General features: G+C 35.8%; 2 protein-coding genes and 1 long non-coding RNA gene across 4 annotated transcripts; 2 read left to right on the forward strand and 1 right to left on the reverse strand.

Moving 5' to 3' along the window:
• The first annotated feature begins 23,627 nt into the window (after window positions 1-23,627).
• On the forward strand, window positions 23,628-25,845 carry LOC130464148 (uncharacterized). The gene is made up of 3 exons (XR_008924461.1): window positions 23,628-23,942; window positions 24,224-24,283; window positions 25,726-25,845. It is a non-coding gene; the product is annotated as an uncharacterized lncRNA (long non-coding RNA).
• Window positions 25,846-29,036: 3,191 nt separating this feature from the next.
• LOC110794492 (serine/threonine-protein kinase BSK7-like) lies at window positions 29,037-30,277 on the forward strand. Of its 2 annotated transcripts, none has more exons than XM_021999474.2 (3): window positions 29,037-29,158; window positions 29,634-29,719; window positions 30,005-30,277. In XM_021999474.2, exons 1-3 carry the CDS (start codon window positions 29,086-29,088, stop codon window positions 30,113-30,115), a joined length of 270 nt encoding a protein of 89 aa, XP_021855166.1. In that variant the 5' UTR covers window positions 29,037-29,085; the 3' UTR covers window positions 30,116-30,277. The 2 variants fall into 2 exon arrangements, 1 of the variants encoding a protein (XP_021855166.1); XR_002535031.2 differs by lacking the exon at window positions 29,037-29,158 and adding an exon at window positions 29,256-29,513.
• A 19,604-nt stretch (window positions 30,278-49,881) lies between these two features.
• LOC130463099 (uncharacterized) lies at window positions 49,882-52,096 on the reverse strand. Its single transcript, XM_056832136.1, has 6 exons — window positions 51,472-52,096; window positions 51,280-51,345; window positions 51,127-51,237; window positions 50,765-51,004; window positions 50,571-50,613; window positions 49,882-50,362 (listed from the first exon to the last, which is right to left on the reverse strand). The coding sequence occupies exons 1-6, from the start codon at window positions 52,094-52,096 to the stop codon at window positions 49,882-49,884; spliced, it is 1,566 nt and encodes a 521-aa protein (XP_056688114.1).
• Window positions 52,097-72,089: the final 19,993 nt, after the last annotated feature.

A 72,089-nucleotide genomic window follows, 5' to 3' on the forward strand; every position in this document is an offset into this window, starting at 1 on the left:
AGGAGCCTAGACACCACCAGAGAGTCAAGCATGTACTTCGTAGATTTCACCTTCTACGAGAGTTCGTTGAAAGAAAAGAAGTCGAGATAAGCAAAATTGGAACTGATGACAACATATCAGATCCATTGACTAAACCTCTGCCGCAGGCGAAGCACAACTCGCACACTGCAGCTATGGGAATCAAGCATATTGGAGAATGGCTTTGATATCCTTGTTTAATGTTTTAAAGTTTTAGAGTTTAAATCTTTCTAAAACATTATTGGTTAATCATTCACAATAAATGAATAGAATTCATTTTTCCATTTAATTTGTGGTTTATTAAATGATGAGTCCCTTCAATTTGACGATATATTCAAGATAGACTGTCAGGACCAGTCCCGTGACTAAGAAATGTCTATCAAGTGAACTTGAATGTCAAAGGTTGAAAATGGTCCCTAGTCGGAGTTTTTCTATAAAATTGGACGCATAGGAAACGTTAGACGACTAGAATGCAAGATGACTAGTAGTTTTGTTTCTTGAACTATGTGGACATGGCAATGTCATAATCATTTGCATAGATACTTACTTTGGGAAGACTAGTATCGGACAGACCTATGAAACTTTACTGTAAGGGATGAAAATCTGTCATAAGTAAATTTCATTAAGTTATTAGACGCTAAATCCTCAATACCTGAGTGACTTGAGATTACTTGTTTGAGAACTGGTTGCTTTGACGTTGACCAACCGTCGCACCATAAAAGGAGGCTATAAAGGCAACGCTCAGGTAATCACCTATCAAACGAAGTCTAATCTCAAGATCGCAAGATTGGGATTGTCCTCCCATAAATCGGGATGAGATGCTTAAAAGTTGTACAAGGCCACTCGGAGAGCTAGAAACTGTGAAATGCATGGCCGTGCTCGGATGAATCATAGGCTATGATTATCTGTTTATTTGATCAGTTGAACTCTGAAACCGAGGAACACCTCTGGACATAATAAGGATGACAACTCTTACCTTATGTTCAAGAGCAAGCATCGAGCGACAAAGGAATTAGGAAATGCACACTTGTCCCTAAGGACAAGTGGGAGACTGAAGGAAATAATGCCCTTGGTCCAAGTATGCATTCAATGTTAAGTCTAATAAATGCGGTTCAGTATTAATTAACAAGTTAATAATTCAGTGAGATCAAGTGAGCTGAATGCCTAGCTAGAGGCCGCTTCAGTTCAAGTGGAATTAATGATATTAATCCACAGCTTACTCTTGACTGAACCCGTAGGGTCACACAAATAGTACGTAAACGGATCAAGTATTTAATGGCATTAAATACTCCATCTATGGATATTCAGAATCGACTGATCTTGGTTTCAGTGGGAGCTGAGATCGTCACAGGCAAGAAGAATACTCCGGAAACGATGATATTGCCGGAAACGGAAATATGGATCGTATCGGAAATATAAATATTATCCAAGTCGTAGATGTTGCCGGAAACGGAAACATGGTACGTATCGGAAAATATTATCGGAAATAGAAATATTGCCGGAATCGGAAATATTGCCGGAAACGGAAATATTGTCTGAATCGGAAATATTATCGGAATCGGAAAATAATTCCGGAAACGGAAATATTAAATATTTGTTCGAAACGGAAATTAATTCCGGAATCGGAAATGTTAAATATTGTTCGTATCGGAAATGAATTCCGGAATCGGAAAATTAATCGGAAGCGCGTCGTACGAATTAGCATCGGACGAGCTTGCTAGACGAAGGCCCAGCACGAAGCCAGGCCCACGTCCAGCAAGGGAAACGCGCGCCACAACACGCCATCCCAAGGCTGCGCCAGGCCCACCGCAAGGCAGGCCCAGCGCGCGCCCAAGGCTGCGGCAGTCGTGGGCTGCGTTGCTCGGGCTGTGCGCGCGCGCGCATGGCGCCCCTCGTGGGCTGCTGTGCGTGCGTGTGTGTTTGTGTTCACATACGAAACCTAAAACGTACAGGATTCGTTTAATGATTAAATTCCTAATCCTAAAAGATAAATTAATTAAATAAGAGTTTCACTAGGATTCTAATTTAATTAATTCGTATCCTAGTAGGATTCCAATTCTCTTTCCATACCCCTATAAATATGTGGCCTGGGTTCACAATTTATAACGAGTTTTTCAAGTATTCAAAGTGAGTTTTTGAGAGAAAAATTCAGTCACATTTCTTGCCTAAAAGTGCCGAAAATTATTAGTACCTTAAGGGCGATTCTAGTTGGTCAATCTTAAGGCGGATCCGGACGTGCTGTGGACTATCTACGGAGGGACGACACTTGTAGTCCTAAAGACTTGTTCTTGTTCGGTTCGGGCGCAGCTAGGGAAGGCACGCAACAAAGAGTATGCATCTAAACTATGCTATATGATTATGTGTAAATAATATGTATTCCTGGCTAAATGGTTTTTCCGCATGATTTATGAATTGTCATATGTATCATAACCTAACACTAAGACCCCTTAGAATATAGGTTAATTTTATATCAGTATGTTTTCCTTACTTTTCGAATTAATAAAGGCGTAATATTCCTCCTAAAAATTTTATTTCTAACACTAAATGAGCACCAAACGTACTTGCAAAGAGGCGGCCCACTCTAGGCCCAATAAACAAGGCCCACTCGGTCTTGAATTGTGACATCGAAATTCATCAAACCCCAAAAGAGAACCACATTATCATATTACCAAAACATGAGGGTCTAACCCATGCAACCCAAAGAAATCAAAAGGAAATCAAATTCAAACAATACAAAGGTTGCTCAAGAAAAAACTCATAAAAAAATAGACACCGCCCCCCGCATCGACACGCACCTCAGCCCACTCAAAAGCCTATACAAAAATCTTCATATCTTCCACACACTAACCCCATTCTCAAAACCGTTTCGAGTCACAAATAGAAAAAATTAATCTGGACAAAAATGCGTCTCACGCTAACAGTCAAAAAAGCCTCCGAAATAGCCTCAAAATTGATCTTAATACAAGTAAAAAAGTAAAGCACAAAACAAAGAGAAAAGAAATAAGTGCAAGAACATGTGAAGCACAACGTCAAAAAACGACCGCCCAGAAATCACTTTCAGCGCCCAGGGCTGGGCGCTGAAATCTTTGACGCCCCAGCCTGGGCGTTGAAACTCTCTCCCTGCCTAACTTTTTTTCCCAGAAAGTGTTCGTCATTTTATCCGCACATAACAGAAAAATAACGAACACTTGGGGGGTACAGCACGTATCTAGATATGCGTACCAAAAAAATAGCCGTACAAAAAACACGGCTTACGGCAAAAATCAGCAGACGAAAATAAAGATACTTCACTCATTTGACCGATTAAATAATATGTTTCCACCTCAGGGCATATCTATTAAGATCCGGCATCCTAGAATTTTTCTAACTAGAACTACGCGCGACCTGATTCTAACAAAGATACGTAGGCAATCCTATTTATGGATTCGGTCCAATTAAATAGCAAAATATATATACATTGTGCAAAAGTGTTAGACATATATAAAATATAAAAAAAATGGGGAGAAGCAAAAACGAAAGTAAAATAAAATAAAATAAATACGCCTTTATTAAAAAATAATAAGAAGGAAAACAAAAGTGCTAAGAAGGAAAAACAAACGGCACCTACACCCTAACAGGAACTACACTATTCTAGTTCTTCCGGATCATCAAATAAAGTCTTGTAGAGGGCAAGGTTCGCAGGATCCACCCCCACAGTCTTCTGCGCTGCCCCTATATCAATCTCCATAAGAACCGGCTTCTGGACACTAACTTCCAAAGATGCCAATGTTAGGTTATGATACATATGATATTACATAAATCATGCGGAAACAACCATTAACCCAGGAATACATATTATTTACACATAATCATATAGCATAATTTAGATGCATACTCTTTGTTGCGTGCCCTCCCTAGCTGCGCCCGAACCGAGCAAGAACAAGTCTTTAGGACTCCAAGTGTCGTCCCTCCGTAGATAGTCCACAGCACGTCCGGATCCGCCTTAAGATTGACCAACTAGAATCGCCCTTAAGGTACTAGAATTTTCGGCACTTTTGAGCAAGATGTGTGGCTGAATTTTTCTCTCAAAAACTCACTTTGAATACTTTGAAACTCGTTATAAATTGTGAACCCTGGCCACATATTTATAGGGGTATGGAAAGGGAATTGGAATCCTATTCAGATACAAATTAATTAAACCTAGAATCCTACAAGAACTCTAATTTAATTAATTTATCAAATAGAATTAGGAATTTAATCATTAACCGAACTCTGCACGTTTTAGGAAACGTGCACGAACACAAACACTTACGCACACACACACGGCAGCCTCGATGGGCCGCCCATGCGTGCGTACGAGCAGCAGCCCACGCAGCGAGGCCTGCGCGAGCTGCAAGCCCACGCAGCTCCCGCGCGCGCTGCGCGCGCTGTGCGCGCTGCCACGGCCTGCTGGGCCTGGCCTTGCGCTGGGCCTGGTGTGGCTGTTTGTGCGGCGCGCTTGGCTTGCTGGGCGATGGCCTGGCTTCGTGCTGGGCCTCGTCCGGCAGGCCTCGTCCGATGCTTATTCGTACGATACGCTTCCGATTAAATTTCCGATTCCGGAATTCATTTCCGATACGAACAATATTTAACATTTCCGATTCCGGAATTAATTTCCGTTTCGAACAAATATTTAATATTTCCGTTTCCGGAATTATTTTCCGATTCCGGTAATATTTCCGATTCTGACAATATTTCCGTTTCCGGCAATATTTCCGATTCTGGTAATATTTCCATTTCCGATAATATTTTCCGATACGTACCATGTTTCCGTTTCCGGCAACATCTACGACTTGGATAATATTTATATTTCCGATACGATCCATATTTCCGTTTCCGGCAATATCATCGTTTCCGGAGTATTCATTTCTTGCCTGTGACGATCTCAGCTCCCACTGAAACCAAGATCCGTCGATTCCGAATATCCATAGATAGAGTATTTAATGCCATTAAATACTTGATCCGTTTACGTACTATTTGTGTGACCCCACGGGTTCAGTCAAGAGTAAGCTGTGGATTAATATCATTAATTCCACTTGAACTGAAGCGGCCTCTAGCTAGGCATTCAGCTCACTTGATCTCACTGAATTATTAACTTGTTAATTAATACTGAACCGCATTTATTAGACTTAACATAGAATGCATACTTGGACCAAGGGCATTATTTCCTTCAGTCTCCCACTTGTCCTTAGGGACAAGTGTGCATTTCCTAATTCCTTTGTCGCTCGATGCTTGCTCTTGAACATAAGGTAAGAGTTGTCATCCTTATTATGTCCAGAGGTGTTCCTCGGTTTCAGAGTTCAACTGATCAAATAAACAGATAATCATAGCCTATGATTCATCCGAGCACGGCCATGCATTTCACAGTTTCTAGCTCTCCGAGTGGCCTTGTACAACTTTTAAGCATCTCATCCCGATTTATGGGAGGACAATCCCAATCTTGCGATCTTGAGATTAGACTTCGTTTGATAGGTGATTACCTGAGCGTTGCCTTTATAGCCTCCTTTTACGGTGCGACGGTTGGTCAACGTCAAAGCAACCAGTTCTCAAACAAGTAATCTCAAATCACTCAGGTATTGAGGATTTAGTGTCTAATAATTTTAATGAAATTTACTTATGACAGATTTTCATCTCTTACAGTAAAGTTTCATAGGTCTTGTCCGATACTAGTCTTCCCAAAGTAAGTATCTATGCAAATGATTATGACATTGCCATGTCCACATAGTTCAAGAAACAGAACTACTAGTCATCTTGCATTCTAGTCGTCTAACGTTTTCTATGCGTCCAATTTTATAGAAAACTCCGACTAGGGACCATTTTCAACTTTTGACATTCAAGTTCACTTGATAGACATTTCTTAGTCACAGGACTGGTCCTGACAGTCCATCTTGAATATATTGTCAAATTGAAGGGACTCATCATTTAATACTAAACCAAGATTAAATGGAATATGAAAACACATTTCATATATGATAAATGTTCAACCCCAATGTTTTACAACCATGGGCCTCTAACCCATCTTTAAAACATTTCATGGAATTCAAAGCTATGTTTGATTTCCAGTGCTACAATGTGAGTGTTGCTTCTCACTTGTTGCATAGGTTTAGTTATCATGCTTTGCCAATCTTAATATCCTTTTCATCGAATGTTCTTCGAGATATGATGATAAGATATTTTGAGTTTGTTTATTATGTGATCTAGTCTTTCTTACTTCGATAGTGGTTCTACGCATTTTGCAATGAAGAATCATCAAGTTTAGCAGACATGTGATCCACCCAAGTTCAATGAAGAACTCATTAATATAAACAACTCTGTTTTATTGCTTCTTAGGCAATAAGTACTTTTACTTCAACTGTTTAGGTTGCTAGTGATGCTTTGTTTGGATTTGCTTATCCAAGCAGTTCACAGATATGTGGAAGACTTTCCAGCTATATCTTAGAACATATTTAATTTCCCACGCAACAACTCATGGTCTTCAATCCATGTTGCCATTTCAAAACACGATGCTCTTTAGCTCGTCCTTGCCAATGGTTAACTCCAAAGGGGTCTTGCTTGATCCTTTGCCAGTGTTTCTGCGTGTAGCATCAATATTTAGCATATCTTTATTTCCTTGAATCAAGAACTATTCCTATGTACCTTTTCAAGTACCATAAGTATTCTTGATCTCAATCTAGTTGATCTTCACTTAGATCAATAGAGATTGGTATATGTTCGTCATGGCTAAAGTCATACGATACGTTTTTGGCGATCCTCATATTATATCATACATGATAAATTCTTTTGCAGAATAATTCCCAATTGAATTCTATTCATGTAACTTTAGCTTATTCAATTTCAGCAGATACTGAATCCAGCTAAATTCTTTGACATATAATATAGGTTAAGAATCTCATTTAGACTCTTTGATGTTTAACTTAGTAAATGCTTATACATAGTTCAAACATCCTTTACTTAGATTTATTCACATGGGTCGAATATCTCCAATGGAGACTTTCGTGTTTGATTTAGTAAATGCCATTACTTAATCCAAAACAATATCATAAGATTTTTGTAAATAGATCTTAATACCCAGTATGTACTAAGTTTCGCCATGGTCCATCATTGATGAATTATTTCAAATCTAAGTCATTAGCATTTGAATGTTATTTCACAATAGAGAGATATGTGTGTGATACACATAGGACCAATTAAGTTTTAAGTACTCCCACTAAACTTCTTATATATCTATAAGAATCATGTATATTTTTTTTTTTTTTTTTTTTTTTTTTATGAAACTAAAATGCTTATTAGCTTCACTAAAATACAGTTCTAATTCCCAATTGCTTGCTTAAATCTGTACTTAGATTTCATAAGTTAGCATTCCTTTTCAAGCATTTATTTGGATCCACAAATCCTATGACATGCCATGTACATAGTTTTCTTCCAACATTTGATTGAGGAATACGTTTTGTCATCCAATTGTCATATGTACCAATATGCAATCATTGCTTGAGTTATAGACTTGAGCATCATGATTATGCATGAGGTTTCAACATAATCCATGCCATGAATTTTCTTGTAACCTTTAGCAACTAATCTAGCTTTGTGTGTGAACACAATTCCATGTTTGATGGTTTTTATCCTTAAAACAAACTTGCAACCAATAGGTGTGAAACCATTCTTGCAAATCAACAAAATTTCAATTTTGTCATCAAAACATTGAGTACGTTTTATGGCCTCTAACCATTTAAAACATTTGAGTCTATATATGGCCTCTAACCATTTTAGGGAATCTATATTTCGTCATAGCTTTCTTACAAGTCACAAACTCATTAATCTATATGATAATAGTTTGACTGCAAGTTATAGGTTTCTTCACTATTTAATAGAAGAATCTCATAGTTTCTTTGACCTGATCTCTATGTTTCTTCACTATCTAATAGAAGAATCTCATAGTTTCAGTGACTTGAATTCTATGCCTACTTGGGTATTGAACATCAAACAATAGAATATCAATAGCCACTTGAAAGTCCTTTGAATATTCTGTTTTCCTTGAAGCACTTGTAAAGTCTTCTAAGAGACGTCTATTCTTTAAAGCCACTTCTAAAGTCCTTAAAGAATAAGTTCGGATTTTCTGAAGCACTTCGAAAAGCCTCCGGAATCTCCGTTTATGTTTGTTGTTCGCCTCGAAAACTTTCGAGGTCTATTTTCTCCCACTTGTCATTTTGGAAACGAATCTCCAAAAGGACATCATTTCGAGCAAACAAACATTATGTTCTCAAAAATTCGTGGTAGAAACAATACCCTTGTGTCTCATTTGAATAAATCACAATGAAACATATATCTATACTTGGGCCTTAGTTTGTCGAATGACAAACACTAAGCTCCCACTGAGTTTTACAACTCTCTAGATATATTTTATGAAAAGTTATTCTGAATTTACTTTTCAATAGCTTTGACGAATTTTGGTTTAGTTTGGTGGTAGTTGAGCATTTTGTTTTAGAAATTATAGGAAAAGTCTTTATGATCCATCATTGATCGAATCAAGTTTATGCCATATCTTATGGACCTAGATTGTGAAATTACAACACACAATCATTGATGATCATATTTGGTCTCAAGTAATCATCAACATGATCTAACCTAGATCTTTATGATTTCTTGCCAAGTGGATTTTATACTTCTGAATCTTTGAACTAGCCAAACAGATTCAACTTATATCACATTTGAGTAAATAAACCTATATTCACTCAAATCCATGTGAAATAATAAAGTCATAAAATCTTTCTTTAGCTTTGAACTCTATTGTCTAGGCGTTCAAACAATAGTTCATATCTTTTGTTACTTTCAACAAGTAAGACTAGCTTGTCTTAAGTTGATCTAGAAATCAACCAACTTTCAAAAGTCCATTAAAATAGAGCTTTTGAATGTTAACTTGTTGACATGATCTAAGCAACAATGCCAAAGATTAGTTGAACTCAAATCAAGGGCTTGATTTGAACCTAGTAAAGTTCTTTAAAGAGTTGTTTGTTTTAATCAAGCATATTGACTCAACCTGTAATTGACCATTTCATTCAAATAAACAAACAAACATTGTTTTTGTTTTTCTTGAATGTGAGTCTTTCTGTGTTTGAAGCAGAAATTTAGGTATGCTGATTATGGAACAAAATAGCCATTAAGTTCCAGCCTTTGAAAGGACTTAAAACAAACTAGATGACCCTACAACTAATGTAGCATTGCCATGCTTCATTTCCCACTTGTAGGTCATTAGTGTATCCTAGCTTCCATTGTTTGAGTTATTACCGAAGTAAGAACCTCAAGCGGTATATGATACCAAGGAAGTTTGATTGCTAGGTCACTTCTCTTTAAACATAAACTTATAGGTAGAAACGGAATCGTAAATTCCTTTCATTTGTTCCTCGTTTTCCTATTTCTTGTACCCTTTCTTATAGTCTTAAGAATTGAATTCTTTAGTGTTGACTTTTATACTTTGTTAGACATGTCCAATGTCACCAACAAGGTTCTTTACCATTTTAATTTATGTTGAATATTTTGTTTCAACTAGATGATCTCACAGAAGCTTCTAAAGTTCTCTAAGCATCGATCTATTCGAATGTCTAGGGACTAGACTCATTCGAGAATTAAATGGACAAAGATATTAGGTTGTTAACCATTGGTAAAGTTGAGCGTATTAAACTCAATGCTTTATGATCTCAAAACTACATTGTATTTTGAATTCACAAGCACCAATTGGTTTGCCATTCGATTTTGATATTCGAAAACAACCATAAAAGTCGCTAAAAGAAACGTACATTTTAAATTGCTCACTTTCTCTCATTTCCGTGAATCGTTCTTGGATTCACTACCAATCGAGGAAATTTTCTGTTACCTTTCTAAAAGGATTTATTGCAGTGCAAGATATTTAATTATAAACAATAATTAAAACATACATTGAAGCATGCAAAGTCTAAACATTTATCATGAATAATAACTTGAAATTAAAGCAACCATGCAATTCAAACAAGTTATTAGCATTTTATTCGATTTTATTGTTCCGGCAGGTGTGAATAAAATGATTCCAAGACCCTAAAATCATTGAAGAACTAAGCACAGTTTGTCGACTTAATCCTAAAACATCTTAGGTAAGCAAAAGCCTTTTGCTAATAGTCTAGAAACTACTCTTGGTTGATAGGTACGTCTAAGAACTTGTTAGGTAAACCTATCGATTTTGCCACGACATAAAAGGACTCCTTACTTATATCGTTGAGTTTCACCAAAACTAACGTGTACTCACAATTATTTGTGTACCTTGCCCCTTTAGGACCAATAAGTAACACCTCGCTGAGCGAAAACTATTACTAGATTGATGTAAAGGATATCCAAGCAAGTGTATATTTTGGCATGGCACCTTATAACTCAATTTTTAAGTTTGGAACTTAAGGCTCTTACTATGTTGGTTAGATTTTAAGTGAACTAAAATCCTTAATCATGCAACATAATCAAGCTTTTGATCTCATGCATTTTAAGACATATTTAAAACAATAAATAACTTAAAGCATGCATAAGATAAATGTGATCTAGTATGGCCCGACTTCATCTTGAAGCTTTGACTTCAAAGTCCGTCTTGAAAATCTCCGTGGGAGGCACCATTTTCTTCAAATAGGATAAGCTATAACTAATTACAACTATTTGATGGTACGCAGACCATATTTGAATTGAAAAATAACTTTGGTACTTCAGACCAATTACATTCAAATTAATGGTACGCAGACCATATTTTCTATCCTATTTGGGCCATACTAGTCACTTCATAACCTGCAAAACAGTACATATACAATATATACCATTCACCCATTCATTATCATGAATGGCCCACATAGCTGGTTAGTAAAACCCATTATGCATCACGTAAACATTTGCAGCAATTAATCAAGGGCACCAATAATCTACCAATTATTCAGTCCTTATTAATTCTAATCAAGTTGTTTTAACCTTAAGGATTTGTAGACCTAATCAAGAGTTTATGACTAAAAAGCGCTCCCACTTAAACCAATAAATTCATATGTTTTACCAATTTTAAACATAAAAATGTATTTCTAGTCTAACCGGAAACATACAAATTTAATTAAAATTTAAAGCTCATATAAATTTATAATTGAATCCAAAAAGTTTAATTTAATTTCAGTCGTTATTTAAATTAATTCATGATTTTAATTTTAGTAAAATAATTAGAATAAATAACATTTATTATAATTACAATATTCAAAATTAAAATCCAAGAAAATAATTTAAATTATTAATTTTAAAATTAATTAAAATTACGTGAACTGAAATTTTCAAATTAAACATTCAAAACGATCTAATCGTATCGCAAACACCCTACGCATTGCACGCCCATGGGCCGCTCGCACACAGCCATCGCTGGCCATGTGCGCGCAGCCCATGCGCTCGTCGCATAGCTACTGCATTTCCATCGCAAGCCATCGCACGCTGCGCGCGCGCCAGCGCTCGTCGCACGCGAGCCATCGCTCGCAGTGCGCGCGAGCCATCGCTCGCTGTGCGCGCGACATCGCTCGCTGGGCGCGCGACATCGCTCGCTGTGCGTGCGAGCCATCGCTCGCTGGGCGCGCGACATCGCTCGCTGGGCGCGCGACATCGCTCGCTGTGCGCGCGCGCAACGCTGGGCGCAGCGCTCGTGGCATGCGAGCTTGCGCTCGCTGCGCGCGAGGCTGCGCGCTCTTGCGCGAGGCAGTGCGCGTTGTGGCGCAGCTCGCTTGCTGCCCACACGCGACTGCCTTGGCTCGCCCTTCGCCCATGCCCATTCGTCCATTGCTCGTGGCCCACGACATAAGGCAGGGCTGCTGCCTTGTGCACGTGCACCATGCCTTGCTCATTGCATTCGTGCCGCACGGGCGACGAGCTCCCTTGCTCGTCGTCGCATGCCCGCACTATACAACACCCCTTAAGGGTAACACGAAGCGTCCATTGCTTTGTGCGTGCAAGTTATATGAACGAATCGCATAAAAAAAAATTAAAATTTATAAAATTAATGACAAATTAATAAATATTATTAATTTCATAATTTTAGGGCGAAAAAATCGAAAATTTATTATCCAATTGATTTCCGATTGTTATGGATTCAAGTCTAGGTCATAAAAATTTAAAATTTATCATAAATTTACAATTTTTATGGTGGTTTTTAATCATAGGTTTCTAATTAAATTATAATTAATTATGAAAATCAAATTAATTCTAAATTATTCTAATTTTCAACAAATTAATCATAATTACAAATTAGATTGCATAATTAACAAGGCTAGGCATTCAAACTTGTTAAACATATACAGTAGGTCAATCAAAAATTCAAGATTTATCAACAAGAATCGCAAATATTTAATTTAACATCTTAAATTTACGAAATTTTGCATTCGAAAAACTAAAACCTTCGAAAAGTCATAGTTAGGCTTCGAATTTGAGAATTCTGGGTTCGGCAGAAAAATACTATTTTTGTCAACATTTTAGAATGCCTTTTACATGCGGAATTGACACAAAAATCACTCGATTTGGATGAGTAACGAAGAAACTGCCGAAAAACTGCGTACGTATAATTAAATAAACGCAATTTGCAATTAATTAACAATTACGAAAATTAATCACCCCTTTTAATTCATGCAAATTTGTAATATTTAACCATGTTCATGCAATTTAGATTATGAAAATAATAAGGGGCTCGTGATACCACTGTTAGGTTATGATACATATGACAATTCATAAATCATGCGGAAAAACCATAAAGCCAGGAAAGCATATTATTTACACATAATCATTTAGCATAGTTTAGATGCATACACTTTGTTGCGTGCCTTCCCTAGCTGCGCCCGAACCGATCAAGAACAAGTCTTTAGGACTCCAAGTGTCGTCCCTCCGTAGATAGTCCACAGCACGTCCGGATCTGCCTTAAGATTGACCAACTAGAATCGCCCTTAAGGTACTAGAATTTTCGGCACTTTTGAGCAAGATGTGTGGCTGAATTTTTCTCTCAAAAACTCACTTTGAATACTTTGAAACTCGTTATAAATTTTGAACCCTGGCCACATATTTATAGGGGTATGGAAAGGGAATTGGAATCCTATTCAGATACAAATTAATTAAACCTAGAATCCTACAAGAACTCTAATTTAATTAATTTATCAAATAGAATTAGGAATTTAATCATTAACCGAACTCTGCACGTTTTAGGAAACGTGCACGAACACAAACACTTACGCACACACACACGGCAGCCTCGATGGGCCGCCCATGCGTGCGTACGAGCAGCAGCCCACGCAGCGAGGCCTGCGCGAGCTGCAAGCCCACGCAGCTCCCGCGCGCGCTGCGCGCGCTGTGCGCGCTGCCACGGCCTGCTGGGCCTGGCCTTGCGCTGGGCCTGGTGTGGCTGTTTGTGCGGCGCGCTTGGCTTGCTGGGCGATGGCCTGGCTTCGTGCTGGGCCTCGTCCGGCAGGCCTCGTCCGATGCTTATTCGTACGATACGCTTCCGATTAAATTTCCGATTCCGGAATTCATTTCCGATACGAACAATATTTAACATTTCCGATTCCGGAATTAATTTCCGTTTCGAACAAATATTTAATATTTCCGTTTCCGGAATTATTTTCCGATTCCGGTAATATTTCCGATTCTGACAATATTTCCGTTTCCGGCAATATTTCCGATTCTGGTAATATTTCCATTTCCGATAATATTTTCCGATACGTACCATGTTTCCGTTTCCGGCAACATCTACGACTTGGATAATATTTATATTTCCGATACGATCCATATTTCCGTTTCCGGCAATATCATCGTTTCCGGAGTATTCATTTCTTGCCTGTGACGATCTCAGCTCCCACTGAAACCAAGATCCGTCGATTCCGAATATCCATAGATAGAGTATTTAATGCCATTAAATACTTGATCCGTTTACGTACTATTTGTGTGACCCCACGGGTTCAGTCAAGAGTAAGCTGTGGATTAATATCATTAATTCCACTTGAACTGAAGCGGCCTCTAGCTAGGCATTCAGCTCACTTGATCTCACTGAATTATTAACTTGTTAATTAATACTGAACCGCATTTATTAGACTTAACATAGAATGCATACTTGGACCAAGGGCATTATTTCCTTCAGCCAAGACTTCAGAAACATTCTCAGTTACAGCCTGCTCAGCCTCAAGGGCACAGACAATGGCGGGAGAAGGATTATCAACATCAACTAGATTAGTCACCGTTTCTACAGGCGGCTGAGCCTTCCTAACCCATACATTGTTCCGGCGACGATCTCCGCGAGAGCTTGCATTTCTTTTAGCAATGGCAGACCCCTTCATGTTAGGCATCTTCTTAGGCCTAGAACTGGAATGGGGAGGAACTTCCTTTCGCTTTCGATCAGGACGAGCTTTCACAGTCTTAAAACCATGGGCGCGAGGATTGGCAGAATCACGGCCCTCATATCTAACCCGAATACGAGGTATCAAAAGCTCAGCCGACTCCCCATTTCGAGCCTCGGTCCTCACAGCTTTATCATCGGAGCTCATCCACAACTTATAGTTTTCAGAAAGACCCACAAAGCCATTTGTAGTTACGGCCCAACGCGGGAGACCATCATAATACTTAGCCCATGCTTGAACCCGTGCTTGTGAAAAGGCCGCTACTTTAGGTGGTACCGTATCAGAAAAGGGGATGGTCTGCCTTAAGCCGTATTGACGCATGACTCGGTAAGAAAAGATATAAATGGGCCGGGATAGCCCCAACAAAGAAACATAAACCGATACATCAGAACCCCCCGTCATAGTAGTCAAACCCCACCACGGTACCACCCACTTAATAGAACAGATACCATGAGTAAAAAAGGAGGCCCACTCGGCCTCGTCCTGGCCTCGGTGCAAACACTTCCGGTTACCCAAGGCTATAGGGCGATAGTGTTTAGGATCGGCAGGAATTTCTAAGAGCCTAAGTCGTTCCATGAGCCAAATCTGCAAAAAACGGGTACGATCAGATCAAAAAAATAATAAATAAACAAACGAAGCCTGGGGCGCAGTTTCAACGCCCAGGACCAGGCGCCGAAAATTCTAACGCCCAGCCCTGGGCGCTGAAACTCAGCTCCAGGAAGGACGAGTAAAAAAGAATGCAAAAAAAAAGATGCGCAAGGAAAAGATCGATTACCTGCAGTAATAGGGGGCTCCCCTTAAAATATTCAGATTTGGCATCCTTCTTCAGCTCATCCGCACTCAGCAAGGTCTCGGCAACAACCAACGGTATGATAGAATAGCAACTTTCCATCTAGCTAATCAAGGGGATCAACCTTATGTCACCGAACTCACCATTGTTATTCGACAGTAAATAATGATTCAACAAGCAAAATACAAGGGCTCGAATGTTCAATTTTTGTTCGGTCATATTGTTACTAGGTCTAAATTGATGTTTTACAAGCTTTGCCAAATTAACCTCATCACCTACAACAATCTCAGTAAGTGTGTTAGTATCTAGTCCTAGGAAAGCCCCTATGGTTGTTTTACCCTCTTCAATGGTGCCAGGGGTGGCAGGAGTAGCATTAGTAGGATAACCAAGGATCGCGGCAAATTCATCTGGCAAAGGACATATTTCGTTGCCCCGAAAGACAAAAACATGATGATCGGAATCTCAAAAGCTTAGGGATGCATGCAGAAAGTTATAATCAATATTAATTTGTTGTAAGCCTAGGAGTGCCTCTAAGTGGTATTCTTTTAACAATGCCTTTTCTGTAGGAGTAAGGGCTCGTAGCCAACGCCTAACAGCTCGTTGGAGTGAGAAGGGAGGAATCGACATGACAAAAGCAAGGAGAATTAAAGCTAAGCAACTATAAGAGAGAAGAAAATTGAGAGTGATAGAAAGATAGGGACGTATCTAGCCCCTATATATAGCTGAAGACATCAAGTGACATCCTGATCCCATTCGGAAACGCGTAAAGAAATCCGAAAACCAAAAATCGCCAGGAGAGAACTTTCAGCGCCCACGGCTGGGCGCCAAAATAATTAACGCCCTCCCTTGAGCGCTGATAATGCAGCCCAAGGCCCAGATTTCAAAAAACGCGGAACAGGAAAGGACTTAAAACCGTGTCGCTAGACGCGAGGCCCTATTGCAATTAAGATCAAGCCCAAAAGCACCTTTAGCACCCAAATATCAAAAAATGAATGTTAAAACTTGGTCAAAACTTAGACTCGTCTCAAGGAATATATGTGTACACTTTTCAAAACAAATATGAGAAAAATAAATATCAAGGTCATTCTTCGAAACACCAAAAAAAAATATTGTTAAGTCGTTGGTTTCTCAAAATGAAAAATGTTTGTTTGTCAAAAGATTAATCCGGGCCAAGCTAAACCGAATATTATTGGAAAATAAGCTTTGTCGCCCGAAAACTGACGTCGCACTCCACGACTTCGTCAAAATAGCATACCACTATAAAGGTCACTCGCACATACGAGCATGACCCCAGACATGATTAAAAGACGTTATAAGCTACGTACTTCTCTTGGCAAAAAATGACCGACGAGCCCAATTGCTTGGGGGCTCGCGAAAAAATATATACTCCAACAAAGAGTGTGCAAGGTTAAAATCATGTTCCCGGACTACGCTATACACAGTCCCGTGTTTGGATAATCTAAAAAAAACGGTATTTAAAAAAAAAAATATCGTTAACAGAAATATACACGGTGTGGGCCCACTTATAGGACACACTTAATCAGGGAATATTGCGACCCACCAACAGGTTGTAAACACAAAAGCCCTTCTACATAGGCAAAATGAAAAGAAAGTAAGAAATTCAAAATGGGCTCGCCCACTTTCAACAGGCGGGGTCTGCGTCACTAGCCGCGCAGGTCCTCAGTTTTCGAAAAATAAAGTCTTCAAATTTAAAAATAGGCTCGCCATCTTCAGCCGGGGGGTCTACGTCACAAACCGCGTAGGTCCTTATTTTCAAAAAGCACAAACAAATTTCAAAATAGATTCGTCCACTTCTATCGGACGTGGTGTCCACCCTTAGCGGACAGGTTCGCCATCTTTAGCCGGCGGGGTCTATGTCACAAACCGCGTAGATCCTTATTTTCAAATTTCAAAACAGATTCGTCCACTTCTATCGGACGGGGTGTCCACCCTTAGCGAACAGGCTCGCCATCTTCAGCCGGCGGGGTCTGCGTCACTAACCGCGCAGGTCCTTAGTCGCTGCAGCGATAACTTTTTTCGGTTTCCCCTTTTTCCAAAAATTAAAGGATTGGTTTTCCGTTTTTCCAAAAAAGAACGATGTGCTGGATTTTCCTTCGTTTTACGTCCCATAAAAACAAGGGGGTTTTCTCGTTTAGCTAACCCTGAAAATGAGAATCTTTAAAAACATTTTTACCTCGTGGTTGGGCTTGGCCAGGCCCAATTACACTTTATAGCTTTAATTTCGAAAACATCTGTAGCTACTCCCAATGACAAAGTGAGGGAGTTTCTACGTCTCTTTAGATACTTCCAATGACAAAGTGAGGGAGTTTCTATACTATCCGTTGACAAATCCCAATGACACGTGAGGGATATGTCGGCACTTCAAGTGATGACCCTTAAGTCAAATGTTATCACTCGGGGTCTCGTGAGACCCTCACAAAAGCAGGTCACCATGGCTTGTGTGACGCACTCCGTCTAATACTTTGACCATCGTCTTACTCCAAGACTTAGTCAAAGTGGGGGCTAACTGTAGACACCTACTTTTGTCCCCATTCCCGAAAGGGAAGGTTCGATGATGAGATCATGAATCTCCACTTGACAACGCATCTCCTATAAAATAACGAATCTCAATCCCCTTTTCATTTCACCCGAAACCAGCTATTTATAGAAACCTGCTAAAAATAGTAACTGTCGTAATGGGTAGTTGTTAAAAGTGGCAAGTCATAAAAGATAGAAACCTGTCAGAATTAGGTGTTGCACTCCAACATAAATCCTAAATGAGATAGAAATTGCGAGAGAATCCTATTCCTAATACGATTGGAAAATAAGAGTTACGTATTAATTAAAATCCTAACGAGCCTAGAGTTCGTAACGGGCCCAGATGCATTCCATCATAAAATTAATACGCACTAAAAGACTCGATTAAAGTCTCATACACTCCGAATTCTAAGAATCCTAATCTGACAAAGAAACGGCCCAGATCCTATTTTCAACGCCTGGCTCTGGGCGCCGAAATCTTCGGCGCCCATCCCTGGGCGCTGAAATTACCTGGGACGTGTTCTTTCCTAATTCCTCGTGGATTAGAGTTCTACAATTCTATCTTTCCACGAACTCTTTTCTATAAATAGGGCCCTAAGTTCGACGTGAAAAAGACACAACACACAATTATTATTCTAAGTATTGACTATAAACCCCTAAGCCTAAGCCTCACGCTGCAAAACTGATCACGCGTTCTGTCGCAATCGATCCAAAAATCGAGCAGAACGTATTCTGTCCTATAATTTGAGATTCGTTAAATAAAAGGAGAAAAAGCAAAGTGAAAGTGGTTAGTTTTCTGAGAACCGTGACACACCTCTCAAGGGTGCGTCGTAATGTGTCCCTCTTCCATGGTTTAATTGCTTTCCTCGCCCTTTTATGAACTGTTAAACTAATTAAACCTGATTGTTCTATCACGCCTAATAAAGATAATATGTTGGGAAATTGGATTATCATGCTAGGTCCCTTAAAACAATCTAAATCAGATAATCGCGTTCGATCTAGTACTATATGTTGCATATTGTTAAAATCAACTCAGATTAGTTTAATAGTTAACGCATGTCCCTTCAATTATTTATGCTGAGCTAGTAAGGATATCCTGCCTCTGGAGTTATCGAAAAGCGAGTACTCCTCTCGGTAGTTACAGTCCCCCGAACCCTCAATCTTTACCTTGCGGGTGTATGTTGAGAGATCCCCACACCAGGGATCACAAGGGAACCTACGGTCGTCGTGGTCAAACATAATTGCACTCCCTTTATGTCACGAAAACAGGGTTTTGTCAGTTTTTCTCATTGTCGTTAAAAACTGAATGGCGACTCCTATATTACTAGTCAATTGGGTGTAAACTCACAGGAAATCCAATTACACTTGATTTGACAAAAAGAAACGTCACTCCCACGAGGGACAAGGTCACGCATTAGCCTCGTGCTTTTTCGACCCCCTCACAACTGCCTCTATCTCGGTCATTTGGAATGGTCAAATTACGGAAAGTTTTCTCCCGTCAAGAGGTATTCGTCAAGGAGACCCTCTCTCCCCTTATATTTTTGTCCTATTCCTAGAAAGACTTTCTCTTTTAATTGAAGAAACTGTCAACAAGAAACTTTGGAAACCGTTACGTCTTTCTAAGGAGATGTCTATTTCTCACTTGTTCTATGCTGATGACGTTTTCCTTTTCGGATCTTCCACAACTAGTAATATTGACATTATGATGAATACTCTTGATGCTTTTGGCAAAATTTCTGGCTTGCAAGTCAACTTTTCTAAATCTTCCCTTATATTTCCAAAAAATATGAATCATAATGTTCGTGATTCTATTAAAGAAGTTTGTACATTTAAAGACACCATTACTTTTGGAAAATACCTTGGTTGTATTATTTCCCCTACTAAACTCAATACGGCTGATTTTTTTAACCTTCTGGATAAAACAACTAGTAAAATTAGGGGTTGGCAAGCCAAGATTCTTAATATGGCTGGTAGGAATACTCTCATTAAATATGTCCTTAATGCTTACCCCCTTTATGCCATGCAAACCACCTTGCTTCCTGCCACTGTTATTCAAGAGGTCGAGACCAAATGCAAGAAATTTCTTTGGAATAGAGTTGATAGATCTAAATACATTCCTTGAACCAATTGGGGTAGGGTGTGTGACCCTATTAATAAAGGAGGGTTAGGAATAAGAGACTTGAAACGTTGGAATATGGCTTTCATGACTAAACTAGGTTGGAAACTTCTCATTCAACCTAATAAACTTTGGGTTAAAATTTTAACTTCTAGATATCTTAAATTTTCAAATTTCACGGATTGTTTTCCCAATAACTCTGCGTCCCCAATTTGGAAGGACATTCTCAAAGGGAGAGAAATTCTTAAAAAAGGAATTATCATTAACATTGGGGATGGTGAGGACACTTCTCTTTGGTTTCACCATTGGGTGGGTGATTCTCCCATCTACCTTATTCCTAATATATATATTCCTGAATCCATGGCTCATTTTAGGGTTTCTAAAATCATTGTGAATAACATTTGGGACCTCTTAAGAGTTCAACATATTCTCCCTACTAATATCTGTCATCTCATTAAGGTTATTCCTCTTTCCAATATCTCTGAAAATAAAGATAGACTGTGTTGGAAGCTGGACAACAAAGGCTCTTTTACAATTAAATCTTCTTATCACTCTACTACCACCACTCCCAATTATCAATGTTTAGCTAAAGTCAACTGGAGAAAAATGTGGAAAATACCAGTACCCTACAAATATAAGATGCTGCTATGGAATGTTTGTCACTCCATTCTTCCTGTTGCTAAAACCTTATCCTGTAAGGTTCCAGATTTTAATCCTATTTGCATCCGTTGTAACTCCTCTATTGAAGATAACCTTCATCTTTTTAGAGATTGCCATAGCACTTCTATGTTCTGGACTATGATTATTCAGTATCATGCTTCCTCGTTTGATTTAGACTTAAGACAATTTTATTCTCTTACTTGGCATGAGTGGATTTCTTACAATTTCACTGGTTCTATTTCTTGGCAAACTATCTTTGCAATTGGCTCTATGGCATATCTGGTCTTATAGAAACAACACTGTTTTCAATCTGAAAATGGAAAACAGTTCTAGCTTCTATAACAAATTCTGGGCAGATTCAACTTCACTAACAATATTTTGCAGTCAAAAGTTCCTGCTATTAGGGATGGTTCAACTGCTGTTAGAATATGGGCTCCTCCTCAAAACTCTTATTTCAAACTGAATACTGATGGTTCGTGGCTGGACATCAACAATGCTGGTGGAGGTGGTGTCATTAGATGTAGCAAAGGTCTGTGGCACATAGGGTTTTCTTCTCATTTCAACAGTATTGGACCCGCTTTTGCTGAACTCACTGCCATCAAAGAGGGATTGCTCATAGCTTGGGAAAGGAAGATCACTCATCTTGAGTTGAAAATTGATGCTGAAGCTTTGAAATTCATGCTGGAACACCCTGGGAACTACAAGGATCATCACCTCTCAAGCATCATCACTGATATCACTGCCTTACTAAAGAGAAACTGGAATGTCTCTATATATCATGTTAAGAGGGATGCTAACAAGGTGGCACATGCTCTTGCTGAAATTGGGAGGAATATAAAGTCTACCATGGTGTATCACTTTCAACCACCTCCAACCTTGCAAGAAGACTATGAAAATGAATTGGTGGTGCAAGACGAAGCAGATCCCTAATGCCTTGTTTGCTGTCATGGATGAAGTATATAATGCTAACGTCTAATGGTCTAACTTCTCCTAGTACTATATATATTTTTCTTTTGCTAAGTTTGCCTAGATCTAACATGAGCTTTTTGGCCATTACTTGTTTTTGCGTTTGGCACAAAGCTATCTTTAGGCTCTTTTGTAACAAACTCTATGATTATGAGGCTTATGCCCTCTAAGTAATATATCTCTGTTTCTGTTAAAAAAAAAAAACTACATTACACCATCCAAAAGAGGCAGAGAACAAACTCCCAAACCAAAAGCAACCAACTCCAACAGAGACTTTTCTTATTTGAACTATCAAGTCTATCAAAGATCGATGACCCTACAGAGCTACACAAATGTGGCCTAGTACTGCTACTTAGTCAAATCAGGGATCATAATATATACTTGGTCAACTTAAGTAACTGCATACGCATCAAATTAATACACACTTTTTGTGATTTATACTATTCATCTACCACAAACCGAAGAGGAATCATAGAGGTGCAAGCAAAAAGCAGCTTCAACGAATTCCTATAAAAATCACTATCTTCCAAATCACAATTACAAAATATTGGCCAAATTATAAAAAATTTCAAATATGTAGCAGTAGCAAGTTAGTTCTATCAATGAACAAAATTTAGGTTTTAAAAAAGAATCCCAAGGAAAACCACGCATCAATTCAAAGCCCATACAAACTATAAAACAAATCAACACAAGTCATCCCTGGGAATTAGAAAATCAGAACAAAATCAACACAAAAATATGATAACAAATCGCAACAATATCAAAAGCATAAGGTTGTGATCTATTCACCTGATTTTCACTTATTTTTCCTGAACTTATCTGAGCTTAACTGAACTTATATGAATTTATTAGAACTTATCAAAACTTATTTTAATTATATATTGTACTTGGTCAACCCTTATTTTTCTTGAACTTATCTTATCTGAACTTATTTTTCCTGAAATAAGTGGAAATAAGATGAACAGAACATGGCCTAAGTAGAAAATAAAGAAAACCCTAGAAATTAAAAATAATTGCAAATACGTTAAAATTACCACCATTAGTTCGAAAGAGCTGTTGTTTTCTTTATAATTTTGCTACCATCTCTAGGCTTCAAGCGCGCAAGAGAGAAAGGAAGGACACTAACGACAGAGGAGACAGCATGAGAAAGGAAGGAGAGAGAAAGTGAAAAAGCACAAATGAGAAAAAGAATCCCCGAAAAGAAAGGAGGGATGAGAAAAAATAAAAAATAAAAAGCTTACTCACACGCGTGAGACCAAAATCCGAGAAAAATGCGGCAGATTAGCTTCCTTATTTGGGCCGCCATATTATAAAATACTGTAGACCGACCTTATTGAAAAGCTTGTGTTATACGAGGAAGTCCAAATACATGCCTGGCATGTATTTGCAAAAACATGCCAACCCCAAATAAAAATGTAAATGTAAATGTTAAATATTTTTGGAGGGAAATGTATAATGGAATTGTAAATTTGTAAAACGGGGTGGTGATTTGGCATTGCTGAGTTGGTATTGGTATTACAAAAATGGTATTGGTATTACAAAAATGGTAATAAACTTTTTTTAAATTAAATTCATTTTCCTTAAATGGTACTCGTTTTGTACTAAATTTTATAAAGTGGTATTAATATCACAACAATGGTGCTAAATATTTTAAAATGGTATTCATATTACAAAATTGGTACTCAATTTTTCTATATAGGATCCAAGTTGGCAAACGGGGTTGACTAGTCAACAATTTCAAAATGGCTGGAAAATTACATACAAGCTCATGGCATGTATTTCATAATACATGCCTGGCTGCGATTTTGACGCCCTCGTGTTATACTATTATTTCAAATGTTTTATGTTATTTGCTAATTTTCGCACAACATAGTGATTGCAAGAAAATGTAATTTTGTTACGATTATTGAAAATAGTTTCGAATAATTGTTACATCTTTTATTTGTCCATTTTTTATATATAATAGAGCATGTTTTTTCATTCAGTGTCAAACATTTTGTTAGCATATATGGTTCCTAACATATATACAAGATATTAATTAGATATCCTACAACCTTTAAAAGTGAGAACTTAGTTTTCACTATTCATCCAATAGTTCACTGACCAAAATGCCCTTAAACTTGCTTTCATTTTCGGATTCCCTCCTTCGTGCTTTCCTTTTCTTTTTCCTTTCACCCCGTGGAAAACCCTAACTCTTACAGTCTTACTCCATCTCTTCCGCCCCCATTTTCTCCCTCCTCTCCCTTCTTCGATTTCCGCCATTGAAATTCGCTCTCTTCCCTTTTCCTCATCTCTCCTGCAATTCATACTCCATAGACTTGGCGATGCTTTTCATCTTCCACAAAAATGGTGTCCGGTGGATCGATAGTGCCGCATCAACTTCACTTTACGAAGCTCTCTCGTCTTTCCGTCTTCATTTTCGCTCTTTCTAATGGTAATCTATTATTCTTGTTCTTCTATTTTGCATTTCTAATTCAATCTACTTCGATCATTATTTGTGATTTCTGCTTGTTTATTTCATCTGATTTTTATTTGCGTTTTGTTGATTTCATTATTTGCGTTATGTTGATTTCATCTGGAACATGCGATAATCTTCGTTTGCTTCGGGTGGAATTTGTTCTGATTTAGTTACTTTATTGATTGTTGCTTCTAAATTTATGCCCAGGTTCTAATTTATGATTCTAATTTAGATTTTAATTTATGATTTTGATTTAGTTACAAGATGTTTGGGATTCAAAAGCTGGTGCTAAACTTCTTGACTTGGATCTTCTCAAGGTAATTTCTCACTCTTTTAGTTATTTTCTGTTTCTTGAATTTAATTTAATTTTGTGTAAGAAATGATTGGTGATTAGGGTTTTGTTTCGTATGTGTAATATAAAGTTTGGATTTTTATAATGTATAGTTTGTTGGTTGTAGTGAGTATATTATTCTAATTGGGTGCGTCATTGTTTTTACGATTGAAAAGAGATTTTGAGGGTGGGTTGGTTTATTGTTTGCAAAATCTCTTGGGATCAGTTTGTCTTTGGTGTATAAGGTTTTTATGCTTTTTAGCAATCTTAAGCTTCTTTGTTCCCTTATTAAGACACCAACTTCTTTGGGGGACTCTTTAAGGTATACTTCAAATAACAAATCCCCATCTTTTTAGTGTTATTAGTTTTTTTAAAATATTAGTTTTTCTGATTTAATCATGGTTTTGATGATGTACTTTGATTCATAGTGTTCATATTGATGAATTTCTATTCTGGGTTTGACTTGCTTCAGCTTAATGACTTACTTACTTAGCTGATTGAAAATTTGCAATTTGTGTATGAGAAAAGTGTAATCATTTGATTTCACATTTTGAGAAAGAAGGTTTTTGATTTATTTTTGGTTTTTGCGTGTAATTATGTTGACCAGTCCTCAGATGATTGTAGAATATTATGATTAATAATTAGGGTATTTACAAAGATTTAGATGATGGGTAAAACATAAAAGCTGAATTTCTTTGTCGATTGGAGTTATTAATAAATTGTAGTTTTTCGTGAGTTCCTTTGTTAATTGAACATGCTTTATTGTTTCTTCGTCTTTCTGGGTTAGCCTCTTTGATTTATTTTCCTGTTCTGGGTTCATTAGTGTTTTCTGGGTTCATCAGTGTTTGGTTTTTTTACTGAGTTCGTGATTCTTGATCACAGAATATGTATTTTAATATTTTTGTTTTTGTCTTTTCGGATCGTTCTGTCTTGCTCGGGGTCTACTATGTTCTTCAATTCGTCTTTCTGCTAATTTTGAAGACATCAGTTCTTTGGTGTTCTTTTCATTGTTCCAATGCTTCTCAATGTAATTGAAACTCTAAGTTGTAGTCAAGGGATTGATTTAGTTACTGATCTTATGATATTTTAATTACTTTTGCAACAAACTAATCAATCGGGCATTCTTCCTCCTTATTTTGTTCATAGAGTTGCTTTAGTTTTTATGTTTGTGAGGTGAGTTTTAATTGTTAAATCTTTATCTCATCTCCATGAATCATTTATTCCAAATTCTCTTAGTTTCGTCACTTTTTTTTTATTTCAGTTTGTTTTAAGGATTGGGTTTAGGATTTAGGCAGAGTTCTTGAAACTTAGGGTTTGGCTTTAGGTATCTTAAACATCTCAATTTTTTTCTTTTTTAATGGCCTAATTTCAGTAATTTAATTGTTAATTAACTAACTCTTCATAAAAATTGTTGTATTTCATTTGCAGGGGCAATTCCGGTGATAGTAAGCTCACCAAAGATGGAAACACCTTTTGAGAGAAATGGGCTCAATTCTAAAACATTCTCCATCTTCGGTTTCGTCTTCCTTCAACCTCCTCTTCTCTCACAGCCACTTTCCTGATGAGGACCGATGTTCCTTCCTCAACAAATCTGAGGTTGTTGATCGTGTCATTACCTCGCCAAGAACTTCCAGAAAGTTGACCCTTCCAAGGTTTGAGTTTTAATCTCAATTTTTTCAATTATTTTATTTAGAAATGTCAATTAATGGTCTATTTAATTTGATAAATCGGCATAAGTAGCTTGTTGGAGTCAGCCTTTTAGGGTTCTTATGTCTGATTTTATTGCAAGCGTCAGTCATTGATTAATTGGTTTTAGAATAATTAATTCAGGGGTTTTTAATTTTTGTTGTTGTTGTTGTTGGGGTCAATTTCGAGTATCGGTATGAAATTGAACAAGTCGATGTGTATTTTGATGGTTGTTCGTTTGAATACAAGTAGGATTAGAAGAATAAAGAAGTGTTCTGTAGGAAGTTTTAGTTGTAAGTGGAATAGGAGGGCACAAACATTAGCTTACTTAACTTATTTTATGTTTTGTAAGTCGACACCGGGAAGAACAACGAACATAATGTAGTATCCAAAACGTTTTTGCTAGCTGTTGACCAGTTGCGTTATTTGTGTTCATAAGTTGCTTGATATAAAGAGCTTTCCCCTCACCATCGTCGATGGTATAGTGGGGAAAATTGGATATGAGATGTACATATTTTAGGTGATTTGATCACTTTTTGAGTGATTGTGCATGTATGTGTTTTTACTTTTGTTACCTCTGGTTTGTGTTGCTTTCAGAGAATTTGATTTCACTTTTATCATTTATGTAGAATCATTTCTCTTGCATTTGATTTGTAATTGTCAAGAAAAGGCCAAATATTTCCTCACTTTCCTTCGCTGATGTTTAAAATCTTTCTCATAGCCCCTTTTGAGTGCGGGTCGTTTCAGTTTTCATATTGATTGTTAGGTTTACCATGGTTAGCCCTCTTCTTTACTCACGTTGTTTATATATTTGAAGATATCAATGCCTGGTCTTTCAGGCTTGATATCTCTTGTATTACATTCTAGAAGCTTTATATCCTCTCAGTTTGTTTCTTTGGGCTGCTAAAGTTTGATTCTTTGACTTTGTTTTGTGTTTTTTGAAATCATATCCAGTGCGCATGAGCTCAATAGGGAGAAGAACATGTCTATTCCTCAATTTGAACCGTGCAGATGCACGTCGATGTTTTCTATGCTGGGATGAACCAACTTCTAAAGGGGAAGAAGGCATTTAATAATTGATTTACTTCAATTGACTTAGAAAAAATAATTGATTGGAATCTCACCACTGCAGCAAAATATGTAAGTTTCTTTGTTGGTCTTAATTTTCTTGTTTGTAATAAAGTAGGATACTTTTGGTAGAGTAATCATTGAACTACTATTTTGTGTATTGCAATCAAGAGTCACAGCCAATATCCTGAATTTTGGGTATTGCAACCAGGTGACTTTTGGTGGGGTAGTCAATTTTCTTTAATGTTTGACTTGACCATATCCTGAATTCGGGGGCGATGTGCTGAATTTCCCTCAACATCACCAACTGTATGGGTAATCTCTCACCATCTTTAATTAGAGGATTTTGGGTGGATTAAGATATTTTTAGAAAATGAGGTGAAATAAAGAGAGGGTTAATGTTGACAGCTATTGGTTGGATTTTCAAAGAGAGGTTGCTTCTGACATGGCTGAATTTAGTACCTAATTCAATCATTTTTGAAGTTTTAATGGTTGACGATGTCTTGGTGTTGACCGTGTCCTTCTTAGACTGTATTTCTGCAATACACCTGCTCTTTCCAACAACAACCAGCAAATAACAGAGAAAATAGAGCAAATAACACAGCAAATGGAAGAGAATAATTATAGATTTCTGAATTACTCAAGTGTAAGGTTACAAAAGTAATTATTACTAAGTGCATTAATGTTACTCTGCTACTGTTGCTCCGGTTATCAGGTAGTGGTAACGGCCTTATGCCCTTATGTGCCAACTCCTGCCACTTTTGTGTTGTTGCCCTCCTTTTTTGTTGCTCCTCCCTTTTTGTTGCGTTTGCTATAAACCAAAACAGGTGGGTCAGTGCCTTGTTGGTTTATTACAGTTTCCTTCCTTGTGCTTGTTTTAAATGAGTAAGTTACAATTTGATGTCTATCTCTCCCCAAATCAAAGCCATTGTGCAAGGTACTAATTTTTATAAATATATTTTCCCATCTTTCTAATTGTGAGATTAGAATTACTGTTTTGGTTTTTCTAGAGCTTCTTCATTCTTAGTGATTTTTCTTGTAGTTTTCTTTTCCTGGTAATAATATATTTTCGTGATTCACCTTACTCTTTCAGTTCTTCTGAAAATTATGGTTTTGAATTCATTTCATTTAAGTTTGAATTGATGAGAGACAAATTAGAGAAAATGAGAAAAAATGATAGAAAGACATAGCAGCAGAGAGGCATAGAGAAAAGAAGATGAGAGATAGAGGAAGAGAACGAAAAAATTGAGGACATAGAGAGATAAGAGCTAGAGTTACTAAAATATTAAACATAAAAAATCTGGTTGCTGGTAAAGGGACCGACATTTTCTTCCGAGGTTCTGAAATCCACGGGTTTAACAGAACAATGCGCGTTTGAAAGTTGAGAAGATCGTTGGAAGGAGGTGGTAAAGTTTTCCTCGTTGCATTTAGTCCTCACGCTAGGCATGTTTAGGAGCTGCCACTGGAAGAGGCACGTAAACTTGGTAAGATTTTGTTATGAAACTACTGTCAATTGAAGTTGCAGTACCTAGGAGAAAAATGAAACCAGCTTTGCTTCAGTCTGTTATTGTGGTATCCCATGATTTGCATCATGCATACACTTATTAATATCTTCCGCGGGGGTTAAGCACATGGAACAGCTTAGACCCTGTATCCGAGATTAACATTTGGTTATTTTGGCAAACATTTTGGTTCCTAGAGGAGCTCTTTCTAGCTCCCTTAGACGCGTTAAATTTTGATGACCTACTTGATAAATTGGAGAACATGCTTTGTTATGTTTAAATGCAATTTACCTATTCAGGTTTTGGGTGCTTACTTTATCATTATTTAGGAAGGAACTTTTAAGTGTATCCCTGCTATACGAAAGGAGTTCTATTACATGAAAAGATAGCTAAAATAATATCTATACTCCCATCAAAAAAGTAAATTCCGTACTTTATTTTAATGTTTTAGATCCTTCATTCTTGTGTTATAGTTTTTTTCTCTTTATTGCTTTTGTAGGAAGGTGATCCTAGACTTTCCTGCTTTGGTTTGATGAAAAATAGTAGAGATGGGAAAAGCTACAGTACAAATTTGGCCTTTACTCCACCTGAGTATTTGAGGAATGGTAAGTGGTTGCCATTTCAATGATGTCAAACTAAAATATTCTTCATTGTCGTAACATAGAGAATATATAATCTGACATTAGAGTTGGTATAATAAATTCAGTGGGTCTGATTTTTCTGGGAATAGGGCCTTCACCAGAGAGTGATGCTTCTGTCATTCTTGATATGAGAATCTATTTTTCCATTTTCGAGGCATGTGTACAGCCAGACTTTCATATAGTGTTCATTCACCCCCACTTGCAATCGAATATTTTCACGAGTTCCATATTCCCTTTTCTTAGGGAAAGAATCGTTATCAGAAAATAAAAATATCACGGACTAATCACAATTTTAAAGATCAAATATGTGTTCAATCAAGTATAGCCTTACGTGCATCAGTTTTTTGTTTAAATACCTGCTTTGTATTTGATTGATTATCATGAATGATTAACTTGATGTCTGTACATGTGATGGCTTTGTACTTGTTACTTTTGATAGGTAGGGTGACCCCAGAGAGCTTGATATATAGTTTTGGAACCCTTTTGCTTGATCTGTTAAGCGGAAAGCATATCCCTCCAAGCCATGTAAGTCTCTTGTTTGACTCTTATTTTCTATTCTTATTTTGTTTGATCTAATCTAGGTAAGGCAGAAAAGTGTTTGAGTTTCTGATTCAAGGTGGGGTGGCAATGATATTCATTAAGGAAATTTCAGCTTGCATGTGACAATAAAATACATGAGTTCGTGGAAATGTTTGATATATAGGATGCTATAACTATAAAGTCTGTGATTTTCTTGCAGAAATGTAAATTTTTGGTGGTGTTCTGTGTCTAATATGGTAGCTCGTCTGAACATCACTTGATATTTTTCAGGCTCTTGACTTGATTCGTGACAGAAACATTCAAACAATGATGGATTCTTGCTTGGAAGGCCAGTTCTCGAATGATGATGGTGGTCGTAATTTGTATTATAACAAGAAGTAACGAACTTAGATGTTTATGAAAATATTAGGAATTTAAATTTAATTTCTTCAAAAGTTTAATGATCTCGTGTAAACGTAGCCAAACTTAGTAATTAAAAGACAAACTCTTTGAAGTTATGATCTAAACAATTTATTTACAACGTACGGAGTTGTTATTTATGGATATCGTTACTATGCATTTTACAGTTTGATCTTAGGTTGTTACTGGTCCATGAACTGTGATCATATGACATATCAAGATATCTGCTGATGTTTCTACTGTTGGAATTGTGCTTGTTTTTGAGAATTAGTAAGATAGAATTCACACCAAAATGGCAACTTATTACCCGAGTTCAAGTGGTCAGCTAGATGTCCTGTCAGCACCTTATGTCAGGGACCAAAAATTTGCATCATACTCTGAGTCACCTCTTCTCCATGGCAACATGATGATGTATCTTACATCTTCACCTGGTTCATTCTCAGAGATTTCACCAATGAATCCCCAAAATGGTGTTGAGATGAATGGTAGAAATGAGATGATGTTTATCCCACCTACCGGGGGATTTTATGTGTATTCAGTCCATGAGTGAAAACGTGGGTAATTCTTTGCTGGGGGAACTTCAATTGACATCTAGAAGTCAGATGAGTATGGTTGATGGTGAACAGAATTTGCAAGGATTATCACTTAGCCATAGCACGCAGATGTCAACCGCGGTTTCTATATCACCATTTCAATATCAATACACCAATCCAGAAGTAGGACTCTCCTCTCTCCTAAGCCCTCATCTTCCCTTATCAGCTGAATAATGTCAGACCAATGTCCTGCAAGGTTGATGAGGCTTACCCTAACAAGGATATCAGGGGATCCGGAATCGGCAGTGGCATTGTGTTAGCATTTTAGTTTGCAAAATAAGATATTGGGACAGGCTTGTTATTTTTTATCGGTCTTTTGGTATTGTATTCGTTAAGAATCTTTGTCAGTGCTTCAGTAAACATTTTTGCAGCTATGGAAGAGAATAGTTAATTGTTTTCTATACTTATTTTAACTATGATGTCACTCCCTTTAGTTCCTTGTACACTTTCAAAACTATGTCGTTTTGTGAAGAAGTAGGCGAAAAGCTTACGTTGTCAATGTGTTGTATGCTCCCGCTTTGAAAAATACCATAAATCACTATTGTAATTACTATATTAATACTATAATAATAATCTGGAAAAGCTTTCAAATTTTAATTACTGAATTATGACAATAATAATTTCGCTTTTTTTTTTGGCTAACTTGGGGGACGGCGCGCGTTAGCGCGTCGGCCAACAACTAGTGATTTACAAATACTAACAACCCAAAAAGGATGAAGACCACTATTACTAAAAAAAGATACTATGTATAGTGGCGCATCTTGAACATTGTTACGAGGGGGGCCAATAGAAGAATTAAGAAAAATAGTATGCAAATTATACGATTATATACAAATTTTAGAGGAGGTCGTAACTAAAAACACACAACAAATTTTTTCGCTCGGGACAGCCCTACCCGAGCCATATAGAACATCTGTCACTGACACGTACAACGCACAACATCCAAATAAAATAAACGATTTCCGGATAGTTATTATAAAAAAGAAGTGAAACTCGCATACCAACATATGTAACCAGCTTGTAGAAAAATACTTCATATAGTATTAAACGTTGTAATCCGGGGCATCGCCTGGTACAAACACTAGTTTAACTTTAAAGCCTCAAAACTTCAATTTTGTAAAACTTCATTCCGTTTTAAGATACTAATTAGTATCCCAATTAAATTATTTGAACCTTCAATTCAAACATAAATTGGTGTCAATCTTTAATTTTACCTTCAATTTCAATCCCACAATCTGTTCCCGCCCCCCCTGTCCAATGGCCTCCACTCACAAGTTCAATTCCCGCTAAAATTAAAACTACTATCTCTGTCCCAAAATGCTCTTTATGTTTGGTGTTTTGCACATGATTTAACGATTAATTAATATGCATTGTGTTATGAAATATTATGTGGATGCCCATTATACCCCTAGTATATTTCCGGAATATTCTAGATCTAAGGGTTTATTGTTCCCCAAGCAAACTCTATTATATTCTATGTATATATAACACATTGTTCATGGAATAAAACACACAGTTGTTCTCTCCCAATTTCTCCTCCCTTATCTCTGTATTTCACAAAACGTTATCAGCACCATTACTAATCGTTGATGGAAATCAAAGAAAATCGCAATGGAACGAATAAGAAAGTAACCACCAGAATCATCTACTCCATAATCCATATCATTATCGATGTAAGTTTAGTAATCGATTTTCACAGGCACACATGATATTATACTTGATAAAGTATGCTCTGACCGGTTTTGATCAATATATGGTTACTCAAATATTTTTTATTTTCATATTTTAGATCAATTGGTAAATACATGATACTGCATATGTTGTTGACTTGATGACAATATTTTATATAGGATTTTTGTTATATCGCCGCACTCGATACTCCACAGTTTCGTATAAGTTGCACTTTAATGGTTTCTTTTAATTCACTGTCATGATTTGTTTATAGTGCCTTATGATTTATTGATAATGCTATGATGTTCCTTTTTTTTATTTTTTATTTTTGTAATTCAACCTCGCATTGATTTATGCTATATTGATATCTTTTTTTGCATTATTATTCGTAATTGATTTTTATAAACTTTGATTTGTGTCCGACTTATAGGTCACACATGCGGTTGTTGATACTTGATAATATGTGATTGTAACAATTTTGACGGTCATTTAAGTAGGCAATTTATATTTACAATCTCTCGGTAACCGCTAAATGAATCACATAGGTTGATACGGATGAATTCTTATACGATAGAAATTGCAAGCTTCTATATGTTTCATGTGTAGATATTTTAGTTCTTTTGAATTCTTACGTTATTACGATCTGATATGATTTTTTTTACTACTAAATCCCAAACCTTATATCCTAATTTCATCTTGTATAGTGAAGTATGTCGAACCTTATCAATTTTGAATTTACGACCCTTGATATTACTGGAATAAATAAAATAAAATAAATTATTTGTCATGGGTGTTAGATGGTGAAATTCACGTAGATGCAAAGGAACTTGTGATGCAATCAAGGTAGTAAATAAATCAACAAATCAAAACAAGGCAAAGGCTATGACATTTTTTTGTCATCACCTCCATTAGGGTCTTAAGATTGAGTATTTAGCCGTAAAAGATCCACAAATTATTTGGAATAATTTAAAGAAAATGCATGACCACTAGAAATCTGTAATATTACCCAAAATTCATTATGATTAGTTACATTTAAGACTACAAGATTTTAAATTTGTAAGTGAATATAATTCAGTTATATTCAGAATTACTTCACATTTGAAATTATGTGGAGAGAAATCATTGATGCAGAAATGCTGGAGAAAACATATTCTAATTTTCACGCAAAGAATATTGTCCTGCAGACACAATACCGTGAAAAGAGATTTACGAAATATCGATCTTCTATCTTGTCTCCTTGTGGCTGATAAATAATAATAGTAATAAAAAATAACGAGCTATTAATGAAAAATTAAGAATCAAGTCCAACTAGTTTTGCTCAATTTCCTAAAGCGAATGTGACATCCCATAACGGGAAAGAAAATACCACACAACAAAAGTGGTCGAGGACGTGGTCATGGACGTGGTCGTGGATATGAATATGGTCGAGGTCGAGGTTGAGGTGATTCTCTCAATAACTCATATCCCCACCAGAAGTGGGACAAAGATGGTAACAAAAAAGAGAAAGAGAAAAATGATATGTGACCAATGTATGTTACCGCTATGGAGGAAAAGGGCAGTTGCCTAGTAAAACAAGTATAATTTATAATAGAATTTACTATATAATATTGAAGAACTTAATATGTGGTCTTGCTCTTCCCTGGAGAAAATTATTTATCAAGGGTGTTATAGGTTGAAATGAAAATATACCCTTCATTGTTGTTTACAAGTCGAAATAGGTTCACGACTTAAGTCTGGACATTTGACCATTAAAGGCTCGCAGACCTTTTGGAGAAGTACAAGAAAATAGGACGTCCTAGAAAACTATAATAGTTGTTAAATCTTGTTGTCAAGATACCCTATATATCTTTCATGAAACTAATTTGATCTTGCACACACGATAAGTTTGAGAAAGATTAAAGAATTTTTTTTTAAAAAAATAGTTCATGTATTGTGTTTTTGGTGGATGAACAGAATAATGAAATCCTGAAGACAAATATATATTATGATCACATTCAACTAGGTAAATCATTCCCAGAAGTGAGTGAGAAATTGTAAGACCAAAGATAGTGAAGATAATGTCATGGGTGAAATTTATTCGAAATACATAAATACACACTAGAAGTGAGATTGTAAATGATGAAAAGCAGGGAAAATTTAATGATGAGAAAACTCAAATGTTATTTGGTTGGTTGCGGAAAAAAAAATGTTTGGCTTATTAAACCAAAACATGTTGTTGAGTTTTATTGGTACTCATCACAAGTGAATAAATTATAGATAACCATGAGGTATGAAGATAATGAAATAATATGTCTTTTAGACAATGATTGTAACGCGCTCTCCGAGTCAAATTTACGCATGAATACATGTAAGGATTAGTGGGAGATAGCTGTCAACATAACAAAAGTAGTAGTATATGATCAAGAATATAATACAATATATGATGTTGAATTTGGTACCAATATGTTTTCATGTGTTATTGACTCGCTTTATGAGCATGTATACAAGCCATTCTGAAGATGGATAGCTTTGTGATATGTACCAAATTGTAATGGATACTCCTGAAGAGTACACTCTATCTTCCATAAGTTTTGGTAAGATTGTCTTGCCGTTATAATTAAGACACCGGTTTGTGTCGTTATATCACATCACAATATGGCCAAGTTTGATGTTATCATAATTACAGTGATCACTTTGAGAATATAACCAGAAGTTAGAGAATGAAATATTTCGTGTGATATTATATGATGTGATAATTCAGGCCATCCTGGTTTAAAAACACCCGTCATGAGAATTTGAAAATTCATGTCAAATAAAAGTTTAATGTGCTGACACTCCCTCATATGTTGTATATATCCAAAGGCAAGGCATAATTATGAGGTTGAGTTTTATTTCAATCGAAAATTTATAATGAATACGTACACGAGATATTAATGTTTTTGAAAAATTGTATGATAGGTGATTTGAAGTTCACCATGATAGTAAGTGAATTGAAGATCACCAAGAAGTTTAACTTATTACAAGTGCTTTGTGATTTATTTAAGTATCATAAATCTCTTGATTGGGGCAATCATACGTCAGCACGAAAAGAGAAAATATGAAGAAAAACAACTGCATATTGTATCTACTCCCCGTAATCAATATTAATCTCCAGAAGAGAACAAAATTATGAAATATTTATTAAAATACACGTTAAAAAGTGTACTATTAGTTGGTGAAAGATTTTATGCCCCGTGATATGTTGAAAACATTTTCCCAACTTAGGGGGAGACGAGCTAGAAATAAGTTGGCAAAATTGAAAGATAATAAATTGATTCTCATATGAGTAAGTGTACATGCCAACTTTATGTTTTCGAAGTATGTTTGGACATAAAATGTCTATGACTTGATTGTGTTAAGTTATTACACGTTCAGAGGCATGAAGGTATATAATGGGCATACTGCTTGATGCTATATATATCAGGTGTTGAGAAATATATATATATCTTGCCAATATTTATCTTAAATCTCTACACCAGAAGTGTAGATTATATATACGGTTCCAACATAGTGCGAAATAAATTTATTTATATGAAAAGAGCAAGATAATGCAGTTGATGATATTATTGAAAATAAAGAAAACACTAATAATATAGTGTATGAAATACCCTTGAAGTGGTATAGATATCTGAACTAAAATAGATGGCCTGTGAGAAAAGTTTAATGGTACCGATTTAATATGTATTCAGATATCATCGTTGAATAGCATGCAAAATATATATTAACTAATACTTGATGATGCCGGTATATGATGGAACCGATATGCATATGCGAAAAGTAATGGATTTGAAATGGGGATATGAAATATATGTTCTTATTGATGTCGACAAAATCATAATGATCAAAATGAGCTCATGGACCCGAAGTCCAAAAAGTTATGGATTTTATAATCCACAATGTACACTGTTTTGTATTTTGATTCTTACATTCATGTGTATATGTAATTAATATGTAAATGCATTATTCATCATACATTTAGTTCGTTTTACATTTTATCATTGTATGATTTTGATTTATCCAGTTATGAATTTTATATTGTATGCAAATTTTTTTAAACTATTATCATGACGTACATGAATATATATGCATCCAGATCATAATAAGACAACTTTGCAATTTTGGTATAAAATTTATAAGAGATTCTTACTCCGTTGGCTTGTAGTTGTAAAATGAGTATATGATGTTGATTTAATAGCATGTTATAATTCATGCAAATAAGAGTTCCGGAAGAGCTTGTTCGTGATGCTCTTAAACATCTAACCCTTTGAAGTTTGCACATGAATATTACAACATTGATAAGATATTATTATTTTTGGTGCGAATGAGCCACTAAGGGCGGGAGATGAGAATCGATCCCAGGATCACCTAGAACCGGGATAGAAGCTCTAACCAACTGAGCTATCCATCACTCTCAGATATTATCAAAACTCTAAAAGAGTGTTTTTGAAATGTCGTCTCAACTAGTAGTTTGAGTACTTGAAAGTTATGAAATGCACATATTAATTTATTCATGAAATAATTCTTGTACAACTATGAATCATCTTAAAATTTAAGATAAAGGTATGTAATGTCCTTCCAATGGATATTATTTTAAGGTCCAGAAGAACCATATATAAGATTATTAGATATATTATACCTCCAAGTTGGACAATGATATTGTTATTTATCATGCATTGCCATGAAAGTATATGACCAATGAAGGTTTAATCATTATTGATCGAAAACTACCTTTTATGACCTCCAGAAGAAGGTATATATGTCCAATATGTATGGATAAGTTTTGCAATATCATGTATAAGAAAATGTATTTATCCTAGGTGAAGGTAAAGTAGTAATATATTATGCATCGGGAAACTCGAAAACAAACGTATCGAATGAGAGAGAGAAAATCACAAGATCTTACAGGTATTATTTTCAAAGCATTGGTGATAAAGATATTCACTTCATTTGCTCAAGTAGAGAATTGAAGATTCAAGTTAAACTATGGAGAATCAAGTTTCAAGGAACTCCATGATGCTGCATTTGAAAAGCTACTCAACAATATTGGATTGATTGCACTTAAAGAGCTCAAATATTGTATTCATCAGGGGGAGAAATACGCGTTGCACTCTTTTTCCCTTAACCAAGGTTTTGTACCACTGGGTTTTCCTGGTATGGTTTTTAATGAGGCAACATCTCAAGCGTATTATGAAGAACGGTGTACTCTTTTTCCTTCACTAAGTTTTTATCCCACGGGGTTTTCTTAGTAAGGTTTTAACGAGGCATAATCTTCAATAATGGACATCAAAGGGGGAGTGTTATGAAATATTATGTGGATGCCCATTATACCCCTAGTATAATTCCCGAATATTCTAGATCTTAGGGTTTATTGTTCCCCAAGCAAACCCTATTCTATTGTATGTATATATACCACATTGTTCATGGAATAACACACACAGTTGTTCTCTCCCAATTTCTCCTCCCTTATCTCTGTATTTCACAACACATTGAGATTTCTCTATTTTTTTTATTTAAACAAGGAAAATTAACTTTATTTATTTATAATGTTTTCACTTTTGTCAAAGATTTGACATTGGAAAAATGGAAAAGATTTAATGTTCCAATGGAAAAGTGTAAGAGATTAAGTATTCAATGAATTCAATTGGTTAAAATAATTCTTGACATAAATTTTGATAGAATATTAAAGAATTTATGTGATAATGTAAAAGAAAATGTAAAGAATATATTAATATACCCGAAATGGAATACATAAAGAAGATTTTGAGACAGAGGAAGTATAAAAGACCGATGAATACCTATATCTTCCCAACTTATTCCTCGAATGGGCCCAATAATTAGTTGAATTAAAGATGGCAATCATCATATACTCACATTAAATTTGTCGCAGTTTACAAAAGTAGTAATTAGTCATTTTGCTAGTATAAGTATCCGTGCAATTGCAAGATTTAAAAATTAAGTTTGCACTAAATTAAAAATATATATTTATATTTAATGATGATACGGAATACTTCTTCCGTCTCATTTTACTTGCACCATTTCACCATTTTTTTGTAAGAGGTTATTTGGGTCAATTGGAGCAAGTAAAATGGGCCGAATGAGCAAGTTAAATACGTATATCCTATATCCTATATAATAATAGAAAAGTCACTAGAGTATGTGAGACCTCCAAAACTCTATTGACTCCTGCCAAATCCAATCAAAATATCCTAGTATCTAAAATTCAAATAGATTTAATTAAAAAAAAAAGAAAAAAAAGGAAAACCCAGTTAAACTGCTACTCCTAAAACCCACGTAAATTCCTCCTCCTACTTTCATGGAAACTGCTCCTCCTCTTACCCAGTTTCTTCAACATCATCTTCTTGTCCTCTCCCTCACAGTTCACCACTACCTCCTATCTCTCCTCTGATATTTTTTTCGCCCCCACGATAACAGACCTTCACACCTCTTAATTTCTAAACCATCACCACAAACTACACGGAGACGCCGTCAAGTACGAGGAGAAGTTCCGTAGATTCGCCGACCCACACCAGTTCAGGGTTTCCTATGATTCTTTAGATTCACCCCTCCAGGTTTACTGTCTCTCCTTTTCTTTTCTTTTCTGTAATTTTGCAATTGTAATTGAATTGTGCAGTATGTAATTCTTTTATTTTTGTTTAAGCACGGCTAGATTTATTGATGTAAAATTTGTAGCCAACTTAATTTTTAATGGTTTATGATGAAGATGAAACGGATCTTAGAGTTATAAGAAAATTCTACAAATTAGAGTTATAGTTATTGCCTTTTAATAACCTTACTATGGAAATTGATTTCTCTCAAGTCTTGAATTTCTGATGTCCTTTGTCATTCACTAACTTTACTCTATCAGTCGAGTCGGTTTTGGTATTGTGGACTACCTCTACTGTACTGCTCATATAATTTATTAGATTTTTCTCTGAATAGATGAAGGCATTGGTATTAATTTTGATTTTTCAAAAAAACTATTACCTCCGTTGTTGGTTCTGTACTTCTCTGCTTATGTACTTATGTTGTCATATGTGGCTTTTGAAGTGATGGATATAAAGGCTCAAGGATAATTTCAATTTCTAAACCGCTCACATAGACCTATTAATCATGGTCACACACGAATAAATTAATTTCTCTCAAGTCTTGAACACCAACAGCTTGATGCTTACAGCCAAAATTTGAATATTAAATTATAGTTGAGTGGGTGTCAATATGTGATGTCTATGTCGGCTTAGAGAATAAGAATTATGGCTATGGTAGATGAGGGAGTCGATAGTGCTTGCCTAGAGAATAAAGCTATGGCTATGGTAGATTAGGGGAGTCGATAATGCTGTGATGTTTATGCCGGCTCAGAGATAAGAGATAAGAGCTATGGCTATGGTAGATAACGTTTAATTGACGGAGAATGAATTTGAGATGCCAATTGGTGATGACGGATTGATGATCAAGAAGTTGGACTTTTTTCTTTTTGCCAATTTTTTATTAGCCACTGGTCCAACAACAATTAATAGCCAAATTTTTAGTATTACGTATAAAGATGATTGGCTAATAATTGTTTAACGGGCACATTGTTAATAGCCAAAAATTTTAGTACGAATAAAGATTTTTTCGGTATTAATAGTGGACCAATTATTAATATTGTTAATGCAATCCCAAATCCCACTAAACTATTCCTAACACAATTTCCTAAAATTCTGGATAATGATATATCTTTTTTTTTGGCATTTATTTAATCAAGTTGCATATGTAGGCTAGGGGTGTTCATGGGTGGTTAACCGTCCCGAAATTGGATTCGGTTCGGTAACCGAAAATTTCGGTTCGGCATTTTCATGAACCGTAACCGTACCGTTTAAACCGGTTACCGTTTAAACGGTTAACCGCGGTTTCGGTACGGTTACCCGGTTAACCATAAACCGCTATTAAATTATTTATTTTTATTTTGGATCACATTTATCGTATTATTTTTTTTACAAAAAACAACAATTTGAAATAGAAGATCAAGTCAAAGAAAAATAAGTCTAAACAACATCTAAAATTACACAATTTCATCAAATTCAAACAAAATTACGAAGTAACGTACTTATTGTTTCAAGAAAGGACTAATGGGCTAAGAGCTTAAAAAGTAAGTACACTAATTGGGCTAGTTGTGCACAAACAAACATTTTTTTACTAAAATACTTCACCTATAATTTTGTGATTTTGTCACCTTCAACTAAATCAAATTGAATAATTTTTTTGAAAAAATAAGTTTCGGTTTATTCGGTTAACCGTTTTGTCAAAAATTGTAACCGTAACCGACCCGTTTAACCGTTAATTTTGCCGGTTCGGTTACCGTAACCGTTTATATTATTTTTTCGGTTCGGTTTACCGCCCATTTAGGTCGGTTTTTTCGGTTTTCGGTAAGGTACGCGGTACCGGTTTTTTATGAACACCCCTAATGTAGGCACGTAAATGTAAATCTGTAGGCATACAAGTGCAAATAAGTGAATCATCAAATGATAATCATAATTAATTTCCATTAAAAGATGATAAATGTATAAGGGATAAGTAAATTTGAAGCTATATCTTTATTAGCAAGATACTGCAAGTTAAGCTAAAAAATTGTTTGAATACCAATTGTAGTATCTCATCGGTATCCTCTTATGAAAATTTAATGCTAAGTATCGTGATTAAATTCTTATTTATGATTATAATTGTAGGCCTGCATTGACATCTCACACTAAATTTTGTTTTTGTTGTCATGTCTGCCAAAATATTACTACTGAAGTTGGTCGGATATTTTGTCCAAAGTGTGGTAACGGTGATACCTTAAAGAAGGTGGCAGTTACAATAGGTGAAAATTGGGGTGTGCTACAAGCTCGAAGGCAACGTTTCTCCTTGCGACACAAAGGTACAATATCTTTTTCTTGCTCTTTATGAATCTTCGGTTCTTGGTGATATTTTATTATTTTGGTCGTTCAAGTGCGTAATTGTTTTGTGAAATATTTTTAATCATTTGTTAACTAGCACTAACATCTCCCTGAATTGTTGCTTTTATTTGGTAACTCCCTTTCATGTTTTAAGTCCTCTTTGTTTTTTTCTATAGTGTTCTTGAAATAATAATGATATACTTAATAGTAGTAATGGAGAATAATGCACGTGATTTGCCAATTAATTTTAAAAACAAAATCATAGTTAATTTTTTTTTTAAAAAGATTGCATCGTACTTGATAGGTTAACCGTACTCCATATACGACATGATTCCAAAAGAAATTAATAATAGCTTGCTAATACGGAGTAACTTTTTTTTAGTTTATTATTGAAAAATTGGAAACCTCCCATTGCATTTACTGCATTAAATTCTCGAATTCCGGACTACGAATATTTGAAGATTACAGTGTAAAATTACATCCTATATATATTAACAAGATTACAAGAGAAAAAATTATGTTAAAGATATGATTTAAATCCATTTCTAATTAGGCATTTTCATCCTATATAATATATTATCAAGATTACAAGAGAACAAATTATGTTAAAGATATGATTTAAATCCATTTCTAATGAGGCCTTTTCATCCTACATAATATACTATCAAGATTACAAGAGAACAAATTATGTTAAGGATATGATTTAAATCCATTTATAATTAGGCATTTTCTTTTAGTTTGTTGGAACTAAAACATACTCTAATTGACTACTCTGTATGTAATTTTTTTTTTATTTACAACATTCTATATATCCCGTGTTTTTGTTTAAAATTTATTTTTTGTTCTAATAACCGTGTTTTTGTTTAAATAAATTGACTATATCCGTTCTTTTTTTTTTTTGCAACACTTATATATCACGTGCTTTTGCACGGGCACATTCTAGTTATTATATAATAAAAAAGTAATTGCTTCATCCGTTCAGAAATGGTTGCACCGGTTTGAGTTTTACGTTTGTCAATGCACTACTTTGACTGTTAATATCTTTAATTACCTATTAGTAAAAGTGTAAAACTCTATTTTTTAATACTTCGAAAAGTAGACATTGTGACTAATCCAACAACTTTTTTATATGATAGCATTTATCTTCTATATTAAAAAGCCGAATGGTATCAAGATTTTGGCGTATTTTTTTTTCCAATTTTACCCCTCCATCCCTTTGTTTATTACAAAATCTTTTAGCTAATTCAATTTATGTTTATTTTTATTTTCATGATTGTCAAGTGTTGATCATGAATCAGGTTAAGTATTTCCCTCATTAATTCCTTAAATATTGTATCATAGTTGACTTTACGCTTTTCACACACATGACTTTGACTCTTAATATCTTGAGTTATGTGAAAATTTTAAAAGTGGATATTTAGAAAATATATATTGATATTATTCTAATAAGACCGCACATGACTACAATTATTCATAAGTATTAATCACAAAAGATGATCAAAGATCTATTGTGAATAGTGTGAAAATCCAAATTGTGCTATATTTAGGAAAAGGAGGAAGTATGATAGATTGGTAGTAGTTTATCAGATAAGAGTTCATACAGGAAAGCTCGTGATGTTGTAATTAATTATCAATGTAATGTACGTAGGAAGTTCTTATGATAGTTTTGAGGTATTGTTTCTAGCATGTTGTCTAACTAGCGAAATTAAATGAACTTCCAATCTTAATTACTTAGAAATATCCGAATATGCGTGCAGTGACAAATTTCTAAACTTCATATAGGCCAGGTATGTACATTTTGCTCAAAATAAAATTCAAATAATTATAATACCCATACGTGTCATTGAAGCGTGCACTCATTAATTTAGCTTGTTATAAGCTACAACTATGTAACTGTAGATTTTAATGTCCTCCTATAAATACAACTCCATCTCTTTGTTTTTAAATGTAACACTTGGACCGTCACACTTGTCATTGCATCATTATGACCATTGATCATCTTTAACCTATTTCTAAAAATTATATAAAAAAATGTTATGATGAGCATATGCATTGTGACTAATCAAACATAGTAAAATATCCAAGTCAAAGTTAGTACATAAATATTGTGAACGTTATAGTGATACATTTAAAAAGAAAAGGAGAGAATATATATATATATATATATATATATATATATATATATATATATATATATATATATATATATATATATAATTATTTTGTAAATGTAAACATATTCATGAAGCTTTTTACAAAGATAGGGATATACGCTTCGTAACTTGCAATTAAGAATAACAAACTACTTTTGATGTAAATAAATAAGAAACTGTGTCTTTTATGTTGTAAAAAGACCTTAATTAATTAGTACTACCTTTGTTTCATAAATGCTTTGAAAAATGTGCACAAAAATAAAAAATTTGACAAAAAATTATCAATATTATATCCATAAAAAATTAATGGGATATCTTATTAGATTCGTCTCGCAATGTAATTTATAAATATCAAATTTTTATAATTTTCTGTCATACAAAATTGGATATATTAATGGTCAAATATTACATCGGAGTCCGTACAAATAGTAAGTGTAAATATCTTTTTAAAACGGAGGTAGTATGAGTAAGTAGTAAATATTATAATTGTACGTTGCTCCGACACGTGCATATCACGTGCTATTGACTAGTTATTTATATATTTGTAAAGCTAATATATGAAAAGTGCATAAAGTCAAAGTGATGAAACTATTTATAAATAGAGGAATTATACTTTAGGTGAAAATCATTTTATTTACGCCTTTATTTGTATGCAGTACTATTCATTGCAACACAAAAATTCATAACACAAATATACGTTACTATTTACATTATTACTTCGGTTGTTTTTATTTTATGTCATAAAGGATGTTATTCTGTATTACTTACAAGTCCAATCATTTATTATTAAACTATGTATAAATTCTTTCGTTCCATAAAGTTCCACAAAATCTATACCTAGAATTTATACTAATATATTAAAAGGCGTTTTGAAGAACGTATACGTGTCACGTACACCTCTCCTTATTACGTCACGTCACCACTAATTAGCATCATGACATGTCATTACAACCAAAAAAACATCTACTAAGGATCGAACACAAGACCTCTTTGTTAAAAGTTACACTTCTTACCATCTTAACCAACTACAACTTATGTATTATCTTTCCATATAAGCAAATGTATATTCGTTTTACAATAAACAATACATTGAATAAAAGTGAATGCAAAAAAGGGAATGATTATTTAATTTATAAATGTACAGTTATTACTTTGAAGAAAATGATCCGGCTTTGTTTAGATTTTTGGATGTGGGTCAGGGTTTTAGATCTGGGAGGTTGTAGATCGGCCACTAATCTTATGTCACCACCGTAATTTGATGATGACACCATCTCTACGTTCACATAATTTTAAAAAAAACCCGAATAAAAGTCAAAACCCGGGGCAACGCCCGGGCTACACACTAGTTTAAAAACTAAAACCATGTATACCACATGTCACTTTGTTGTTATTATCTTATTCTTCTACCTGCCACATGTCTTCTCTTCTTACTACCTATCTTCCCTTTTCGGTTTCACCCTTAACCTTTTGAGTCCTTAGTCTTTCCATATTCCCCTTCCATTCATCTCCAGCCTTTACTCTCTCATTTAATCCATTTACGTTACACTTAAAATTAAAACCTTAATTTACTCCTCTCCTCTTCAATTGTGGTATTCATCTGTTTTGTACGAAATAAATTAATGTTAGCCTTTTATTTATTCATGAATCATTTAATCTATTAATTAATAGAGAATTTAATCCAAAATATTTGGGTTTCTCTTTTGTAATCACATGACCGTCATAAATAAATATGAGGTAGCTACTCTATACATTTGTTTGATTTGCGTGGCTACTAGAATGGGGAGTTTATGGGAAATTATATGTACGTGGTATGGTTCTATATTTTGTGGTTTTTTAAATGTTTAATCTTTAGTTCATGATAATTTTGTGAATTCGTGTTCACTATTTTTGTAACTTTTATAATTATGTGAATTCATGTTAACTTCCTTTTCTATCTTATTCATCTGATTGATTAATTGTTTAAATTGAGTGTTTTTCATTGAATTTAAGGCTAATTTATTAGTTAGTGACGATTACAGAAAACATACAACTGGAGTTGCTACAAAAACAAGCATCTTAACCAGGTTATTCGATTTTTTTATGGAAGATTTGGGGTTTTATGCAATTAATGTGGTTAATTATATGAGATTAGAGAAATTTGAGATTGGTTAATTACACTTCGCATGAGATTAGAAAAATTGGAGGGATTGACAGTTTCTAATTGAACTTTGAGGAAAATATCACAAAATTACTCAATTTACTTCATAAACTTCTTCATGGGCATTGTAAAAGGCAGGTTAGATGGTATTTTTTTGATCGCCAAAAATTAGACATCAAAATAAAAACATGAAGCACTTGGCAGGTTGTTAAGAAATACAGAATAATATTTAGGTATACATATAGTTTTCGAATATAGAGTGAAATTGTAGCTATTTTCTAAAATAGTACGTCAGAATAAAAGACTAAAATAAGTACTCGATCACTTTAAATAGATGATCTTAGAAGATTAGATTGTACCTACCGGCTTAACTTACAAAGTTTGATACTTCGCACTTTGATTAACTTTTTTGGCAGGGAAGAGAAACTTAAAGAAGCATTATTTTTTCTTAAGGAAATGAAAGAGGTAAGCAGCAAAGCAAGCTTTACAAATACTAAAAATATTGCTCGGAGAAAGTGATGTGTGTATGCAACAGATGTTTAGCATCACGAATAATATTAATTTAGTTGGTTGCTTTAAAAAATGATAATTATAATTTCGTGGAAAATGCTATTTGATACTCCATAATTATCTTTAACTGCGTATACCACGAAAAAATAATAACCATTCACATGAAAAAGTCCGTGCATTGCACGGGCTCAAAGACTAGTTAACTATTCATAAGGATAAAATTTTTAAACTTTGGTCATTACTGATAGTAAGATAGTAGAAAATTTTATTATTTTGTTGGATCTCATTTGATCCTTTTCAATATAAAATTTTCAAATATCACTTTTTATGTTAGTGCTATCACCCTTGGCAAGAAAATTAATTCGACGTGTTTGGTGGACGTATGAAAATGTATGAATTTTCAATTAATTCATTTCTTTCAAATGTTTGGTTGGGCTTTTTAGATAATTATGCCAGAGGATCTCTATTTCCTTATAAATCCTATGAAATCTCATATAACCCCCTCTAAGAATCAAAATTTAATTCTCTCTAGACTATAATGAGTAAACTTGAGAAAGTCAACTTATAGGACCTGATTGAAACTGTTAAGCCTAAATAAAACTGATTTCAAAATAGTAAAGTTGAGAAAGTCAACTTATAGGACCTGATTGAAACTAGTAGGACTTGATTGGAACTTATTGACCTTATAAGACTCGATTGCAACTTATATGAACTTATTGGACCCAAAACTTTTATTTTAAAGTGAAAAGAACACCCCTTTAATCGTATGTAATAAGTTTTTTAATTAGCTTCGGAGTACCCATATATATGTTACATCTAATGTCATACCGAGTAACTTTTGTTTTGGGTATTTTTTTTTTCTAATTAAATTTGATTATAGATGTATTTTAAATTAGACAACATAAACCTATTTTTTTAAGGTGAAGAAGACGTTATATATGTTTTATTTTTTCAAAGATGAAGAGAAAGATCATCTTGTATATATTTTCTACTTGTTTAGTATATTTAATAGGAGATATTATTTTTGTACATATTAAATTATCAAATTTCTCCTATAATTGCCTTTTACTCACTCCTTTTTTAATAAGAGCATCGCTAATCATGCATAATCAACTATTTTTTTTTAAATAAGTGCATCACTTCTTATTTTGAAAATTTCTAACATCATTTATTTCTCCCTCCTACCATACTTTAATGCTATGTTTTTTTTAAGGCGAAGAGAACGATCCCCCTCTATATACTTTCTACTTGTTTCATACGTAGTATATTAAGTAGGATATTATTCTTATGTTAAATTATTAAATTTCTCCTATTTAATTGTCTTTTACTCACTCATTTTTTTAATTAAGTGCACTGCTTTTCATAATCAACTGTTTTTCTTAAAAGTGCATCACTTCTCATTTTGGAAATTTCTAATACTTCATATCATTTATTATTTCTCTTTTCTACCATATTTCTACTCAATTATTTTAATATCTCTCTCTCTCTCTCTCTCTCTCTCTATCTCTCTCTCTCTCTCTCTCTCTCTCTCTTCCATGGTCCTACCAATTTACGCACTTATATCACTTGCATAATATTATACAAATTCAATTTAAACTTCTTAAAATATGTGATGGTCAAACTGATAGACTTATTAAAAAAAATTATAGACAGTATATTGATTTTTGGCTTTAGAATACCCTTTTCCCTTTATTTGTATCATTTAGAATATGATATTGCTTTAACACTATTATTTGGTACTACGTATGTGTTATGTTAAAATCTATATGGAACAGAAGGTAGGAAAATATTTTAGAATCAATCATAATTTTTTTATGGCCAAGTCTTATAAATTATTCTTTTTAAAAGTTAATATCATACCTTAATTTGTACTCCGTATTAAATTCTTATTTTAATCTAAAAGTTAATATTTTTCCGACGTACGGAGTATTAAGTACTACGTACCGACATTGTGTATTAGGATTTTCTCTTTTATTTTTATTCATTCCTATTTTAGTTAAGACTAGTTTTATATGCAAGCAATGCGTGCGAAATTATATAAAAAACTTTAAATTGTATTATTACAACTAATCACAACAAATTATAATGGCACCTCAATCATAGAATCTAATAATAAACCAAAAAATAACATCCTTTCAAGGTACATAATTGCATGTTATCACTTGCTAAACATGCATAAACTACCAGACTGAAAAACACCATACAGCAACCACCTCATTATAGTAAACATCCAACTTAATGAAGCCTCATTATCACCAACAAGCTTAGAATAATAACAATGTCTGTATGCCTCCACTCCACGTGCCGCAGACCTAGGAACATCTAGGCCAGGTTGAATCACCCAACATACTCTATATACACTGAAATTAGATAACATATTGAACCAAAATTCTGTCGAACTAAATTACCTGAGGATGAAAACTCATGGCCATACATGACTAAAAATCTAAATTGCAGTATCAATGTTAAAAAAAGGGAAACATATACTCCCTTCTTCATTCCTTTATTCCTACTCATTGGTTACCCTTTTCCATCGTTGGTCGTGCGTAAAAATAGACTCTTTCTCGAACCCTTTTAGTCAGTAAGCTCCCTTTTTATTTCATCCTTCCAATTAGGCTCCGTTTGGTAGGGCGTAAAACATTTTCCTAGAAACCGTTTTCCTCTATTTTCAATGTTACATTGTTTGGTTTGCGAAGGAATGTAAAACCATTTTCCGTAGGAGTAAAATTGCAGGGAAAATTGTTTTCTTTCCTTCTCCTTATCTCGCTTGTGCACTCCTCTGACTCCCTGCTTACTTTCCCATTAATTTTTCTTTTGTTTCATCATTTTTCTTACATGGAACCAAACAACGGAACACTAATTTTGGAATTGTGTTTTCCGTTGTAAATTGTTTTACGTGAAAATCATTTTACACTGAAAATATTTTACACCCAACCAAACGGATATGCGATTTTATTACTGTTTTTTATGGCAAATAATAAGAGGATATATTAATTACCAAAGAGAGTTACAACTGGACTACAAAACACCAGGAACAACCAAGCAACACACATCCCACATAGGCAGAACAAATAAATCCACTCTACAAGCTACACTAAACAAGATTTTGTTTACAACTTCCTGACTCAGATCAAGCTTATTATAAAAGATCTTCAAGTTCCTCTGAAGCCAAATTGCATAGATCGTTTCAATGAACAAACTGCCACATAACTTGTCTTTGTTCTTGCTGCTCCTGCACATGTTCTGAGCCCACTAAAATTTAGCAGTCCAATTACCAACATTTATATTAATCCCACTTCTTTGCAGAACTTGAGCCCAAATATCAGCAGTGTAACTGCATTAAAAAAAGATGGGAAAGATCTTCATCACAACCTTGACAAAAACTACACAAACCATCAGTTATCAGATTCCACTTAATCAACCTATCCTTTGTTGCTAGCCTGTTCTGCAGAGCCAACCAGGTGATAAATGTGCTTTTTGGGCTAGCTCTACTGTTGCAAATTATTCTCTTCCAAACAACAGGTTCACCTTGTTGCCTCATATGGTTGTACATTTTCTGAATCTTGAACTTACCAGCAACCATAAAATGCTGCATATCTCCAGAATGGCTAAGAACATCTCTATGTTGCCATATTTTCCTTAGTGACCAAGAAAGACCATTAGGGACTGTCATGCTCCAAAAATCTCTATTCTACACATAGTATGTGTGGATCCACCTCACCCACAATCTATTTTCCTTCAAAGAGAGAGCCCATCAGTGTTTGGTGATGGAAGCTTTATTCCAAATGGTTAGATCTTTAAGGTTCCACCCCCCACAGCTCTTAGGTAAACACAAGTGTTCCCAAGCTACAAGACCTTTTCTAGAACCACCTTCAGAACCAGCCCACAAGAAGCACCTGCAAATCCTTTGAATCTCCTTCATTACCTTTTTGGGCATCACAAAGATTTGAGACCAATACAACTGGATGCCAAACAACACTGATCTGATAAGCTGAAGTCTTCCTGCATAAGATAGCAGCTTAGCTACCCAGCTTTTAACTCTAGCTACAATCTTCTCAATAAGAGGCTTACAATCAGTGAAACTCAGCTTTCTAGTGGTTAGAGGCACCCCAAGGTACTTAAAAGGGAAAGAACCCATACGAATACCTAACTTAGAAAGAAGGTTACTAGATACTGTATCAGTCACACTAGCCAGATACACTTCACTTTCATTAGATTGGCTTCCAACCCAGAAGCTTCAGAGAACTTACTAAAGGCATCAAATAACAAAGAGACAGGGGGGTCATCACCCCTAGCAAACAACAACAGGTCATCAACAAACATCATGTGGTTGAGCCCAATTCTTTTACATCTAGGATGGAACTTAAAGAGCTTTTCAGTATTGAGAGAGGCCAAGCACCTAGAAAATACCTAAAGTAAACAAGAAAGGAGACATAGGATCACCTTGCCTTAATCCTTTCTTTGCTGGAATAGGATGAGAGGGAAACTATTTACCAAAATAGAATAGGAAACAAAAGAAAGACATGCCATAACCTATTTCACAAATTTATCAGGGAAGCCCAATTCATAAAGAATAGCTTGCAGAAATGGTCATTCAAAAGAATCATAAGCCTTTTTGAGATCCACTTTGATCATACATCTGGGAGACACATAAGATTTTGAGTAGCATTTGATCAATTCTGTAACCAAAAGAATGTTATCTGAGATTGCCCTTCCTGGAATAAACCCAGTTTGAGCTGAAATGACAACGTCACTTATCACAGGTTGCATTCTATTAGTCAAGATTTTGGAGATCAACTTGTAAATGACAGCACAACAAGCAATTAGCCTAAATTCTTTCACATGAGTAGCATTCTGAACCTTAGGCACCAAAGTCACTACAGTATTGTTTACTTGTTTCAACATGTTTCCAGTAAGAAGTGCTTGACAACATCATAGACCTCCTCCTTCACAATCCCCTATGTCTTTTTGAAGAAAAGACTATTAAATCCATCAATACCAAGAGCCTTATTATTGTCAATTCCTTTTAAGGCAGCATCAATCTCCAAGTTAGTAACAGGTTGAATCAAACTTTCTACAACATCAGGTGAGAGCCGATTACCTTTTCTAACTAGCTCAATATCAATGCAAGTTAACTAGGGGGAAGAAATACCAATAAGGCTCACATAGAACCCTTTAATCTCCTCTTTGATAGCATCAATAGTTTCCAGTTTCTCTCCTGCAGAATTATAAAGAAAATCAATACTATTTCTTGCAATTCTCTCCTTCATGGCACTGAAGAAGAATTTAGTATTAGCATCACCCTCCTTTAACCACTAAATTCTCGATTTCTGTTTATAAGCACTTTCTTGCACTTTAAGAAACTTCTTCAGTTTCAAACTACACTCTTTCTCCCGATCTTGGAGGTGGCTATCAGTATAAGAGTTAGCCAATTGAGACTGCACCACATCCAGTTCCTGTCTAATAAGATCAATCTTCTCTTTTAGTCTAGCAAAATATCTGTGATGAAGAGCCTTCAAACCACCTTTTACTGCTTTCATTTTCTGCCATAAAGTAAACATAGGGGTGCCACTAGCATTAGTGTTCCATCCCTTTTGAACAACCTCTAGGAAGTCATCCTGACCTGCCATGTAATTGAAGAATTTAAAAGGCCTACCACCATTTTTCATATTAATACTACAACTCAGAACTAGTGGAGAATGATCTGATATCCCTGGATTCATGTAATCCACCACAACATCAAGAAACCTACTATGCCAGTCAGTGTTACCAAAAACTCTATCAATTCTAGAACATATCCTTGACTGACCCTGCCCCTTATTACTCCAGGAGAAGAAATGTCCACAACTTTTCACCTCAGTCAGCTCAGTAAAATCTAAGCAACCTTCAAAACCTTGGGTTTCAGCATGATTAACAGCATTACCATTAACTTTATCACCAGAAAGCAGCATAGAGTTAAAGTCTCCCATGACAAGCCATGGGCCAAGAGTAACTGAGCTTAATAAAACTAATTCAGTCCACATAAGTTTCCTTGTATCAACAGAATGCAACCCATACACAGCAGTAAAGGAAGTGTTAAACTACCCATTTTTAGCAGTAATACAACCATGAATCACCTGATCTGATTGAAAAAGAGGTTGATAGGTAATCACACCATGTTTCCAACCAATCCAGATTCTCCCTCTAGGAGATTCAGCATAGTTCATCACCCACCTCCAATCATTACCAAATTTCTTCTGAATTTTCTCAGAATTAGCAACTTTAACTTTTGTCTCAACTAAAACTACTACACTAATATTATTATTACTTAAGAGTCTCTTTATTTCCACTACTTTTGAGGGATCATTCATCCCCTAACATTCCATGAGCATATGTTCATGTGGCATATATAGGAGTAACCCCATCTCCTCCTCCTCCACCATCATCAAAACTGCCCCCTTGAATTTCATCATGAACCTGAGCCAACCCCACAATGCTTGAAGAATGTCTAGGCTCTCTATTCCTTCTTGTAACCACCCTCCACACTTAATCTACAAGAGCAGAAATAGGGACACTGCTAGGCTGGCTAGGATCTGAACTAGTGACACCCCCCCCCCCCCCATTGTGACTTCAGGTTCCTTCTATTCTTCAACTGACTGAGTAACAACTTTCTTTGGTTTCCAAACTTGCACAACCTTCTTTTGTTGCTTCCCTGCAAGTTGAAATCTGGTAGTGTTACAATTTCCCTTCCCACACACATGACCAACAATATTACATTTAGTGAAATATGGGGGATTCCATTCATATACCACCTTCTGTATTATAGTGTTTCTTGCAGGGTCCTGTATGGTGACAGATTTAGGCAATTCCTTGGTAACATCAATTTCCACAAGCAATCGAGCAAATGAAATTCTCATTTGCTTGGAGGAACACTCATCTGCATAAAGGGCACACTAAGCAAGTTACCAATTCTACTGAGTGAATCACTCCCCCAACAGTTCAATGACAAGTTAGGAAGCTTGATCCAGATAGGAATTACCCTCAAAATTTCCTCCTGGAAATTAAAATTTGCAGACCAAGGTTTGATCGTCATTGGTCTGCCATAGAAAGTGTAAGGGCCATCCACCATAATAACATCCCTCTCTAATTTGTTCTTAAATAGAATCACGAAGTATCCCTCGTCATGGAGAAACACCTGTGGTTTTCTAGCTTTACCCCATTCCTTCTCAATAAAACGAATCACAGCTCCAATAGAAGGCTTATCCCCCACCACATACATAATCATAGAACTCTCCCAGTTTTTAGCCATTTTATCAATATCCAATCTATCCAACATAGATATTGGTTTGCCATCAGAAAGTGAAGGTGCTATAAAAGCCAGAGATGTACCTTTCGAGGTGAGGTTTGCCCCTGAAAAAAGGCTCGCCCAAGGTTTCTTATGGCCCAAGTTAAATTGTCTCTGTGCTGGACTAGGGTTTCCTACATCATCACCTTTATCTTCATAGCCAGTTTGATGCTCTGTTTCAGCAACATCCATGGAGGTCCGTTGACCCTTTCTCGCACCTGAGTTGGCCACCAGACCAAGCGAGGCATTCACACTCCGCATAAGTTCTCTCATCCTGGACAGCGCTACCCCTTCCATCGGCTGACCTCCTTGTAATTTCTCCAATGCATCCCCAATAATCAATGGAGTTTGCGCCATGTTAGTGTGCAAATCGAAAAAGTGAGGAAGAGGACGCCTAACATAATCATGGTACGCCCTAATAACCTCCATTAACTTCGGTGACGGTGGCCCATTGCTCGGGTTAGGTGGAACTGCTTGGCTCAGATCTAACATTCGAATATCGTCATTGCTGGGTATAATATTTCTCCGTTGGCTTTGGTTCATCATTCTCATAGTTTGAACAGGAGGTTGGGGTGAGGATTCCGTACTCGAATCTCGCTGCTCAGGCTTATTTTGCTTCTTCTTCCTCGCCATAGCTAAAGGGGTGCACAATAGTAAAAAACCTTACCGTACATCCTAAGTCGCCATTTTTAGAGAGAGAAGTTTTTGTGTTTAGTTAAACTAAAACATCAATCGTTACTGTTTATTTGTTAATTAGGTTATTTTATTTTTAGCTGAATCCAACATCCATTGTTGTTGAATCTTCTGGGTTTGCTCTGCTTAATTCATGGGGGTGATATAGCTGCCATTTATGATACGGTGCGGTAAATATGACAAATTGTTTGTGCTACTTGTTTAATTAAAATGCCATCTGATAAAGGTTGGACCTTTTTGAATTTTGATAGGTGATAAAATGTATAGTTTTCCATACTTGTTGTTTTACTTGAATTGTTTCTCGCCAAAAAAACTTGTCCTCAATAGAGTAATGGTTCCTCAAATAAATCTATTATAGAGCCATAGAGGGGGTATTTAGAGGATGATTAATTATTTGTAACAATGAGGTATTGTTAATGGCTGAATGAAGTCATATTTTCAACAGAACTTGATCAGATAACATGGTAGATAAGAAATAGAGAGAATTTAGGAGGAAGAAGAAGGAAGTTTATAATTGACAATCATAAGTGCTACAAGCTCTGAATAAAACTATTTATACAATAGCCGAGCTACCTTAACTAACTTTCCCACCACAATTTAATTATAACAACATAACAAATTTCCTAATTATAAGGAGAGGCAAATAACATATTCTCCTGTTACAATTCTCCCTTCTTGAGAAATGATTTGTCCTCAACTTTGAACATAAAAATAAGGAAGACTTTGCTTGAAATCATCTGCAAACTCCCGGGTAGCTTATGTTGTAGGAAAGTTCAGCCATTTAACCAGGAATTGAGTTGCAGCTACATTGTGATGCTTGACCACTCTTCTGTTAATAATGGCTTCAGGCTTAGAAATTTCTTCCTCATCTCTTCCGTGGAACCACGATAGGAATATGAGCTACTGTGGGAATAACCCCTCTAAATCTCTTAAGTTGTGACACGTGAAAAATTGGGTGGATCTAAATCAAAATTCTACTAGCAACAACTATGTGAGACTCAAATTTAGTTACAGAACAACATAATGCTTGATTAAAAGTAGAAAAGTGAGGAGTATGAAAAAATATCTTAAACGACTATGCTAATTACAATGTTTATTATTTGGCAATATCAAAACGTTTTTAAATATTGTATATCCCTTATGAAAAACATAAAACCAGAAGTAATATACTAAAAAAGTATCCAAAATTAAGTTATAGATTCATGAGAGTTTAAAAACGTGTGAACATATTATCTACATTCTCTAGCCCGAATAATCCTAATCTGCAAATCTCGATATGCGTATTAGTCACGCAACATGGTTCGGGCATTCCGAAACATCGTAGTCCTTATATATAGGATTACGGGGCTTATCATAGAAGATTCAGAACCATCTATCACATGTATGCGATTTTGTACTTCATTACCAATGTCATAAATGTACAATTACTCAAACTTTAGCAAGTTTCTTGGCTCTGGGATTAAAGACTCTATTTTTTGATGATTACTACCACTTATGCGGAAGACATAGGGGCCTCTACCGTATTTAACGGTGTTCTCAATTATTTCTACCGCCGATAGACGTGAATGCCAACAAAGAATTGAATGTTCGAGCTTTATTTCTGAAATGACGATTCGACAAAAGGGACTTGAATACCTTCATTTTATTTCTCATTACCTTTTACATTATTTGAATACCTTAATACCCTCACTTACCCACTTGTACTTTTATTTTAATAAAATTCTCCCTCTTTAAACTTTGGCCGGTCAAATGCACCATTTATTATATATGGATGGAGTATGTTATTTTTTCTAATCATATCAACCACACGTTACTATAATCCCTTCATCCCAAACTAAGGTAGATTTACTAATGTTTAGTTGGCTATGATATTAATGATCAAGCTTTATTTAGGATTAAATGTTTCTTTGAGAATAATGTATCCATTTAACAAAATTAAAAATTAAAAAGGAAGGAGAGGCAAGAGCTGCAGTGATATAAAAAAGCAGCAACTACTTCAAATGCATCTCGGATAGTTTTTGGTACGATAGTTAGGAGGTCATTCGGGTTTCAAAGGACTTGAATGTGGCAGAAGGCCCTTCTTCGAAGTCAAAGGACTTTACTCATTTTGTTGTTAGTCGTTCAATAGTGGATAATCCGATTACCATTTTTGAAATGGAAGATGGAGAAATCACCAACAATTAATTCTCCCAAGTGCCTTAGTAGTGTTTCATAGTTTGGCTTATATAGATAACCAAGATTTTTGTGGCCTCATGGTTTATCTAGGTTATTGGGATATTTTGTAGAAGGGAGGCCGGTATGATCTTATCGTTATTTGCTTCACCAGAAGGGAAGTTGGTTTTGTACCGAACCTACCTTAATGTTTTGTTAATATAATATTCTTTTCATGTGTCAACGATAAGAAACATTTAATCCTGGACTAAAACAGAAGGGAGGTATGATCTTATGTTTTGTTGATTGCAAGGGCTAAAACCTGGACTGCTAAGCACTTGTCCTATGCAGGCAGGTTACAGCTTGTTCAAACAATTCTGTTGAGTCTTCAATCCTTTTGGTGTCAGATCTTCATTTTTCCCAAAAAGGTGATTAAAGAAATTCAAAGTTTCTGCAGGACTTTTCTGTGGACTAGCAATATTGATCCTTCTAAGAAAGCTCTGGTGGCTTGGCAAACTATGTGCTTACCTAAATGTGCAGGGGGTCTGAACCTTAAAGACATGTGTATTTGGAATAAAGCAGTTGTGGCTAAGTTACTCTGGGCTATTACTCATAAGAAAGATAAGTTGTGGTGTAAATGGGTGCATACCTATTATATTAAGGGGAGAGAGATTAGGAATGTTCAGTGGCCTAAGTCTATGCCTTGGTCACTGAAGAAGGTGTTGTGCTCTCAGAAGTTGATTGATGATGTTGGGGGGTGGCATGCTGTGTGCAAGAATAGCTCTTATTCTATCAAAGCTATGTATCAGAGGTTATTGGGTCCATATGAGAAAGTTAGATGGAGGAGGCTTATCTGGCATAACAAAGCTTCACCAAAGAGTTTGTTCATTGTTTGGGTGGCTATTTGGGGTAGACTCCCTACTCTAGATAGGCTGCTAAGGTGAAAAGTGGTGGACAACAACACATGCCCTTTGTGTAGTAACCAACCAGAATCTATTCAACATCTTTTCTTTGAGTGTGGTTATTAAGCTGCCATTTGGTCTCATGTTTTGAGAAGTTTGCAGTTTAACAGAGCAGTGAGGAATTTTGATTATGAGATGACTTGGATGATGAAAGTTGCAAAGAGATCAGGAGATAGGTGCAAATTGTTGATCATCTATTTTGCTGAATATCTCTATGGTATATGGATGCAAAGGAATGCTAAGGTGTTCACTAGTTCTCGCAGAAGTCCTCATGATATGCTGAAAGAAACTAAGTTTAGAGTAGGTCGTAGGGCTACTGATAGTCAACAGCATTTGCTGTTAGATTAGTGCTGCATTTGTTTTGTTTTTGGCTTTGTAGCTAGTTGTTGGTTGGCTGCTGCCTAGTGGTGTTTGTGGTGCTGTGGCTGCTGTGCCTTGTATTCTTTAGCTAGTTCTCTAGCTCTCTTGGTAATAATATAACATTATTTTCCAAAAAATATTCTTTTCATGTGTTAAAAAATCTATGTGGTATAGTTGTATACCAAGTTTAGTCAAAGGACATCTAACTCAAATTACTAAGCATAAGCTTCATTCTTTCTCCTCTTTCCAAGATTTCTCTTTAAATATTCAACAATGTATACACAATTACTCGTCCTTACGCCAACAAAACTAATAGGTTTGCTGACTTGTGTAATTGCATGTATTTTTATACTCGGTAAACTAAGAGTATTCCCTTAAATTATATATTTTTTTTAAACAAAAAAATTCAAAATGAATGTTTCCATTCTGCTTCGATGGTTGAAAAAGCGATTTGCTATCGAAAAATATCATTTATCTAGATTTAACAACTTCTCATATCTAGTTCCTCTTATTTTGTTTTTCTTTAGTTGTAAATTTATTTTTAATTGATCTAATCCTCGGTTGATATATTTTTTCTTCATATTCTTATGTGTTATATTTTTTCCCTTTTTTTTGGAGTTTGCCGATTTAATTTGATTAGAATGTCATGAGATTTGGTAGAATATAGACATGCATATTACAATAGTAGGGAAATTAAAATGTAGCGGCAAGTGGAAAATGCAGAGCTATTGATAATATGTACAATTGTGCATGTAGGCTTAGAAGTAATTTATTGTAATTTGATTTTCAATTTATAATTCTGCCAATGTTATAATATTTTTATTTTTATTTTCGTATTGTGTAACTGTGTATGATTCGATCTTCCATGGCTAAAACATGTTAATTTCTTTTTTTTTTGGTAGAATCTAAAATATGTAACATTTTCATTTTGTACTATAGATTTGTCATGAAATATGAAAGTGAATAATTGTTCTTATTTCCTTATTCTTTCATGTCCATCAATTACCCTTTATTATTGTTATTTCCAATTTATTCTCCCCATTAATTGTGTGTGGGGTGATTTTGCTGATTTGTTAAATATTTTTATTTTCTAAGTTTCCTTAAATAACGAATTGAAGCATGCATGGGAGGTGAGGATGGAGGTTTTGGAGTCCTCACATTCCTCGCCACTCTCCTTTAATAATATAGATTGCATATATATAATGTTAAGTTTACTTATATAGTAAATAGATTTTAAGCGGGAAACTTTTTAACCACAAGCCGACAAGTGTTCTCTTAGGTTTTAGATGCCTCTCTTTTAGTATAGTCATAGATTAGCATTAGTTGCACGTCATTTTTGTTCTCGCCTCAACTATATATACTACCTCCTTTCCACAATACATGCAATATTTCTCATTTGGGCACTATTCATCAATTAACTTTGACAATCTTTCTTTCACCATTATGTAAGGAAAAAAATAGTCAAGTGAGATGTTGTTAATTTCGTATCGATGCAAAATTCCAAATATTAAGTTTTTATAATTTTTTTGAAGGTAAAATTAGTTCATTAACTTTTTGGGAAAATTAATGGGTTGAAGGAAGTGTTCTCGTGTTTTCGTCTGACGTGCACCTGAATGAGGCAAGAACATGGAGAGTTAATTATTTTAGGCTCCAACAACCAAGGCGATGGGATCCTGTAAAAGTTCGACATAATTTTGAGTGGAAGGATAGTCAGGATATTTTATCCATGGAATTACCAGAGGATGATGAAAGACCATCTTCAATGGTACGGCCACAAGTCTGGAAGGTTTACAATTAAATCAGTCTATGCTTTTTTATGTGGTTTGGAGAAAGTTCAGCTTCTGAGGGACATTAGTGATCGTACAACGACTTTCCTATCTACTTTATGGTCACTCAACATTCCTCCAAAGTGGAAGTTGTTCTTCTGTAAAATATTTATGGGTTGTCTCTCTATTTCGGAAACTCTTTCAGCAATAGGTATTCAAGATAAATTATGTACGCAGTGTGGTGTTCAAGATGAGGATCAACAACATTTATTTCGTTTTTGTTCGTTTACACAACATATTTGGATAAGTGGATATATGAATATCCATTCAAATTTTGATGAGAACTTATCCCTTCGGGATTGTGTTCTCTACTATATCCAATTTTTTATTAGCCCGGGCGGGAGAAAAGGTGGTAGGGTTACTTACTTCATTGGTACTTTGTGGGCGCTTAAGGTCAAGAGAAACTATAGAATTTTCATAGGTGAAATCGGGAATGTAGATCGTGTCTTTACACATATTCGAGGGCTTTTGAACAATATGACATTTTATTAGAGTCCAACAAAAGAAGAGTTTGCTACTAAATTCCCATAACAGTACATCTAGTCCTCCACCAGGATTTCGGAAGGTTGATATTGGAAGACATTCAGAAGGTCAAATTCAATATTATCTTCAAATTGATGCAGCTTGGAGGAAAGAGAATTACCGAGCAGGAATCGAGTGGTCTTTGTCAGAAAATAGAGACGACCAGATTCACTCAAGAGGAGGATGTGCTTGGGGAATGACATATTCTGCAGCACAAGCAGAGGCACATGCATGTTTATGCGGCTTCAATGGGCAAAGGACCAACAGTGTGACTCTATTTTAGTCCTCACAAATTCTGCGATTCTGATTACAGCTCTACAAAATAAACATGTTCAAGATATCCATCAGGAACGGACTGTTGCGAGAATCCGACGTAAGGGTAAGACATTTTATCGATGTGTTGTTCACAAGGTAGGGTGTAATCAAGTCCAGGAAGCTCATGAACTGGCAAGGAATGCGATTCGACAAGATTTTGCTCCGGTTTCTTTTGCAAGGGAACCAGACTATTTTAGTTTACGTTTACTTTTTTGTGTTTTTTGTTACAGAATCATATATCCAGTATAATTGGAATATGATCCTAACACTCGTATTAGTGTTTGCATTGGTTTAGAGTCGTATTATGCATTACGTATTTGATAGATTAGTCTGCCATGTTACCTAGTCCTAGTAGGTATACAACTTATATTGTGCTATATATATATTTGATGATCAAGCAATAATAAACTCAAGCTTTCAAGTATTGAATATTAATCTTCTCATGGTATCAAGCGAGATCACACTTCACGTATAATTTTTTTTATTTTTTCTCAATGGCGGGTAATGGTGAAGAAACACCGCTCACCCCGGTAAAGCTTATAGCTTTCGACTCTCCTTTTTATCTGGGCAATCAAGATCGTCCCGGTGATTTCATTACTCCAACTCTTCTTCGCAATAACAATTATGATGAATGGGCCGGTGATATTCAGACCGCGTTGGAAGCACGACAAAAATTTGAGTTCCTAGACGGCACCATCACGGCCCAAACTCCACCATGCACGCAATCGGATTTGAATACAATCAACGCCATGCTCGTTTCTTGGATTACCAACACTATTGATCACGAGGTAAAATCCCAATTAACAAAATATAGAGATCCTAAGCGCTTATGGGATCATCTTAAACATCATTTTTCTGTTATTAATGGCTCTAGACTTCAACAATTCATCCTCCCAGTTCTCAAGAGTGCGCCGCCCAAATTGAACCTTCAGACACGGCCCATCCAGAAACTTTTATTCCCCAAACCATGTCCCTGCCCACGCTTCAGCCCACTGCCAACGAACCTGACCCTCCGCCAACCCCGTAGCCCCCCACTGCCACTACCACCCTAGCAGCTCCGATTACCGAGGAGACCCAAAATTCAGATTTGGGTCGTGGTCTAAGGGACAAATGCCCTCCTTCTTGGCTCCGCGATTATGTTATTCACACAATTAAAGCTGATAGTCCATCTCCATCTACCTCGTCTCCAAATCGCTCCTCAGGTACACCTTATCCTATAACACACTATATTAATTGTAACAATTTCTCTGTAAATTATCGTAAGTTTTTGGCAGCTATTATTTCTGGAAAAGATCCAAAGTCTTTTAGGGAGGCCATGAAGGATGAGGGATGGAATAAATCTATGAAGGAAGAGATCCAAGCCTTAGAGGATAATGAGACATGGACTCTAGAGGAACTTCCTCCAGCAAAACATGCTTTGGGCAGTCAATGGGTCTATAAAACCAAATTTTTCTCAAGCGAGGATATTGAACGTCTCAAGTCTAGATTGTTTGTTTTGGGAAATCATCAAAAGAAAGGTATTGATTATAATGAGACATTTGCTCCAATTTCTAAAATGACTATTGTTCGTGTTTTTCTTGCTATAGCTACTTCTAAAAATTGGGAACTCCATCAAATGGATGTTCATAATGCTTTCCTCCATGGTGATCTTGAAGAAGAGGCCAGTTTACATGAAATTACCCCCCGCGTTTGAGTGCTCCTACCCAAAGTTGGTATGTCGTCTTCGCAAATCATTGTACGGATTAAAACAAGCTCTTAGATGTTGGTTTGAAAAGTTGGTTCATGCTCTTAAAACATTCGGATTTCTTCAGTCCTATTCTGATTACTCCTTATTTACATACACTAAAGGCGCTATACAATGAATATATTGGTTTATGTTGATGATCTTATTATTTCTGGAAACAATTCCGCTGCGATTACTACTTTGAAATTATATTTATTTGAGCGATTACTTCAAAATGAAAGATTTGGGCTCCTTGAAGTATTTTCTTGGCATTGAGGTAGCCCGCAATGCTTCAGGCTTGTTCTTATGTCAACGCAAGTATACTTTTGATATTATCAATGAAGCAGGATTATCTGAGGCAAAGCCTTGTGGATTCCCGATTGAACAGAGCCATGCAGATGGCCCGCCTCTCACGAATCACGAGGCCTATCGACGCCTCGTAGGGTGACTGGTTTATTTGGCGGTTACTCGCCCCGATCTTGCTTATTCTGTTTATGTTTTATCGCAATTTTTGCAGGAACCCCGGGTTGCCCATTGGGATGCTGCTTTGGGCGTGGTGCGCTATCTCAAGGGGACTCCGGGTCAAGGTATTCTTCTACAAGCCGATAATGACGTGACTCTTCAAGGTTGGTGTGATTTAAATTGGGTTGCTTGCCCAATCACTCGTCGATCCTTGTCCGGATGGCTAGTTTTTCTACGCCATTCTCCTATTTCATGGAAGACAAAGAAGCAACATACAGTTCCTCGTTCTTCAGCAGAGGCCGAATATCGCTCCATGGCAGCTCTTACCTGCGAACTAAAATGGTTGAAGGGGTTGTTACTGAGTCTTGGGATTCAACATCCTAAGGCCATTCCCTTATTTTGTGACAGTCAATCTGTCTTACATATTGCAAAAAATCCGGTGTTTCATGAACGCACGAAGAACATTGAGATTGACTGCCATTTCGTTCGGGATGCAGTAACAGAGGGGATTATTGCGCCATCATATGTCGAAACAACATCACAATTGGCTGACATTTTTACTAAAGCGCTAAGCAACACACAATTTGACGGAGGTAGTACTTGTATCATTTTCACTATTATGGAGGTAGTACTTGTATCATTTTCACTATTATGTTATATTGTTATGTGGCCACATTGTGTTGCATATTTGTGGACTTGTATTTCAGGTCCTAAAAATCACAGGGATAGCAATTCACACAAGTTTCCTATCAATTAAACAAGCTAGCAGCCTAGCACTAATGTATTAGGATCCGCACGGATACGTCTTGCACCTGATGTTTTTACCACCTGTTATCAATTTCGTGCTTACTTCTTTTCCGTAAGCCGGCGACAAAAATATAAGATCCTCTTATATGAAATCACTGATATGTACTCATTATGCTACTCCCTCCGTTTCTTTTTATTTTTTATGTTTTTCTAATTTGGTGTCTCAAAATATTCTTTACATTTCTTTTTATTATCTCATAAATATTTTTATCAAAATTTATGTCCAATTATTATTTTAACAAATTTAATTCATTTGGTCATTTTATATTCCGCACTTTTTCATTGGGACATTAAAATTTTCCAATTTTTCCAGTATCAAAATTTTGATAAAAGTGGAAAACATTATAGATAAACGTAATTTGCTTTGTTTAAATAAAAAAAAAAAATTGAATCTCACTGCACATTAACTAATCGTTAAAACGCGTATAAAACAACAAATGGAGGTAATAGTAACCAACAAGTTTCAAAGTTCTATGTAGTAACTTTGAAAAGTATACATTAACTTTATGAATTACATTACTAATTCCAGTTCACATGGTCCGTGCCCAAACTGCTATCCTCAGCTGCTGCAGGGTAAATACCAGAGATGCATGGTCCGTACGAGGACCGTGTCTTTAGCTATTCCACTTCTCTTCTTCTCTTCTCCCTTGCATATATATGGTGCACTCCTTAGCCCATATACTCGACTTGGTAGAAGCTTTATACTTTTGCTTCTCCTAAGCTCCTTCGTGTGAGTCTTCGGTGATGGTGATGAGGTGGGCTAATGAGGAGGCCGTGAAGCTAAACTCGTTTCCCATGGATGTGGTTGTTCTCTCTTTTAGATTAGGAAACTTGTGTGAATTGCTATCCCTGTGATTCTTTGCGTCTCTTTAAGTTGGCCCGAAAATAGGGAGAAATGAGCTATCTATAGAAAACAAGCAAAGAAAATTATAAAAGGAATAGCTCTAAGTACAACCTACATGCCACTAAACTACGCTAACATATACAAAAAAAAGTTCTTAATGACTCCTAAAGATAGATGTACAAATTACAAGCAGATCACCCTATTCGACATGTTAGTTTGTTACCAAATTGACCTGTAGAGAGCCCAACCCATATATTAATTGTCGGGTCTGATCCATTTTAAATTTGGTGATCATGCTTAATTGTAACAAACTAACAACCCAATATATTTCTTGTACTGACATTTTAAGAACGGTTAATACTAATCAATCACAAGTTCACACCTAACTAGGGATGGCAATGGGTAGGGTTTGGCAATACCCGGACTCGGATTCAAATTTTTTTTATGTCTACCCATACCCTACCCTTATCCTACAAGGTTTAAAATTATAAGACCCTGACCCAGATCCTATGGGTCTGCTAGGGTATGGGTAAGATCTAGGTTCTAGAGCGCTTCTACGATGTCTACTTTTTCGATAACTTTTATCGCCTTTTTTTATACTTCGTATATAATTATATGTTATACGCAAAAAAATAATACAATCAATTTGACCATTTTAAAACAAATAAATAGTTAGTATCCAAAATCATCCTTGTCTTTCCTTAAACACATCACAATTTAATGTAATAAGCTCACAAAGTACAAAATTTCAAGTTCCAACTACACAACGTCAATGTTCGAGGTTTCTTTGACATAGAGAGTGGTAGTGTCGGCTTACTTTCAGAGGAGTAGAGGTGATTTTCTGAATTGATTTAGGATTTACTTTTTTTCATTTTTTTTTAATGTTTTTCATAAAATTTGAGCGGGTTTAGTTTAGGGTTTGGGTTTTACGGGTGCATGGGTAGAGTCTGGGTAGGGTATGGGTTCGAAAAAATGAGATCCTTACTCTACCCTATCCGATACCTCATATACCCAAACCCTACCTTACCCTATAGGGTCTAAAAAAATTAAGACGCTTACCCTAATTTTAGGGCAAGGTCCAACCGGGTCCGGATAGGATTATGGACCCGCTGCCATCCCTACACCTAACTATTGAATATAAACTTGTTCAACAAGTCAGGTCAGGGCTGAAGCAAGTCAATATTAAATGAAACTGGTCGGATCGGGTCAATGTCGTTTGGAAAATGGGCCAGGTCGAATCAATGAATTTTTATAAGGTCTCATCCCGTTGAATAAGATGGAAATTAATCAGAAAAAACATTCTTGTTGCGTGTACCTAGGGTTGTCAAATCGGGTCATCAAATTGGTTATATACAGTTTGGGTCACATTAAAATCGGTTAATGTTGAGTCAATACTTTTATTCAGGCCGATTCCGATCTGACAATTTACTTTATACTTACTATTTTGTCTAGTTTTTTGGCTTCTAGTTCGGATAACTTTGGTTCAAATGAAGTGGGGTCATAAATTGTTTTGGATTGAGCTCGGCTTCGGTTCGTGTTACTTCGCTTCGGGTCAATCTCGAGTTCGGTTGGAACTGGTTCGGGTTAAGACGGTTTTGTATAGGTTTGATTTGGTTCAGATTGGGTTTGGTTTGGGTGTATATCGGATTCGAGTACGATTTTACTGGCTTAGTTCGGGTATGGGTAATGTTAGGATCGGCTACGTCCAAAATCTGGGTCAAGCATGAATCGGCGAGTCTCAGGTTTGGGTAAAGATCGGAATAAATTTACCTCATATTCTAGTCAATTACTGATGGAGCTTGCGGTTCAAGTTTAGATCGAGTTAAGCTTGTAATCTTGTTTTCTATTAATCGAGTGACTCACGAGTTCGCGATAAAATTCATATCACTTTAATATTCTAAGACTTCAAGTCAAATAAATTTTTAGACTTCTATTACTTTGTCTCCAGATTATTTAATAAAAAAAGAACATATAATAAACATTCATATATAGAGTTGGATTTACATAATGAATAGTTCAGTTTGGTTAACTTGATTCAGATTAATAACGAGTAAATTGAATAGATTCGGGTTGAATCGGGTATGTTTTTATCTTGGTGGCTAGCTTTTGTTTATTGGGTTAACTCAAGTTTGGTTATTTTCGAATATAGGATTAAATCGGGTTGGTAAATTGACAACAATTCAATTGAATACGAATTTGGGTTAAATCGATATTGGGTTAAATCGGGCTCGGGTGATTGCGATTGTTTTTATCTTGGGTGGCTAGCTTTTGGAATGCTATCGTATCTGATGCGGATTCGGTTCGGTTAAAATTTAACAGATGCAAATCGAGTTACAGGTCTCCTCAGGTTGTTAGCTGGTTTGGATCTGGGTCTTGAATTCGCGGGTAAATTGAATATCACGTCAACAAAGGATCGATTGAGTCGATTTTGAGATCATTATTTCTCGAATATATTCGGTTCAGTTGTCGTTTAATTTCGGTCGATTTCTCGTATCAGGTAACTTTTTGACAGCCCTATGTGCACCGCTGTTTTAAGAACCATCAAGGACATAAACACTAACTTAAAGTACTTAGCTCATAAAACAGAACTTGTTTGGGCCTTGTCAAAAATTAAATTTGAACAAAGAGAGAAAATTAAGCTTAAACTTATTTACCTTAAAATAGGTAATTTTGAAATTTGTAAGAAAACCCCTTATTTAATAATTTTTCCATTCCATAATAATGTTTCAGTTTCTACTTTCACACTTGTTAATGCACAATATATAATATTTTTATCTGTATTAGTAAAAATTATAAAGTTTTGATATTCTTATTGAGACAATCTAACGGGACCCTTCCAGGGGCGGAAGCATAAATTATATATAGGGGGGGCAAATTTTAACTTATAATATATAACAAAGAAAAACAAATATTTTTTGTATAAAAATGAGTGAGCTAAGATTCGAACCTTGTACCTTCAACAACCTCTAACTTGTTATGTAAAATAACCACTTGAGCTATATTTAACATGCGCTTTTGTAGTACATATTAATTGTTAAACATATCATAAGGTGGGGGGAGGGGGGGGGGGGGGGGGTGGTGGCCCCCGCCAGCTTCCCTAATTCCGCCCCTAGACGTTGCATGAATATTTTTTTTATATATACGAAGTATATGAAAGAATTTTCAAGATTCTCTTTGAGGTTGTGTTTGGTAACTGGATTTCATTTGAAATCCTGAAATTCAAATCTGGAAATTGAATGATGACATTGAATTCCAAATTAAGTGTTTGGAAAACATTAATAATTTCAAATCCAGAATTTTAAATACACCCTATGTGTGAATTGCGTTTTTCAAGTGGATGACCATTCCTCTCTATTCAATTACCATGTAAATTACAAACCCAAAATCATTTTGCTCATGTAAAGTTCAAATGATTTTCTCACTCTTGACCTGTTGAGGCCACATCTCCCACCGCTTCAGTTACAAATAAACCACCATGATCCATATGATGTAGATCAACATCGCAATTGAAACATGAACCGCCCACCTAACCTTTCAGATATGGTGGCGACCAAGGTGGATTTGATCGGATTAGAAATCTGCATATTTCTCTATTTTACAGGTTTTAATCATATAAAAATATGGAGATTAAGAGGCTAGTTGATTAAAGAGGCCATCAACCGACAACGAAAACTAGGGTTTGTATCTGGATTTAATTGATAAATTGGGATATATTTCCGACAAATTTATATGATCGAAATTGAAGGCGTCAAAAGTTGAGCAATTCGTTATCCACTGCACGAAGGCTCGAAGGCGGTTGGGGAGGTGACCACTCCGACCAGTGCTCGACGAAAGAGAGGGAGTTTGGGGGAAGGAGAGAGAAAATGAAATTTGAGGATTGATAATTGATGAAGGTTGAGATGAGAAAATTATTCGAGCTACAATGGTAGCCAAGGAGAGAGAAAGGGAGGGGTCAGTTTGGTGGGGGAGGAGAGAAAGAGGAAAGTGATAAAAATGGAATTTCAAATACCAGCATTTGTACATGGATTTACAATTTCACATATTAGACTTGTTTTTTTTTGGGCTTGGATTTGGGTCAAATCCAAATCCAAATCTAAATTCTTTTATTTCCCAAACAGTTTATTTGGGCCTATTCCATTATTTCAAATGAAATGAAGGTTTCCAAATAGGCCATAATGTGAATAGTGTCAAAATTTCAAATTGGAACATCATTGTGGAAATGAGGTCGGAAGTACAAACTTTGTAAAAAAAAATATTAATATATAAAGTACTTTTTTCATTTCTCTAAAAAAAAAGCGTTATGGAGTACTCCCTTCATATTTTAATATGAGTAACCATTATTATAACGGTTGTACTTTAATGTAAATGTTTTTCTTCTATTTCTTTCGTACATCATGGTCCCCACTCACTATTATATTAATTTTTCTATCTCTTTCATAGTGCACACACTTACTCACACCATTATTTTGCCACAATAAATAATTAAATCATTATCAATTTCTTATAATTAATAAATATTTAACTTGCTACACAATTTGCAATCTATCTCTATTATAGAGGGGAGGGGTATTTCGGTAACACCACTTTTGGTGTCCCCCAAGGATAAGATTGAATTATCCTCTAAAATTTTACAATTAAATTCAATTAAAAAGCTAATTTTTTATTGAATTAAAAATCTGATTATTTATTGATTTTAAAAACTGAAAATCACTAACAAATCAGGAAAAATTTTGGTGCCAACGTTATACGCTAATCCACATACGTGTAAAATTTAATGGTCTAATATTTGGAGATATTTGACTTTCTATAAAATAAGGAAACTATTATGTCATTTATTTTCTATAAGAGCTAGCTTTTGAGCCCATTCAAAGAACGGGCGGTTGTATATTGGTTGTGTAGGGGAATACAGTTAAACATAATAACATGTGCGGAAACAATCCCCAAAGCCAGGAAATATGTATAAAGCACAAATCAAGCATACTTACGTTTGAAGCGTGTTTTCCCTAGTAATTTGTCAACGAACACGAACTTAGAACTCCACTTGTCGTTCCTCTACTTGGTTCACCGACACGATCAGATCCGTCTTGATAATCGTAGCTTAGAAAATCGATCAAGAGTGTTTGCTTTTGGGAAGAACTCATTTTGGAGGCACAGAGAGAATTAGGGTTCTCTGAGTGTCTAGGGTTAGAGTAGGATTGAATTGTGCTAGGAAAACTTAGGTGTGTAGGTTATTAGAATAACCTCACTAACCGGCCAAGCCAATAAGGCCATGACCGGCCAGCAAGCCCACGCGACACACACACACGACAAGCGAGCACGAATCCAGCTGGGCCATGGGCCGCGCGCTGCTGCTGCTGCGTTGTCGTCTTGGCTCGCGCGCACACGCAGCCGCTCGGCTTTGGGCCAGCGCTGCTGTGCTTGTGTTGCTTGCATACCATGCGCCCATGGGCCTCGAATACTTCGTGCATTCGACTCATGGGCTGCTCTTCGTATTCGCGACGTAATATCGTTCCGGATATTATTTATCGTTTCGTATACGACGAATAACCATCGTACGATACGATTTATTCGTTTCGCCCAGCTTACGAATATTCGCGATACGATATACGATTCCGATGCAAGGTCGTATCGTATAATACGTTTTCCAAAACTAATTCTCGAAAAGCTATTAAATGAATTTTCGATTCATTTAATCCGGTGATCTGTTACGTGCCATTGGTGTGACCTTGTAGGTTTAGTCAAGAGTAAGTTGTGAGCTTCATATTCATTAGAACTCACTGATCGGAAGCATTGCTCAGGCTAGCTGTTCCGATCACTTGATCTCACTGAATTAATTATTCGCAATTAATCTGAACCTTGGTATCAGACTTAATGCACATTTGGGTGAAGGACATATTTCCTTCAGTCTCCCACTTGTCATTCAGACAAGTGTGAATTCACATTCCTTTGTCACTTAGTGTTACTTACTGAACATAAGGTAAGATCCAAGCCATCCTTATTAGGTCCAGAAGTGTTTCTCGAATTACAGAGCTCAACTGTTAAACTTTTACAGAAGGTTAAGCCTTAACCATTCTGATCACGGGCATGCATTTTACAGTGTCTTACTCTTCGAGAGGCCTTGTTACACAATAACACCATATCCTATCAAAGATAGGAGGACAATCCATTCTTGCAATCTATGACCACTCACTTTGATTCATAGTACGCCCAATAACTGCTTTTATAGCCACCTTTTACGGTGCAACGTTTAGTTAGCATCAAAGCGAACTATTCTCAAACGAGCAGACATAATCGCTCATGTTCTGAGGAACGGTTTCTAATCACCATTAATGAAAACTACCTATGACATGACTTTAATCTCTTAAATTGTTCTCATGGTCAATCCGATACAAGATCCAATAAGTATCTATGCAAAAGATTCTGACATCCAGTCACCCTAGTTAAAGAAACAGAACTAAAAAATCTACTTGCAGTCTAATGTTCATTAGTCATTGGTGGTCCACCTTTCAATGACCTGGATTAGGGATCCTTTGTGACTTCAATATTCAAGTTCACTTATGGGTGTTTCTTTGTCGAAGAATCCATCTTGACATCCCATTTGAATGATTTGAATCACATGGACTTATCATTAAATACTAAACCAAAATTAAATGAATATGAAATAATAAATTTTATAAATATGAAAATGGTTAAGCCAATCTCCAACATGCTTGATTCCCATGGTTGCTACATGTGCGTTGTGTTTCACTTGTGGCAACGGTTTAGTCAATGGATCCGCGACGTTGGCGTCAGTTGCAACCTTGCAAATCTCGATTTCCTTTCTTTCAACGATCTCTCGAAGTATATGAAATCGCCGCAATACGTGCTTGGACTTATGGTGGCTCCTAGGCTCCTTTGCCTGGGCAATGGCTCTGCTATTGTCGCAATACAAAGCCACTGGTCCTTTAATGGAGGGGACAACCCCAAGTTCTCCGATGAACTTCCGAATCCAAACAGCTTTCTTTGCTGCTTCTGAGGCAACAATGTACTCGGCTTCAGTTGTAGAATCTGCAATAGTGCTTTTCTTAGCACTTTTCCAGCTTACTGCTCCGCCGTTGAGGCAGAACACAAACCAAGACTGTGATCTGAAATCATCTATGCCGGTTTGAAAGTTGCGTCCGTATAGCCCTTAACAATCAACTCATCTGTACCACCATAAACCAGAAACTGATCCTTAGTCATTTTCAGGTAGTTTAGGATGTTCTTGGCAGCAGTCCAATGTGCCTCACCTGGTTCTGACTGGTACCTGCCCATTTCACTAAGTGCGAACGAAACATCCGGCCTTGTACAAATCATAGCATACATGATGGATCCAATAGCCGAAGCGTATAGAATTCCACTCATCTTTCTACGCTCATCAGATGTTCTAGGACACTGATTCTTGCTTAGATATGTGCCACGTGACATGGGTAGATGGCCTCTCTTGGCTTCCATTATATTGAACCTAGCTAGCACTTTGTCAATGTAAGTTCTCTGGCTTAGTCCAATCATCCTCTTAGATCTATCCCTATAGATCTTGATGCCCAATATGTATTGTGCCTCTCCTAAGTCCTTCATTGAGAAACACTTTCCAAGCCAAGTCTTTACAGACTCCAACATAGGAATTTCGTTTCCAATAAGCAGTATGTCATCAACATACAAGACTAGGAATGCAATTTTGCTCCCACTGACCTTTTTGTATACACAAGATTCGTCCTGATTCTTGATGAAGCCAAACTTATTGACTGCTTCATCAAATTGCTTATTCCAACTCCTTGATGCTTGCTTTAGTCCGTAGATGGACTTCTTAAGCTTGCATACCTTTCCTTGGTTCTTTTGATTGAAAAAACCCTCCGGCTGCGTGATAAACACAGTCTCTTCAAGAACACCATTCAAGAAGGCAATTTTGACTTGCATTTTCCATATTTCATAGTCATGAAAAGCGGTAATCGCAA

Source organism: Spinacia oleracea, chromosome 6 (genome assembly GCF_020520425.1).
Source record: "Spinacia oleracea cultivar Varoflay chromosome 6, BTI_SOV_V1, whole genome shotgun sequence".
NCBI lineage: Eukaryota > Viridiplantae > Streptophyta > Magnoliopsida > Caryophyllales > Amaranthaceae > Spinacia > Spinacia oleracea.

What these genes read in the sequence shown, in the direction of transcription:
- LOC110794492 (XM_021999474.2), top strand. Translation starts at nt 29,086, where the DNA reads ATGAAAAATAGTAGAGATGGGAAAAGCTACAGTACAAATTTGGCCTTT. An exon ending in ACCTGAGTATTTGAGGAATG is followed by an intron (nt 29,159 to 29,633) that starts GTAAGTGGTTGC and finishes TACTTTTGATAG; the next exon opens with GTAGGGTGACCCCAGAGAGC. An exon ending in AGCATATCCCTCCAAGCCAT is followed by an intron (nt 29,720 to 30,004) that starts GTAAGTCTCTTG and finishes GATATTTTTCAG; the next exon opens with GCTCTTGACTTGATTCGTGA.
- LOC130463099 (XM_056832136.1), bottom strand. Translation starts at nt 52,096, where the DNA reads ATGGGAGACTTTAACTCTATGCTGCTTTCTGGTGATAAAGTTAATGGT. An exon ending in TGACAATAATAAGGCTCTTG is followed by an intron (nt 51,005 to 51,126) that starts GTATTGATGGAT and finishes ACAATACTGTAG; the next exon opens with TGACTTTGGTGCCTAAGGTT. An exon ending in ATCTTATGTGTCTCCCAGAT is followed by an intron (nt 50,614 to 50,764) that starts GTATGATCAAAG and finishes TTTGGTAAATAG; the next exon opens with TTTCCCTCTCATCCTATTCC.